Source organism: Malurus melanocephalus, unplaced genomic scaffold, assembly GCF_030028575.1.
Source record: "Malurus melanocephalus ecotype Western Australia unplaced genomic scaffold, MMel_1.1 scaffold_262, whole genome shotgun sequence".
In the NCBI taxonomy this organism is placed as follows: domain Eukaryota; kingdom Metazoa; phylum Chordata; class Aves; order Passeriformes; family Maluridae; genus Malurus; species Malurus melanocephalus.
In genome coordinates this window covers 50,215-122,303 of record NW_026623494.1, presented here as the reverse complement: position 1 = coordinate 122,303, position 72,089 = coordinate 50,215, and the positions used below count along the sequence as shown (strand labels likewise).

General features: G+C 38.3%; 2 protein-coding genes across 4 annotated transcripts in view; one reads left to right on the top strand and one right to left on the bottom strand.

Moving 5' to 3' along the window:
- DEUP1 (deuterosome assembly protein 1) overlaps positions 1 to 28,676 on the top strand; it is a 40,963-nt gene extending 12,287 nt beyond the window's left edge. The window contains exons 6-14 of the mRNA XM_057375884.1: positions 1,497 to 1,610; positions 4,068 to 4,274; positions 8,944 to 9,089; positions 9,715 to 9,817; positions 11,895 to 12,092; positions 13,084 to 13,170; positions 15,636 to 15,835; positions 22,032 to 22,332; positions 28,374 to 28,676. Coding sequence (XP_057231867.1) covers positions 1,497 to 1,610; positions 4,068 to 4,274; positions 8,944 to 9,089; positions 9,715 to 9,817; positions 11,895 to 12,092; positions 13,084 to 13,170; positions 15,636 to 15,835; positions 22,032 to 22,332; positions 28,374 to 28,544 — 1,527 coding nt within the window. The 3' untranslated portion in view covers positions 28,545 to 28,676. The remainder of the gene's footprint in view (positions 1 to 1,496; positions 1,611 to 4,067; positions 4,275 to 8,943; positions 9,090 to 9,714; positions 9,818 to 11,894; positions 12,093 to 13,083; positions 13,171 to 15,635; positions 15,836 to 22,031; positions 22,333 to 28,373) is intronic.
- Positions 28,677 to 35,073: 6,397 nt separating this feature from the next.
- SMCO4 (single-pass membrane protein with coiled-coil domains 4) lies at positions 35,074 to 63,820 on the bottom strand. 3 transcript variants are annotated; one of them, XM_057375890.1, is made up of 2 exons: positions 63,606 to 63,820; positions 35,074 to 36,200 (listed from the first exon to the last, which is right to left on the bottom strand). In XM_057375890.1, the coding sequence occupies exon 2, from the start codon at positions 36,062 to 36,064 to the stop codon at positions 35,885 to 35,887; it is 180 nt and encodes a 59-aa protein (XP_057231873.1). In that variant the 5' UTR covers positions 36,065 to 36,200; positions 63,606 to 63,820; the 3' UTR covers positions 35,074 to 35,884. The 3 variants fall into 3 exon arrangements, with proteins under 3 accessions (XP_057231873.1, XP_057231875.1, XP_057231872.1); XM_057375892.1 differs by having other exon boundaries at positions 63,656 to 63,820; XM_057375889.1 differs by lacking the exon at positions 63,606 to 63,820 and adding an exon at positions 63,254 to 63,522.
- Positions 63,821 to 72,089: the final 8,269 nt, after the last annotated feature.

The window sequence follows — 72,089 nt, the reverse complement described above, 5'->3', positions numbered from 1 at the left end:
GAGAACTTTGCAATCAAGAAATTAAGCTCTAGTTGATTTTAAGTAATTTCCAAATTTTAATCCAAATTAAGCAGGGCCTTAGGATCTGTATTTTGAATTTTTCTTTCATGTTATTTTATAAGATATAGGACTAACTTCTGCAACTGCCAGATGCTGTAATTACATAGACACCCTAGACACATCCCAACCCTGCATGATGTTGGCTGTCTCTTCCACATGCAAGTTCTCACCATCAGAAAAGCCCCAATGCTTTGGAACGCAGCGTAGCTGCCAACATCCGCTACTACAAGAATAAAAAACGGGTTGTACATCTGTCATTGACTAAATATATCACTGCTGTCAGCTAATTTGATAATAACCTTACTCAAGATTAAAATGTGAAAATAATCTAAGACAATGCTATAATTTGATTAATTATGCAGTATGAAAAATGAATGCTTGGAATATATTCAGCAAATTCAAGTATTCAGAAAATAATTACTGTGGTGAAAATCTACTAAGCTCAGCAGTGCTTTAGTAAGGCCTTGAACCTGCAGTCCTCATTAAGTAGTCTGAAACTCCATTTATATCATGTTTTATAAAATAGGAAAATGTTTATTGTTTTAAATGTCAAAGCAGATATTGAGAAAGCTCTGAAAGAAAATTTGTATTAATCTATGTTGAAAAWGATTCAGTTTTGTTTCAGTAGCAAAAAAMAMCCCTTATTTTTTTAATTTGGGGAATATTCCAGTTTAGCTTAATTATAAAACATCATCTGTCTTTTTGGAACAACATTTCCTTTAGTTTTCAACATAWAAATCAGCACAGTATTATTTTGCTAAATTTTCAAACTAAAATAGCAACAGCTCCAGTAAGTGAAGTTCTCCTTATTTTGCAAGGTACTGCCTTTAAAGTGTATTTCTGAACATATAAGGTCTGGTTTAAATTAAAAGAAAATTCAAATACACTATAAGTATGAATGTAAGTACAAATACAAAAACAGTGTTAGATAAATCTAGTATAATAGAATTTCTTWAAAAGTTTTTCATTTAAACTAGGTGAATTCAGAACCTGAAGCAGCAATTTTAAAGAGGGCAAGAAGTAAAATTTATTCAAGGTGGCTGCTGTCCCATTTGTGAAAAAAAGCAAAAAGTGAGCACTCAAAACATGTGTCTGAATATTAAGGGTTTAGTTGCCTGCTGATTTCTCTGCTCAACACTGATATAGCTTTAAAGTCACAGGAACTACCATCCAATAAAATCTGTGTATTATAGTAATAACTCTAATATATTACAGCTTTTAGTAGCCCTTAACGCTGGACTTCTTCTGGTGGGGATAACTGAAGGCTGATTTATATAAGTGTTCTTTATTTTTACTTCTTTCCAAAATTATGGAAAGATGATGTATTAATTTAGAAACTAGATTTTTCTTAGAATGATTCAAAATGCAAAATTATTTAGAATGAGGAAAATAGATATTTTCCCTGACTTTGCTAGCCTTGTTTTGCTGTCTTTCAGGAATTTAAGGAAAAATCAAGAGAATGGGAGAAGAATGGGACAATRTGTCAAAATAACCCTGTTTATTTAGATGTGCAACCAAAACTATTGCCCGAGAAATGTAATTTATTTCAGGTGAAATTCTACCTTCCTGCTTTAGGAAGAAAATAAACTCTTTGTTCAGCTAGAGCTTACTTTAAGTTAATTTTTTTWAAAACTAAGTTTACAGTGAATCTTATAATGCATGTCTATATTGGTAATGAATATATTGCTTTGGGTAAGGCAGAGCCATACTGGAATATCTAATGATATATCATTATTTTATTTTTYTTGTGAAAATGAGAAAATTAATCAGGATCATGATGAAAATTATAACATTTCTATTGAAAAAAAAAAAAACCCAAACAATTCAAAAACCAGTGAATGTTCCTTTTTATTTTTTAAGCATATTATGGAGATACTTTTATCTTCCATGCTCTTTACCACTATGCAATTACTTGTGACACATTRTTAAAAATTATCTTATCATGTAAGTAGACATGCTATTAAGGTGTTGACTCAAATATAAACTTCTTTCAAATCTGATAGCCTTTATTTTTCTGGCGATCATAAATATACACTAGTATAATTTGTGCMGAAAAATGAGTTTTCATATGCTACTCCAGAATCACTCTTGGAGTTGTTTGTTGTATCACTTTGCCCTTTTTGATCATATTTTTTGGCTTTCTAGTTACCATGCAGTTACTTGGTTGACTATGATTATTTTTTACTTGCCAATTTGCTTATTGCTCTTTTTATATATAGACCCTTGATATTGCATCTTTTTATTCTTTTAATTCCTTCCAATACAGAAAAAAATGTTATTTAATGATGTCATGATGACCTATCCTTCTTTAAAAAAAAAAAAAAAAAAAAAGAAAAAAAAAAAAAAAAAAAAAAAAAAAAAAAAAAAAAAAAAACAGAAAACAACTTGCTAATTGACTAGGCCACAAGACAGTTTGAAAATTAAGTAAGGCAAAACAATTATGTTGCTCACTGGTAATTCCCTTTTCCATTGTTACTAAGCTCATTGGATCTTAATCTAGTGAAACACTTTCTTAACAATTCCTATGAGACTCTTTACACATATCCAGAGTTTCCAAGGATGACAGTTAAGTTTTGGGTTTAGCTGCTGAGAGCATTATATTCCAGTGACAGAATTTCCATAGAAATGCATTAAAAAAGCAAGTCTTTGACTAGACAAAACTATTGACTGATAAGTGTTGATTGCATAGTTAGACAAGTCAAAATAGAGTGCTCAGGGYGATCATTCACATTTTTCTGTTGAARYTTTGGTTGCCATCMGTGAATTWGCTTTGAAGACAATTTTCTTCAYGACTGTAACATAACACCCACTGGTTTTTCAAACACAAGTCTGRTGGRCTGTTACCCTTAGCTGTTTCAAAGCATTTAGTGTTCCTGTATCTTTGCCTCAAATTCCTCTTTTGTGAGGTCTTTGATTTCCAGTTGGAGTCTTGCACTRTATTTTTCACAGGATGCACTTACACTGGTATATCAGAGTCCATAACTTGGATGTCAAAGGGCCCTTAATTTTTTTATCTATAGAAATGAAACTTGCAATTTTTTGGGCTTTCTATTTGCTGTGCAGACAGTGATCCATTCTACTTACATTCTCAGGCAACACAAATTATGGGGACATAGTCAATAACATCAAAAGTTGTATAAAGAATGACTTTTTGCAGTCGTTGTCATTGAAATAYGATATTTGTAACCCTGTTTATTTTTACTATGTATTTTCTTGCCCAGCTTGAGCTCTGCACATGATATATGATTTCCAGGTCATATTTTGTTGGCATTTTTCAACTAATTCCCAGTCTTCTGAAAGATTAGTGCTGCTTGTTAGTCTCCCAGTAGAGAGATCCATGTGGATAGTTTTTTAAACAGCAAAAACAGTTTCCATAGTAATTATGCTTCTTCACAATTCCTGTGGATTCAGAAATACTGGCAATACCAATTTTCTGAAGTTTTGTTTTTAGGGTTTTAATTAGTACAAGAAGCTGCATGGAGTGTAGGACTCTGCCAAATGTACAAATGATTCTTCCCCAGGTTTAAGGATAATGATCTCAAAGAAGTGCAGCTCCYGTAGTAACTGAGCTGTTTGTACATGAACTATGTAATGGCAGCCCTCTAGTCAAAGGTTAATATCTATCCTGAGGCACACACACACAGAGCTCCTACTGAGTTCAATGAATCAAAGAGGAACATTTCTCTCAAATTATTTTTTATAGGTAACTGCTTTGAGTAGGTCATCATAATCACCTTATTCACATTTGAGGCTCATTAACATTAAATACTAGGAAAATACACAGCACAGGAAAAAAAAATCCTTGAAAAAATTCTGTGCCCTTGAAGGTTTCTGAAACTTTTTTTTAACTGAGGGCAAGTAATTCAAACTGCTTGAATTGTACCATCTTTTCTATGCAAATCCAGGTGAAGAAAGGAGTAGCCTTATGATTACAGGAATAATTATTTGGTCCTAGCAATTTACATATAATTATTGAGTTTAATTTAAAATRTTTTCTTGTTTTATAGAACCGAAATTATCAATCCCAAACACACATTAAGAAACAAAGCCAAGAAGAGCTAATTACCTATGCCCAGCCCAAAAGTGAAAGTGATTATTTGATTATTGAAAAGCTAAAGGAMACTGTGAATGAAATAGCAAGAAACAAGAATAAACTGGAAGAGGAAAATATGAAACTCCGTGAGGATCTAAAAATGTACCAAAACCAGTGCCAGGTAGTATTAGTTTTTTATGATGGAAGTGATGGAATTAATGTTGGAAAATCAAAATGAGATGCCCACACAAATGTACATTAGGTGTATCCTTTGCAGGAACACAGAATAATCTGGGAACAGTATGGGTTTTGGTTTTTTTTAGTAAACAGAAAWAAGTTTGATTTGTAGTAGTCTGTTTTTCTCTTGTCTGTATATCTAGGGTTTTATAATTCTCCTATTTCTACAGCATTTACAGAAGCTTTGTCAAAGTTGGTTCCCTGTATATAAATGATTTCTGTAAAATCTCTTTATCTGATTTACACTTGTTGTTCATTGTGCCATATAGCCAGTAAATAAGTATATAAAAACATGTATGGTATACTTTGTTAGTTTTGARAGGAGATTTTGCAGTCAATTTTTAAGACTTTTAGAGTTTCTGGCCATGTAAAGAACCATCAGGTTTTATCCCTAGTTCACTGTTTCTTGGTGTAGCACTGCTCTATGAAGACAGCCATTTGCTCCCCTTCTTTTGGTCATGGTGTATGAGTTCTGACGTGACTGAGATAATACAAGATCTTTACAGCCATTTTTATYAGCTGTGTTTAATATATATCAGGAATGAGATTCTCGTTGTTGCTTTTTCTGGTAACATATACCAGTTATACTTTTGTTCATTTATTTAAGCACTTCTATATTCAGTAATATATTGAATGGTTATGGCCTATGGTTACTTCAAGTCCTTTTAGAGAAAGATTTGTTTCTGTTTATAGACAGTCTTTCAAAGTGATAACAGCATATGCAATACACTTTATGGGAATTATCATATATGTGGCAGAGGTTAATTTCAGATTGTGTTGTCAGGTGTTACCAGAACAGCCAAGTTTATACATGCCCTTTGCACATTATTTCACTACTGAGTCTTCTGTCTGTATACAAGATATCAGTATGCAAGCAAAAAACACTGGTTTTGGGCCTGTTTAAGAGGCTGCCATCAAWAGCAGTGGGACTAGAGGATGCAGTGGCACTAATCATGGCAGTTGGAGCAAGTGGATAGATACTGTATTATGGAGAGAGTATGTATCATTGTGCTGTAGCTGTTAAGAAAATCTTCAAGCAGGAGGAATTTTGGAATCATGTATTCAAGAGACTACAGGAGCTGTAGGAAGCTTGAACACACTTTAAGTAGAAGCAGAGCTAGATGTACATAACAGTGTCACCTAAAGGGCAGAAAGTTGCAGAATTACTGTGTTGGTGGTGTGGAATGCTGCTATGTTAGTTWAAAAAGCCACATTTGGAAATAGGTGCAGAAGGGAAACGCTGATGTAACGTCAGTGTATGGTGAAAAGGGGTAGGTCAGGGAAAATATTTTTTTGGGAATGCCTGTATGAGAAAGAAGAAAGTACAAGGCCTGTTGTCAGTCAGAAAAAGTAAGCAGATTTGCATGGAGGAGAGTTAGGTGGAGAATGGCAATAGTTGGACATGACATGGGTGAAGGAGGAAGGAGTAGATGGGAATCTTGGTGTGGAGAAATCTGATGGCAATGAAAGCAAGACTTGTATTGTGCCTCATATATTCCTCCATATGTGCCTATGGTCATTTCATGTGTGCTTCTATTTATCTTATACTATCAATTAGCAAGAAGACCAGTTTGTTGGTGGTACAGAAAGTACAAAGTTTAGAAGATCCAAATGGAGACTGCAGTCTATTTGTCTATGGGTAGACAAATCTGACAAACTTATCGGTGGCTATAACATGAGAGGCAACCTGAAAACATCACACAAAGGGTTTGGTTCTTGAAAAAGTCAGCATTAGGTCAGCTGCTATACACTATTTACATAAAAATATACCATATAATGATATTTAAAAGCTTGAACAGTGTGCTGGATTTGCATTGGGAAGGTTTTGGTAATGAAAGCAGCTCCCAAGACAGGCCCACACGGGGCGAGGCTGAGCACAACAATGATGGTGGCACCTTGGGGTTAATGCATTTGAGAAGAGGGGGAAAAAAAGCCTTGTACAGTCAGGAGAGAGGAGTGAGAGCACATGTGAGAGGAACAGCCTTGCAGACCCCAAGGTCAGTGCAGAAGGAGGAGCAGGAGCTGCTCCAGGTGCCAGAGCAGAGATTCCCCTGCAGCCCCTGGTGCAGCCCATGGTGAGGCAGCTGTGCCCCTGCAACACATGGAGGACCAGAGGGGAGCAGAGATCCACTCACAGCCCCCGAAGGGACACACACCAGAGCAGGGGAATGTATGAAGGAGGTAAACCTGATGTCTTCTGGTTCAAAATTAATTTTCTTTTTTACCAAATGCAATAGGTATTTTCTAAAATAATAGTGGATGCATATCTAATTTTTTTAACTGATATGTGGAACTGTGAAACTCTTGACCTGACGTTCTGTTTCAATTATCATTGCAGCTGCCGCTGTGGCTGCTCTTGTTCCTGCTACTATTGTAATTCACAGAAGAAAATACAATTTATGTAAATATGTGTGATGACTACAGTATATCACAGAAAATATTACTTCTGCCACACAATTGTCCAGAACTCATTTCCCTTATCCACGCCAGAATGAAATCAGAGGGGTAACCATCTCCCAAATTCATATGTTATAAAATAATTGTGACTATTTCTTGAATATTGGAGTCATGAAGATGAGAATAAACAGGTCTTACAAACAATTTTAACAGTCTATTAAACTTTATTTCATTTGAATGTACCACAAGTTGCATTTCAATGTTTTAAAAAGCTCTCTGGGCCTTAAAGTAAAAAAGGATAAGGTGAATGAGTCCATATATTCAGCCCMTAAGAAAACCCCCAAAAAACMAAAAAAGCACTTCAAATCTGTCTTCAGCAACCCTTCCAGCCAGAGGAAAACCACGGGCTTCTTGGAAGGAAGGTCATTCTCATATGAGGTGTCTCAGTTTGAGACAATGTTTTCAGAGAAAAAATGTTAGTGAGTAAATGTTTCCTCTGAAGTGAAAAATTTGATAATTTTTTCCCACCAATATGAAATAGATACTCGGGCAAAAGTGAAGAGAAAAAATAAAGTAGTTTATTAACAAAACACAGTGCCCACAGGACACAGATAAAAAGTAACTGTTAGATATTTAAAAGTCTAGGAATGCACGCTGCTCCCTCCCCCACAGCCGYTCAGCAATGGTATGGAGAAAGATGGTGSCCCCTGTCCCAGGGAAAAAAGAAACAAAAGAAAAAAAAGTCCACCTGGCGCTTGGGCAACAGTGGCAAAACCTGGATAGTCCTCTCCTCATTGTGGATGAAACAGAGAGCCTGGTGTGCTTTCTGTTGCCAGCTTGGCTTCTTCCCAAGTCCCAGACGAGACGGAGCAGCACCACTTGTSCCCGCTGGCTGTTGGAGCAGCTCACTGTCCCTGCCGAAAATCACAGGAGCTGCAGAAAGGAGTAGCAGTCCAAGGAGAGCTGTTTGCACAAGCTAAAAAACCTAAGCTAACAAACCTGAGCTAGCTAAACAGCAACAACATAACTCCCTTGCAGGCAGTGAGCAGACCTCCCACAGCACCGAGCTGAGGTCCAAAAGCCAACAGCTACACGGCAGCCCYGGCTTTTAAACTGCCCACTCTGCCCCTGCCCCTTGTTTCGGGTCAGATTTAAAGGCACAGACACCTTTTGGGCRTACAAGCTGRMGGAATATAGGAATACAGGATTGGCACAAAATCAACTCAAGACATGAGGTTTTAAGGGAAATAAACCTTTGAAGTTCTTGCTTGCAGTGWCATTTCTGGATTCCAGGTCTCTTTTGAAATTTTAAAGCCTTTATTTTTTTAAATAAGGAAGCTTAATTTTCTTAAATATGGAAGCTATATTGAAATAAATGAAGAAATTATGGAAAATGCTAATGGCTTTAGTGTAATAATTTTAAAGGTAAATTATCAATATCCTTGGAAAAAAAAAGATTTTAATCAGAAATATGCTTTTGGATCTTAAGGGAGAAGCAATAAGTATTCTCTGGAAAATACTATTGCAAGAACTGATTATTATTGCTGCTTGTGTTATTTGTGGGCTATAATTCCAATTTCTTATATTTAGTATGTTTCCAGTATATTTTTGTGAAATTCTGGTTTTTTCGGAATTCATATTTTATCATGCCAAATGTAATATATATCTTCAGGTTGTCTAACATGCTATCAATCTGAAATTAAAACTGAAACAGGGTTTGTCAAGTTCCTAAGAAAAGTCTTTTTTTATTTGAAAATTTTGTGAAGTTCATTTAAATAAGTAATTAACTCCATGCAGATGGAACTAGTTTTGGAGAAGATTTATGTAGCATTGTAGTTTTCAAGTTTAGAAATTTGGAAATGCTGTTAGGAAAATAGAAAATGAAAGCTACTTATGGCATTAATTCCAGCATGTGAAACATGTTCTACAATGMAGAACCTATTAAAACGATGAAACTATGTATTTTAGATGCATTTACTACAACAAAGAACTTCTAAATTATGTTTCCTATGACAATTTCAGAGGCAGATGCAYTGGAACATTGTAAGAGTTAAAGAATATTCAGCATCTCATTTTTAGATGAGAGGAACTGACATGGAAGCAGTATCTTTTCCAGAAATCATGTATGTACAGGTATTAAATGTGATGTGTTAAAATACAGCATTTTTAGCTGGCTAATTTTATTTTACTGTTTTTGCATTTGTTTGTTCCTTTAGAATATGGAGGCAGACGTTTTAGAAATGAGAAATGAGCTGCAGTCAAGAGATAGTCTCTGGAGAAGGATGCAACTGGAATGCCAACAGTTGCATACAGAATTATTGAAAATCAAAGAGTATAAAGATATGCAGAAAATTCAAATAAAGTATGTATGGGTGAAGACATATTTATATTAACAAGCACTTCCGAGCTAATAATTTTTTTCTTAAAATATGTTTAAAATTAACTCTGTTTGAAAAACATGCTCTGTATTCATATTTCAGTTTTTAAACGGACATATTTTAGACTGAGTATTTTCATCGACAATACTATAGCACAATTTCAGGCAATAGATTCAGGTTCTGTTAAAAGGCTTTAATGATGCCCAGATCTTTAYGAATCAACACATTTCAGGTATTTCTATGTATATCTTTACAGTCTTCAATTTTTTCTGCATTAAAACACTTTGGAAATAGTGCAATTAAGGTTCTCCCCAGCTTCCTTTGAATAAACTCATCATGGTCTTATGGCTTATCTATTTGGCTGTAGCCACTTCAAATTTTATAAAGTACATATACAAGAGCTTTCAAGATTCTTTCTGCACATAGTTGCATTATCCTTCATTTCTAGACATCTCCCACCTGGTTTAGGCCAAGTTTTGGTTGTGTTTGGGGGTATTTTTTCATCAGCAAGCAGGTGTTCTACAGTTTTACACTGTGGAAAGCATACTGCAAGGTGAAGAGTATTGAATGTTCTGGTTATTTCATGTGTTGTTTATTTCTTACTTAAAGGCATCAAACATCTCACGTTGAGCTTACTGAGCAACTAGAAGATAAAAACACTGAGTTATTGCTATTTGCAGAAAGTCAAGAACTCCAAGAACATCTGAACAAGGTATTTCATATCATTTCCAGATATTGTGCAAATGAGACCATATRCCAGTCAATAGTATGGGTTTTATTTGATAGTAAATATGAGAAAGAGAGAAGAGAGAGAAAGGGAGAAGAAGGGAAAGAGGTGGCGGGGACGGAAAGAGAGTGAAACAGAGACAGAATAAAGAAAATATCATCCTCGATGGACCCCAACAATGTTCCATTGATCCTCTMCAGCTGGTCTTCTTGGTGGTGATGGTTCCCCCAGAAAAGCATAGAATCCCATGGGTTAATACATGCTCAGGCCAGGTGGCAGTGTCCAGGCATGTCCCCCCGGGGGAGGGGGGCAGTCCCCTGCAGCAGACTCTGCATCTGTTGCATCACATTTAGTCCTGTGGTGCAAGGCCTCTGGGGAGTGCTTTGGGGGGATCTTTGATGGATTATGRCACCCCCTCAGCTGCCTCTCACTTGAATGTCCCATGGATGTGGCCGGTGAGGTTGAGGGTTCCACAGCTGGGCCTGTCTGTGTAAGGGAGGAGGGGTRTATTCCCTTTGAGCAGAGGTTACGCCATGCCCCTGAAACCTCCTCCTCCCTTTTTCATTTTGGGGGAGAGCCTGTGTAAACCTGGCTTCTGCAGGCTGTGGTCTCCCCCACCTCAAATCTAGCCAGAGAAGAATCTCTGCTGCATTTGGCTCTTATGTATGCATTSCTTTCCCTCAGCCTTGTTTGTTTTTCCCTAGGCTGAGATGATTGAACAATAGTGTCTTATCTCAGCAGCTTCATTTACAGTCTAAAATCCCAGTCAGGTATCTTCAGGGAGGCTTTTTTGGGTTGTAGCTTCTTTATACAGTTTTTGTTATAATGAGCAAAACTTTATATCAGTGTTTGAGGCATGAACTATTTCAGTCTCTGACAGCAGTCTAGGGCAGAGTTCTTTGGTTTGAACTACGCATTACATTGCATTGCACATTTCAGAAGGGCTGAGAGCAAGCAGCAGTGGCATGGCACTGTGGAATAGTGTATGGTTTGGCAGGCCAAAATACTCTGGAAATAGAGGATGATCAGAGCTACTCTTACAGGCATGTTGTGGTTTTTACTGAGTCACAATGTAAGCARGAATCACAGAATTGTTAGGGTTGGAAGGGTCCAACCCCCTACCAAGGCAGGGTCACCTAGAGCAGGTTACATAGRAATKCATCCAGGTGGGTTTTGAATGTGTCTATTTGGATGCAGCTGTCTTGAGTCCATCAGTTTTGAAATGACAGTCATGATCTATCTCTTTGGGGTTTTTTTTGCATCCACATCTATTTGTTTACCATTTCAGTATTTCTGTGCAGTTTGCATAAATAAAAATGAAATGCAATCTGTTACTCATTGTGTACAGTACTGCAGGGAGTTGTTGAAATGGGTTCAAAGATTGTTAYGCTGGGTTTTGTAGTTTTCTTTCTTAATAAAAAGATCTATCAGTACTAAATTGTTGGTTACAATAGAAAGATTATGAAAACAATTGTTGTGTTGAAACTTTGGAAAACTCTGCAGAAAGTTTAAGCTTAAATTTTATATGTAATGATAGGAAAAATTGTCATGAAATGATTTACCATATGGATTCCTTATTTCTAACATAGTTTCCTATTAAACAGTCTCTAGATCAATTTATGTATATTGCTCCTAAGTTAATTCAGGCTTCATCAAACTTACTTTAAACCTAACTTACCCTAGAAACAATATAAATAAATMATGCTTAAGCTTATTGAATGGATWTTTCCGTTGATAYTCTTTAYCATAAATTCCAATTCTTTACATTATTTTTTTTACTTTCCTTTAAAATTTTAATTGAAGTGTACTGTATTTTGTTGATTTCTAATACTAAATAAGCAAATGAAWGTACAAGAGAAGTGTTGAAAAAAGATGTAAAAATAAACAAAGCTCTGTGGACTGACTCCTGAAGACATTTTATTTTACAATCTCAGAATCTCTGATTCAGTTAGAAGAGTTGGTGTCCTGGAAGCAACAGCAGAAAAAGTCACTGATAAGTAGCAAATGATGCAATCATATTTACTGCACATCATTTTTTCTTTTTGAAATCTATTTGCTACAGATAAGAAACCATGTTTATCGAGAGGAGCAGTCCCATCGCTCTGAGCAGGAAAGAACGAAGACAGAAATCTCTGACCTGACAAAGGAGCTTCATCAGAAGGAGATCACTATAGCAACTATCATGGAGAAAGCTAGTCTTCTGGAAAGGCAGTTAAAAATGGAGTTAGAGACAAAACACAAATTGTTAGCAAAACAACAGGTATGCAAGTAGGCAAAAMCAGCCTACATCATTTTAACTCACACCATTGATACTGACATTCATTATCTGTGAAAAAAAAAGACATTATATTTCTTGCGGCAGTTTTTTTCAGCAGTGCTGTAATATCTGTGAAGTATTACAAAAGCAACCAAATTGATACTGGAAGAAGAAAGYACCAGTAAATGTCAACTGTACATCTAAATTGAAATTAATTCCGACCATCACAKCTAGTTACCATTTTAACATGCAAAAGATCTTGAAAACTTCCAGTTCATGGTTGTTATAGGTGCTTTAAGTTTCTAATTTTTCAGTGGTTTCTAAAGCTTTTTGAAGAATTTAACAAATCTGCATASAAAATTCTAGTAATTTTATATCTGGAAACTGTAAGATATCAGTGGGGTTTTTGTGGCAATTTTCTGTTTTAAAATCAAATACGTTCTCTTCTTTGCTTAGTTTGTAAACCAAAAGAACCATCAAAATCAGGGGTTTCTGGATATCTCTGAGTTTTCTGAGACGGTCACTACACAGTTTTTCAACTGTGATACAAGTAATACTTTACTTTTGACTATAATAAAGTTAATGTTTGGGGGAAAATGAGAGRTGTCTCCTGCTCTGTGGTGCTCTTTACCAGATATTTCTATATCATAAAAGAGTAGATGYTGTTTCTAGATGTCATGAATAGGATTTCATCCAGTTTCAATGGCCTGTAAAATCTGTCCCTCTTTATATCTAGTAATATGTGAACTTCTTGTTTTCCTAAGTCATTACTTTCAAAAAGGTAAATAAATTCAGAGGCATTGCATTTGTATATCTTTTATAGATGGTTTAATACTTCTTCCTGTTTTGTATTGCTATATTTAAAAATATTATTGCAAGTTTTGTAATTCTTAACATGTTTTTTGTAAATTAAGCTTAAATATATCTACACTCAGTGTTACTCCACTTAAAAGTAATATTCTTGTATTTAACTAAGAACTTAATCTTTTCCTAGYTGTTGGAATTCCATTACCAAGTTATCCAATCTGAAAACACACATCTAAAAGAGRTGGTGGAAAACCAGGAGTGTGAAAGTTGCATGGTAATTTTTTTTTAATTTATGAAGTATGCAGAATAGTAACATATTTATTGCAAATGTAGATTAAGATCATAGCAGATTTAGGGATTTATGGCTTGTGCAAATGAAATAAATAGAAATACAATGTGCARCAATCAAAACCAAGTGRTATTCGCACACAGCCTAAAAATAGRTATAGCTAAGAGTAACTTTTACCTCAATTGTATTAAACTACAAGTAAGCTAAATTTTTGAGTAGCTGTCTAGACACTGAACAGTTTCTGGGAGGTTTTTTTGCATAAGTGATGTCACTTATTTAAGTTTAAACAGTCATCATTCTCACAGACAAAAATCTGTCCCTTTTATAATATCTTMCTCCTTTGTTCACATGGTATTTAAATAGCGGTGTAAAAATCTGACACATTATGCTCCCACCCAGTTTATTTTCAGAGTTTAGTATTTATRTCTCTCCAAACAGGGGAGCTTCAAAATTTAATTGATAAAAAGTGTGCCATAAGATTATGTAGAACTATGGCTTRTGAAGATATAATAAATAGTATATATGCTGTTTTCCACAAAAAGCTTCAAAACTCACCCTGCTTACAGAACATCTGCAGTTATCTATCACTAAAAAAAACCCACTGGAATGTTGATGTACATACATTTTGGRCTCGTTAATTATTATGAAAGAATGTCTCATTTATCCACACCCTTAAAATAGCAAATATGTCCATCAGTGATGTCTTACCTATACATACACACACACTATTATGGATACCTTTATGTGTATATGTGATTTATTATTGTGGAAGCATAGATAGATGTTGTGCGTGCATATCTAACTCTTCTCTGCAGTGACACTCTTCTTGAAGATTGAGAAGAGCTGTCTGACAAGGATCCTTGGAGACATCACACATCTGTTGTGTTTTAACAGTAAAACCCAGTTACTACATATACCAAGGTCAATACACGTTTCAATGGATATGTGGACTCAATAATTCTTTCCTATGTTGCTAATGTATTGTGAAGATCTATACATTAGAGATTGTGARATATTTGATATTAAGATTTCAGGGACTGGAGAGATTTTTATGGATGTGTTTGTTCTGTTCTGTGGAGCACTTACACAGACCTCTGAGATTAGTGCCAGCCTAACTCAGCATGGCRTAATGCATCAGCAGGCAGGTTACTTTCAGGGTTTAGATGTCAAAAGCAATGTAGCTGGGCCAGCTCACTTTTGGGGTTCTAGCCATAACTTTGCTGATTCTAGAGCTATTAGTGGTAGGATGACTTAGCACTCTCCTTCCTCCTCAGTTCTGCCACTYCTCCCATTTGTGGGACATAGCTGAGCTCCTGCTCCCCCATCGTTACACAAAATACTAAATTGTCTTGTACTTTCTGGCATTTCCATGCCAGCTTGGCTCATAAATATCCCCTAAAACTAAGCAAGGCAAGGTTCACAGGAAGAGATGGCATCGAACCAGTGCGATGAAAAGACAAGATTTCAAATGCAGGAGCACAGTTGTCCCAGCAGTGTACTAAGAAGCAAATCTGCAATACTAATGAGTTGCTGAGTTCCAAAAGAAWAAGGTAAATCTAGGAATATATGAAAGCACAATTTAATGAAATGCAAAGGGTTTTAGTCTTTTGTGTGTAATCTGATAAACCTTTTGAGAATTTCCTGTTGATGACAGTATGCTGTTATTGCCAATATATTACACAATGCAGTGCAGTGCTCTGCAGAGAGGTAGTTCCAAAATAGCTGGCTCAGGTGTGCAGTATAGGCTTTGTGGATTAAGTGATAGGAGAAAAAAGTATCCTAGCTAGACAATTTCCAGAATTAATCTCCATCTTTATTTCCTGGTTCATATATTCTCGTGGATGGGGCTCTTTAGCCCCTGATCACAGTGCACATGTGTCTTGCACTTTCAGTATTTGCCCTACACCATGTGGGCTAACCAGCTGAGARGCAGGGCTTAGTGACAGGGACAGAGAGCACTGTGTTAATGTGGCTTTACTCACTGCTTCTGAAGCTGAAGGTGACTATCTCAACACCCATATTAAATTGTGCCTGTACACATACGCTGTATCCAGTACAGTAATGAACTCCTATAATTTTGCTTATTATTTTTGTAGGAATTGTTACTGGAGGGAGCAATACAGTCTGCAGCTATAACTGTTATTGTTGCTTTTATGTCATCAGTTTTACAAAGCAAGCGATGAATTTACAACAATAATATTTGGAATGCATGTTTGCTGAGAAATTTTAATTTGTTTTATTGTGTTATAGAGGCTGTTATCCTTTCTCTTCCATTTATCTACAGCAATTTTTTTTCTGGAGGCAATTCTCTTGGTTTGCCCTAAGCGTTGCATGATTATATATGGTCTTTTCTTTAGCACAGAACATTGTTTTGTGTTTGCTTGTTAAAAATACACCCATTTACTGTGGCAAAAATAACTACTTAATGATGGTTTTATCACCTTTCACAGAGTATAGATTTATGTAACAAAGAACATGGAAATTTCACAGCTTCTGTTCACAAAATGAAACGTGAGAATTTAAGACGACAAAATAGCCTTGTTAAACAACAAAATTACACAGAAACATCGATGCTGGGTTGCATGGATACATATAGGGAAGCAGAGCACAGCTACCAAACCCATTCAAAGATGCAAGGAAAGGAAGAGAGGTAATGTTTAGATTGTACATATATATGAAACTTACTGTAAGTGTTTTGGAAGTGTCTACCTGGGYCAAACTGTCAAGTTTTTTGCTGTTTTTGTTCATTTAGAACTCCCATCAACATAAATATCAGACCTATTAGTGCACTTGTGAGGACTTACTACATTTTGCTGGATGGCTAACCAAATTTGGCAATAAATGAAGTTCCAGAAATGTTTAATATGCTTTAGTATTTAGCACATGAAACTTTAAAAACTTTTCATGTGGTGCTCAAGTTATTCTTAGTTCCAGGTTTTGCAAAATAGAACAGACCGTATTTTTACTACCAAATAAAAACAAGCCAAGTAAAGGATAGAAAAACCAACATGAGAGGTAAATTGCTCAACAGGAGGTTCTCTTAATAAGCAGTTTGAACTATAAGCCCTGCTGAAAAGCTTTGTGTCCTCYGGATTCATTTGTTGGAAGTTTCATTAAATCTATTTTAATGCTTTGTCTGGCTTTGGTGTTCTTGGGTGACCTGATTTTTAAAAGAAACATAATTTCAGATGCCCTAAGTCATTACTACAATAAACTCCTTGTGAGGGAAAAATAATGAGACTTGAGAATCCTCAGWCTCAGAGAAAGCATTGTAGCGATGACTTGCTTCTTATTTCCCTGTATTCAGTGAGCCATTGAATCGCCTTCAAACATTTTATAACCATGGCACTGCATTAAAAAAGAAAACAGAAAGAAAATAAACACCCTGCTAAACAATATTTCACAGTGCAGGAAAATAAAAATTAATAGGAAGCTAAACAAGTTGATCATTTACCATAAAGAACTTACATGATAACACTAATCTAAAACAGTTCTTTGAAGCAAAGTTGAAATACTTGGAGCCAAAATTAAACACGCTAAGATTTCAAACTCATGCATTTAAGTTTTGGCAAAATYTAAGATTAATTTCTTTCTGCAAAAGTAGAGGGGCATCCCAATATATGTAGCTACATTTTTGTCTAAAATTTCTTTTTAAAGAATTCTGTTTTGTGGAAATAGTATTCATGTGTGTATAAAAATAAATATATATTTGTATGCATATACATAATGCATGCATATATATGCACACACATATATGGAAGTGATAGGTATGGCTGATTTCCTATGAAGTTTCAAATTATGTTGAAGCCTTTGCTGAAACAAGTACTTGCAAACCAAAATAAGGGTTTTTCTGCACCAGTAGGTCTCATAACTTCACAAAAATTGGTCAGCACAATTTTTGCTCATGCTTCAACTCTCCCCAATTGAGAAAARGTAAGAWTTTTTCCCATTTTTTCAGGATTTACACTTTCTATACATAAGGGACTGTGAAATTTCATTTATGAGAACATAAATATTTGAGACAATTGAACTRTGCACATGATTTGCAGGATTGTGGTTTCATAGCCATTGAAGACCGATGTTGAACCAAAACTGTGAGAGGAAAACCTGTGAGTTAACCTTTCTCATAACAGAAAACTCAGCCAGACTACTGAACACAATTTAAATTATTATTATTATAATTAATAGGATGAAACAGATATATTGAGCCTGGATTTCAGGGTCTAAATCACGTATTAGAATTCCCAAATGAGAAGCTATTTAGATAAAGAAATACACAGATTTCAAAATGTGCMAATTTGACATGTACTGTGTATGCACATCAGCCAGGCAGTGTTTTTTATGATTGAGCCTCTTTGTACTATAAGTTCTCTGTTCCCAAGCAGGAAACTACTCCAAGATTTTTCCAGAAAACTAAAATTAAATTTTCAACCATCAAATGTATGCAGATAAACCAGGAAATTTATGTTGGCTAAGTTAAAATCTGGGGTATGTTTATTTTATTGTGAGCATAAAYCCTGTTATTTCTGATTTAATTTGCAGTTCTGTTTCCATGGTAATTATGGCACTGGAGAAAGGGCACAAAGACTTTTTTTACAGGCAAAAAATTAGAAAACATGGTGTTTGTGCAAGGGATGAGTGTATATTCTACAACATTTTTCAGTTGTGCTTCTCAGTCAGTACTGGAATCCTGGCCATGAGCACCATCATATCTTAAAAAGGAGACCTCTAGAGAAAACACAGGAAAGTGCAGGAAATTGTACTGGCAATCGGAAAAGCAGYATGATTTCTTTTTTTCTTTCAGTATACCTGAATTTCCAAATATTACAAAGTAAGATATGCAGCAATAGCATCTTTTTGCTAAAAAATTACTGTGCCCACGTTCTACCTATAACCWCCTTAATTAATTACTGTTCTCTTGTATAATTACCTTGCTTTTAATTGCTATTTACATAAGCTTTCCCCACCCTCGATATTTCAATCCTTTAGTTAGAGCTCAACCACGTGCAGCTGTTTATTTTTTGGCATGGCTGAAAAGGACTTTCTCTGATGAAGCTGATATGTTCAGTTTGTTTCTTCCAAAATCAAAACATGCCCATGAGTTCCCAAATGAAAAGCTAGTTATTTACCACAAAAATATGCAGAAAATTGTTAATTGGTCAAGCCAAATCATGCTTTCATCATGTAGCAAAAGTGAAGGGTAAATGCTGAGAATGAATGCCTGCTAAGGTAACTGGGGATCTCTCAAAGGATGTGTATTGCCAGTGAAGTGTCTGTGTCAAAGAGGCTTTCACTACCCTTTGGAGACCACAGACTCTTAGTCACACTCATCCTGTATCAGTTATTGCAATAGATACAGTGGAAGTAGTGAAGGCAATTCTTCAGGAAAAAGGCTTTTCTATACATTTTAAAATCAAGCTAGCCGTTATACTTGCCAGGCAAAATAAACAGCACAAATTCTTGAAGATATTCTGGTCATTAAAGATCCGTTGTTTTCTTTCTCAAGACTGGTTATGTGAACCAGTAAATCTGTGTAAGGAGTTTATTTTGCATCACTGAAGTCATCATCCACATAGGGACCAGGCTGATTTTATATATGAGTCTGGAAAAATATAACCTGTCTATATAAATTCCCTCTGTGAGGACATTGTTCTTTCACCACTTGTCCCCTATGTCACCATGTCAACCGTAATAATATTTTTGTAAAGTATGTGTACATGTTAAGTATTCTATGACRGTAATCCCACCAAAAGCATAAGTTGTTCAACCGAAATAACAGTGTATTTGCACTGGTAGTGTTAACAAATGGACAGCTTTTTACAAATTTGCAGATTRTGTTTAAAGTAGATTTATGTTCTTAGATATGATTTTACACATGAACTGGTAGAAATTTAAACTACAACTGTGAAAACCATCCAAAGTAAAGGCCTAGTATCCATATTAAAGCACCTCAATGTTTTTCCAAAATAACAAGCAGCCCCAGCAATCCTATGGATTACAGTAYGAATGGGAGTTCTTTTAAAAATAAATCAGGTTGGGTTTGGGTTTTTTTTCATTTTTGGCAGGGGAGGTGCAGTCTCTGTTTTTTGTCTAAAAGCTCCCAAGTCAGGTAGCTACTCAAGTCTGAAAATTCTATTCTTAGCAAAGTAAGCTATACCCTAACAATAATAATCGTTATTAAATATGTAGAGAAGCAGTTCTGGGGGGAGAAAAACCACAGATCACATAGACTTTACTGTGGGTTTAGAGGGAAAATTACTTCCAAAAAGGTCAGAACAAAAGATTAAAAAAAAATCCCTGATTTTATTATTCATGCCATCTGTCTTCAATTGTGGCAGGTTTGTTTCACTGTGCTCTTCATCCAAACCATAGATGGAATGGACTTTAAAAYAGGGAGGAAAAAAAGAAAAAAAGGCATTCTCTTGTCCCCAAAGAGCAGATTTATGTAAAGAAAAGCATGACAGAAAGGAGAAAACTCTGCTTTCATAAAGGTAAACATTTTAGGAGATTTAGAAAACTGGAAGGTTTGGTGAATAGTCTCAGAGAGTTTTATGTTGGAATGTGTAATAATTATAGTAAAAATAAAATTATAGTAATAGTAATAATATAGCATAATGCTTATAATTTGCTTTCCCATAGCATTCAGAGTATCTTAATCACAGYTTCTTTTATAATCAGAGAAAAAATATGTTCTTCATTAGTTCTCTGAGCTGTTCTGCACAGTCCATTTACTGAATACACAGTTTCATGTTTTAGGGCTGTTGTGGTTTAATCTGGCAGGTAAACACCACACAGTCATTTGCTCACTCCCCCACTCACAGGGAAARAACTGGGATTAAAAAAGAGTAAAATCAATGCATTGAGATACAGTTTAATAGGACAGAGAAGGAAGATGATATAATTATTATAATAATAATAACAACAATAACAATAATAATAATAATAACTAGAATATACAGAACAAGTGATGCACAGTGCAATTGCTCACCACCAGTCATGTGATGCCCAGGCAACCTTCCTGGGCTTTTTATTGCTGACCACGATGCTGTGTGGTGTGGAATATCCTTATGCTCAGCTGGGATCAGCTGTCCCCTCCCAGCTCCTTGTGCATCCCACCTCTCCTCGCTGATGGGGTGGGGTCAGGAGCAGGAAAGTCCTTGACCCTGGGTAAGTGCTGCYCAGCAGTGACTAAAATGTCCCTGTGTATCAACACTCTTTCCAACACAAATCCAAAACGCAGCCCCGTAGAAATATTTTTTACTACTGTGAATAAAATTAACTCTAGCCCTGTGAAAACCAGGACAAAGGCTTATGTAAATGCAGGTCCATCAAAGGTGCACAGCCATCATCTCCCAATACCAAATATTTAAATTAAGATTAGAACATGATGATRTGATCTTTCTCCAGAAAACATTGTCTTTTCCCTGCACTTGGCAAGTTCTTTYTATTTAAAAAGAAAACAAAACTACTGAGTAGCACTGCATACTCTTGAATATTTGTAAAATTTTATTTTAGTGCCAGTGAACKTGCTCTTTAAAAGCTTTTATAGCTGCATTTCAAATTAGTAGAGTCTTTTAGGGTATTTGCAATGATAGAATCTWTTCAAACAGCTATCATGTTTTAATCTCCCAAGATTAAAATTTCATCATAAGTGCAAACCTTAATACAATGTAATTTTTTATGTCAGCTAGAAATACTGTAACATAAAATTAATAAAACATGCAATTATATTTTTGCATGTTTTGGTATATTATACAAGGAATAATGCACCTGAAAATTAATGTAATTTGGCAGACATCTGGGCAAGCTAGTCTCAAAATTTTCTGGTTTATCAATACAGTATCAGAATTGTTCAGTTAACTGTCAGGAWGAAAGATACTTTGGGAAGAAAATGGCTTTCTTTTTTTTTAAGCTGCTGTTAATCATAATAGTTTCTGCCACACTTGAATTATGAATGATTAGAAATATATATTTGCACATCAATTCTGAGCACTGAGACACAAGAGTTATGGAACATCATAAAAAATGCCTAAAAATTCTGTTTAAGCTTGAAGATTTCATTTATTGTTACAAAAGCATGTTCTTGTATAAMYTTTTAGAAAGTGTATTTTAAAGATCTATTAATTTTTATATCAGTCTCCAAAGTGCTATCATTAAATCAGTGGCAAAATTAGCAGCAAAGATGCAGAATCAAAGATTCCTGTACTATTTTTTGTTTAAGCATTTATCCTAAATTCTAGCCACTTGAACATGGCTATTTAAGATAATATTAGATCAAAATTGACTAATAATAATTTTTTTCAATGACTTCAATGACTAATAATAGCTTTTTTTCACTCATCTCACTTTCATATTTCATTTCCTCTATTTGTGTGGCTAAATTCACCCTAGTTCCTATCACACTGTAAGCCAAAGAGTGAAGAGTGCTTGCATAGCTTTTTCCATTGAAAAGCCAAAGTAATGATAGCCATTAGCAAAGGATGGGTAACCAACACTTAATACCTRAAGTGAGTTTGTGTTTTAGCTCTTGTCCTGCCAGTTACACCAACCMAGGTAAGGTTCCTCAATTTATACTCCAGTGAAAGGGTTTAAATTAGGTTGGTTGAAACCACAGCTGAAGCAGTCAGAGAATGTACGTTCAGAATTTTATAGTAACTTAAGTGGAAACTACTAAATTGCTACAGTTTAGTAATGCTTCTAATGTTATGYCCATMCCTTCATGCAAAACAGTTTGAACAACTAAGTRATSAAAACTGCATAAACAAATAAAATAAAAACCCCTTGRCTTTAMGGTGATAGCTTTASAGTTTTAGCTGGGTTTCATACTTSGATTTTTTTTCTTTTAGATCATTCGAAAATAAAGATGCATGGGAAGTGGAGTGTCAACAGCCTGCTATGCTCACTGCTGGTGGATACCACAGGAACTGCAGTCCTGATTTATATGGCCAAGGCAATATCACTGGTTCAAAAAGTGATAGCTCTTTCTCTTCTCATCCACTTCACAGAGGTCATGAAAAGACAATAGTTCATAAATCTCCATTACCAGCAGTGGGGTATCCTTTGGGCTTTCTKGAGCCATTTCCTGAAATGGGCACAACAGGCAGCTTTCAGAGCCCTGCTTATAGTGCGGAAGAAATCAAATTATCAGTAAGTAACTATTTTCCTATAAGACAGACATTATCAAAAATCCATCTGTGGACCAAATGCAGCCTTGGAGGAGCCAAAAATTAGATCACTCTTGTTGTCATTATTTATAATGCCAGCCCAGCAAAAATGGAAATACCTTATCCTAATAGAAATGCAGTTTTCCTGGCGATTAAATATCTGAGTCATATCTCTGTTGTAATAATGATGGAGATAATTACCTGTCATTATGTGACCGTGAGAAAGATTTCTACATTTTATCTTATTGGCTTTTATATTGGGGCACTTTGCTTTGTATTGCCTCTGTAAGAGCACTCTACTTCAAGTGTATTTCCATAATACCTGCAAWCTCAGTGCCTTAAGTGCTGTTAAACAAATGAAGTTCCTTACTGATCTACATCTCTTTGATTGATGGATGAAATCAGAGAAAWCACAGCAACTGTTTTCCATATGTTATCTATTGTATTTTAAAAGAAACAGAAATTATAACCTCTATAATCCTTATTTTTCTCAAAATGAAAGAGTAATAGGTCCACATTCTTTCTTTTAGTGTTCATAGGCTGGAGACTACCTGGAGACTACCACTCTCCATGGCAAGCGGGACAAATTCTACTTTGCTAGGACCTCTTAAGAAAAACTTTCCATAATTATTTTGAGCTCCATCTTAATTTGAGCTTTATCCTCTTCCTTAGTATCTTCTATTCTTCCTTAAGCCACCACTACAGGCCACTATTGTGTGGCACTTGAAAATCAGCACTTTCCTGACCTCAGACCATGAAGCCATACTATCAGTAAGCAGTGGAACTTAGAATGTGGCTAAGGAATGAACTAATCCCTCTGTCCAGCTGTGATACATGGATCTTTGTAACCAGGAGATCCTCAGCTGAACTTAGAGCAGGAGAAGAGGGAAGTCTTCAGCATTTAATAGGGGGGATTGACAGGCAATTGTACCTGTGGTTGTTGTACCCCAGTTCTGCTGTCCAATTCAGAAATGAATGCACATCCTTTCCTATCAGAGACCTGGCAGCTGGAGGATAATCTCCATAGTCCAGAATCTCACTGCTGATAGGAAGAACCATAATGATGGCCTGCCTGGGAAGCAGGGATTGCAATGCAGCCCTTCACTGTGATCCCATCAGCTGTGTCCCAGTAGCCTGAGAACAGTGAGAAACACATAGTTCTGGATATTTGGCCTCACTTCCATTTTTATATTTTTACATTACAGAGAAGTTTTAAGTAAATGGCTTTTGGCTTCTTACAACTCACAAGTTTTCCTCTTTAAAATGCTAATGATGAAAATAGTCATTTGGACTTTTTCAGATTAATCTGAAAAACACCAATTCTTCTCTCCTCTGTCAGAAGTGTCAGACAGAGACACCAAATGACAAAGCTTTTGTTTCCAGACAGCCTAGAAAAAATGTCCATTCTGAGACACTTCTGCAAGCTGCAAGGAAACTATTCCCCAGCTGGCACTCAGGACACGGTCAGTGCCAAGACTTTCCACTCGATGTGTGGGCAAAATAACAAAACTATTAATCAAGAATATTTCTTGTACAGAGTACATTGAAGCAGGTACAAGTTCAAACAACTGAAATTAAATCRTCGCTCAGGCTGACTTTAGATACCACAGCTTTAGTACAGAAATCATTCAACAATCTGTTACTCCAGAGTTCTGTGTTCAAATGGAAAGTTGTTGTGTTGAGGAGAAAGAAGGGGGAARATACACAATATGTTAAACCAGAGTTCTTTGACAGAATTCTGAGGAATTGAGTGGTATAGAACTCAGSGACAGGACCCAAGTGAAATTGCCAGTATGTTCAAAACTTCAGAAAATGTTATAAGGCACCAGATTTCTAAAATATATTTGTAGCACAGATTGAAAACATCAGGTTTCCAGGTGATGTCCTGATACCAACCAAAATTACCCCCTWGGTGTTGAGGAAGAGAGAAAATAGTCTGTTGGGCTTTAGACAATGACATCCCTCCTTCTGGTAGAGAATCTTCAGACAAAGATTAGTAAATGTTCCACTGGAACCTCTGTCCTTTCACATTSTTACTTAGAGGTTACATGTATTGAGAGAGTCCATTTTTGCCTTGGAATAAGCTAGAAAGCTCAGCTGGGAGTCACTGGAAATTCTCATAGCYCCAAAAATATTTGTTTCAAGGTTTCCAAATCTAGGGAAATACTTTTTCTCTGAACAGTACTTCAGGCTGTGCTCTCTTCCTGAAATGAACAACTTCAGAAAATGATTGACTGATCTTTTAGTCATAAATACTTTGTCATGTTTCTCTTCAGCTGATGGACAGTTGTAGTTTGTTCTTRCTTTCAAGGCTTGGAAATACAAGAAAGACTTAAGTTGTAGTAATGAAAATTTTAATTAGGCATGAGGAAATTTTCCAGCAWTAGTATGGGGACTTAATAAATAGATTTCAATGTAAAGTTGTGGAAATTCTACCACTGAACATTATTAGGAATTATTTTGAMAGTCTTGATCCTACCCTGCAGCACGCTGTAGTCCATGCCTCTCACTCCTAGGTATTACTAGCTAGGTAAGCCCTCTAAAAGTCTTCCTATGTCACTCAGCAATTTTTTAGGCATCTCGAATTTAATTTTCGTATATGAGTAGAAGCATGTTTAAGACAGGCCTCTGTACCTGCTGCCTAAGATGTATTGCAGTGTAGGGTTAGAGGAAACTACTTGCAAAACTCCCCAAATTTAGGCACTGTGACACTAAAATAAGCCAGACAGATTTCTACTCTTGGTTTTGCAAAATCTTTTCTGGAAAATAGAGGCAGCTAAATGTGAGAAGAYAGCGACACTGGGGTTTGACCACTCATGATTTGACCACTAGATGTTAAAATATTCCAAGCATTAAAGCTTTCTTGCTGCCTTGCTGAAGGTGCATCCAAGAATGCTGGGACAACTCATSGGGCAAGTAAGAGATTGACTCTAGGCAAATTAATTTGGCAGTCTGTGAGAGAGAACAGACCTAGCTTCCTGAGGGAGCTCCTCCCCAGTAATCCAGAATTAATTCTTAACCACTTTTGGGTAGTTCTTATTTAAGGAGAAGACATATTTAGCACGGATTTCCCATATAGAAATATGCATCTCTATCAGGTGCACACCTTCATTTTCAGTAAACAATGRGGCAAAAAGGAGACTCTCATTACTGGTATACACCAAAGAAATATGAGATCAGCTGGCACTGTAGAAAAGACAAAACAGAGTCCTTGTTGCCTTATTACCCAAACAAGTTAGAGGAAAGCTTGCAATGAACTCATCCCCATCCAGTTCTCGTTAGGAAACTAAAAGGCAGCAAAGCAGTGACATCTGAGAAAAATAAATTCATAAACCAGGGACCATGAATCTCATCTGACACATGGATTGAAACACTTTGTRGTTTTTCTTCCTCAGAGGCCAAAAGTAAAGACAATAAAGAACATAATGAAAAAAAAGGCCAGAGGCTTGGAAAGCAAACTGCTGCTAACAAGGAATGTTGCTTTTTAGCCTTGCTTAGTAAAAACCTTCCCTCAAAGTGCAYGAAAAACAATGCATTAGGGACCTATCTAAAATCATAGTCTGTGATGTCTGACCCTCAGGTAAGGAGCTGTGGGGAGCCATGACCTGCTTACTTTAAATGATAAACATTTTTCTMTCAACTCTGAGGGAATTCAGAAATGTTGCATTTGGAGTTTACAGTGCATTTCAAGAAGAAACACATAAAAATACCATTTGAAGCAAAGGACATTGAACAGTTTAGGAAGACAACTTGATTATGAGGTCAGTGTTTCCAAAGACAAGTCAGTAATTGTAAGGATTGTTTCCATGAATCTCTAAGATTCTTATATCTTGATGTAACATTTCAGAAGATTGCCATCTGTGTWAATCTTCAGTCTATAAGGAAAGGTCTGATGTGACATTTTTTTCTAGGTGATGACACATATTAAATTAGTATTTCAGATTTAGATTTTCCWAGTTTCTTGTGCTTCTCACTGTGAGTATTTTATTTTCTCAGTATTSAATGAGTGATTTCATAGCTGGTATTCAGTAAGTGAAACACATGGGGATTCTTTAAGTAAAGCCTGCAAACCCGAGGTGTTCATCATAATACAAAAGCCTTCTTCAACGAATTTTAAATAGTAATGACAATTTTATCACTGAATCCTAACATCACAAAGAGATGTCTTTGTGACCTAGCCCATGAAGGAATAAATCTGCATGTAGCTATGGCATTCAGAATGGGAGGAAAAAACTCTTCACATGAGAAAAATGATTATTTATGAATGAGAATTCATGCACATGTCTATGAAGAAAATCAGAAGACAGGCCATGTCCCTCCATTTTCCTAAACTTTAGAAGATTGGCATTCTTCCTTATTCCTACTAGTACAAGGATTGAGAGAGGGGTCTTGTGGCACAGAGAGATCCAATACCTTTAGGTTTCTTACTTGTATATGTCAAATTAAGTCTCTTTTTCTTGCCCATCATTTTAAAATACTAATATGGAGGGACTGAGAAAATGAAGATTCCGCTTTTTCTGTGAATTACATTTTAGGAGCCCTATATATCAGGAAGCCTGCCTCACTCAAGTTGGATGGTATTAAACTCAGAATTTATTTCCAGSAATCAYTTACTTGCTTTACTTTGAAAAGAAAAGGTGTTTCCWTATAGGAAACCTATAAATTTCATCTCAAARTCTGCTGCAAAGAGTTTGAATAGATTGGTGCTTTAAAGCATTTCTCTAATTAGTATTTTTAGCCTTAAAAGGTGCTAAGGAGCATTTTTCAATTAAGCTGAAAACAAAGACCAAATCTGTCTCTAGTTGCTGTGGAAATAGGAAATRCCCCATTCTTATACAGTGGAGTCTGAAGTAAAGGTTTACAGGTGCAATAGAATTGGCCTTTCCCACAGACCATTTGAATAATTGATTTTCTATTAGGTGTGCTGACATATGAACTTCAAACAWTTTTAAATTCTAGAAAGAAATAAAACCTGAGATTCTAGACTAATAATCAGTAACTAAAACTATTTAAGGTTTAACTAAGATTAGAGATGTCAATCATTTTCTCTAATATATGATGGTATAAAGATAGAAAGTTACCTTTCTTGTATTAAAGCTCCTATACTAAGTTTTTTCCTCAGTCAAATGTTAAAAATTCATGTAATAAAATTGTATTTATCTATACAAAAAAGCACTGAATATACTTAAACAAGCATAGTATCTTTAYGAAAAGAAAAATTATTTCATATTGCTATTGCTAAAGACATTTCAACATTTCAATGAATGCATCTTAGGTATTAGCAAGAAAATYAACAAAAATTTCTGTTTAAAAATTTAAAACTAGTGCCAGCAAAGATTCACACATGTCCTTTGCTTCATAAAACCCTGCAATCCATGACAACCATCTAAAGGCTGATTTTTGGGATGGTTTATGTCTGAGTCTACTAAATGCTCATTAAATGGAAAGAAGATTTTTCAGTGAATTACTTGCAGCAAATAAAATTTAGTACATTCTCCAGAATGTCAGGGCTTGGAGTTAACAGCACTGAAATGAGCGTAGGTTTTCTTCCTTTCCTCAGAAAGCATCATATCACAGAAGCAGAGAGCCAAAATTCCAGCAGACAATCAGCAGTATCCAACACTGATTATAGTCTTATAGTAATTCTAAATAAAGGACATTGTCCTCTGCCCTGGTCTATGTTACACAAAAAACTAACATAACCCATAGTCAATACAAAAGTTTTGGAAGTTCTGCGCCAACTTAATTCTGTCTAGTGGAATATTTAATTTTTTTATGGTCAATCCCAATGCTATGAATATCTGAGGTAATCAAACATCACGTTGATTTTATGTCATTTAGGCATATGGATGGCTTTAGCAATGTATGCCTTTAAAAAGGAAGCTTTCTTGGAGCAGTGTAAAGCATTATAGTGTTATTAGCTGCTATAGGTCAAGATGTTTTCTGCATTTGGAATTTGATATTGCAAACATGTTGGAGCACTTGCTGGTTTTTCCTAACCATGGTTTTCTATTCATTGTTCAGTCTCCCCCTGAGATGTCCTTCCTTACAACAACCGAAAAGTTCCTCCAGGAGGAAGAGGAACATGCAAGAGAGTTTGAAGAACGTTTGAATTCACACCTTGAAGAGCTGCAAAGATATTCTGAAAATACTCTAAAAAAATATGCCAGGATGCAGCAAAGCAGGCATACTTAAGCCAGTCACACAATTAAGAAAAGCAAACCAAGTAATCACCCATGAGTTTCTTAGAACTAAAATCTGCAACTAGCTGCTTAATGTATTTAGGCACATTGCCAGCAGAATATATTTGTAACACCAAGTTTTCAAGAAAATCATCATTATCCTACAGATTTGAGTGTATTGTAACTTGACTATATTACAAAATAAACTCTAAACACATTCTAAAATATACAGATGTTTTTTGCACCGTTAAATTGTGTGCAGCAGAGATCCTGTTGCAGCACTGTAAATTAAGTAAGATACTTACTATTCTGTAGTGTACAGATGGCTAATAAGTGGAATTATTCCCTTGAAATTARAATCAACCAAGACAAATTCTCTAGTTTGTACAGAAATATAATAAAGGCCTTTAGTCATGTCTCAGCTCCTRGCATAAAAAGCTTATCTATGCTCTGGTGATTTTTGGCTGGGGGAAACTAGCCCCTGAGTCTCTGAAAAAGCTGCTCTKTGAGAAGAACATGAATAAGCAAAGCACATGTTTTGAACCCACCCATATTGCCTTTTTTACCGGACCTATGGACTTCACAAGGGGAGAGCCTCATCTCAGGTGCCTTACATTAAGACTTTACCATTTTTCAATCCAATTTTGGATTGAAGTTTTCCTACCATGTTGGCTTGTTGTTTAACTGTACTGGAACAGTGAGAAAAACTAACTTCAGACACCTTCTGATCAGTCTTAGGTAAGGGTCTAAATTCTTTACATTTTCCTACAACATAGGACATTATATAACTGAGCAGAATTAATTCAACTCCATGTGCCGAAAATCTGCATAATGTTGAGATTCCTTTTATTTGCAATTCATACTGAATTCTATTGCTGTGCAAGCGAAACAGAAATTACAGACACTGTTGATGAACCACCAATTTCCGTGAATGAGATACTGAAGAACTGCTTTCCAGCATATACTGTTGCCAACTTCCTGGGAAAATCTGGATAAAAATAATACCAGGCTGTCAAACTGCTCCAGTTTGTGAGTAAAAGAARTCTCATTAATATTCAGGACCATGGATAAAATGTAAATTGTTTTTCGATGCTATATTTCCACTAAGACAAAATACACTACATCATACTTACACCAAATACCAAGATTTTAAATACCAGTTTGGCTCAGCTTGCAGTAAAATGAGTAGTGAAGATGAGGACATCAAAGAACCTTTACAGGAAAATTTGGGAAAATTACTAGASTCAGCTGGAAGAACAAGGGCTGAATAAAAAGATGACGGAAGGACATCTGAACAAACTAAATATATATGTATCGTCAGCTTGGGGGAAGATGCAGTTTTAAAAGAACTAATAAATAAATTCAGGARCCTCTGCAAATTAAGCTAAATTTTAAGCTGGAGGAGATCTGCAGAAGCAAAAAGACAGCAAAACACTGTCTTTTAGGAGGGCAAAAGTATAAAATTAGCGAGTTACCCAGAGTCTTCTGCCCCTGTCAGATTCAAACATACAAGATGACAGTGTGCTCCAGATCTTCAAAGAAACAAATGTGTCTGCCTCCGGTTCAGGCTTGAGGACACCTCTCCGSGTGAGATGATGCAGAATGTGAGTGAAGGAAATCCTCAAAAAATGAGTAAGATTTTTTTTTTTTCCTAAAGCTTTTTAAGATCTGGGCAAGGTACTTATTTTGGYTAATGAAATACCAGAGCTAGTTTCAGCCTGGCTTTTGTGCAGTGCCATGTAATAAACTGCCTGTAAGAAGCACTGAAAATTGCAAAGTACCTGTATCTGAACAGCCTACTTGTTACTGTTATTGCTTGCTCAGAGAGCATTATGCCACAAATGTGCTGTGACATGATGGATCAAGGTGCTGGTTTTTTAACAMCTACTTGCCAGAAAGGTTGTCCTTCTCTTTCTCAGCCAAACAGCAAAAGTTGCTCATCTGACACTCCCCGATTTACATGAACCCATTGCTACCACAGTACAACTGGAGCCACGCCACTGATATGAATTCTTTAATTGCATTAAAATTAAATTCTTTAATTGCATTCTTTAATTGCATTAAAACCTAACTGAACTGGTGAGAGTTTTCTGAAGGAAGATATGTGTTCCTGATGTTATCATGCAAAACAAACCTTTTAAGGAATGACAGACAGCAGAAATAATAAAGACTGAGGAATGACATATTTTTGAATGGTGGTTCGGACATGGATGTATAYTGTCAAAAAAGGAAGGGTCCAAGGCTATAAGTAGGCTATAAATGCCTGAAAGAACAATAAAAATAGAAAAAAATATTAATCATTAGGCCCATTTGACAGGATAAGACACAATCTTCAGGAGCTGTAGATTGCCCAAAAATGCAGAAACTTTCTTTTCTACTTTGTGAATAGTGAGGAAATGGAAAATTTTTGTAAGCTGCTGGACTTTGATGATTTTTCAAAGCAGTACTGAAAARCAATTTTTGGCTCTCAGCTGAAAGACTTGTTTTAAATACAAAGAACAATGGCTCAGGCTGCCACCAGCCTTTTTTTTTTTTCTGGCTGAACAAAAAACAGAGGTCATATGCATGCAGTTGCCAATATGTTTCATCAAGATGTAATTTTGAAATAGTTGGTGGCATTAGAGCTGCCAGAGCATTGCTGTCCAATTCACTCCCCAGAACCTACTCTGAGGGGGTTGAAACAGCAGTTACAGAACAGAATGATTTAAAAGTGGCTCACAGGAAASTTGGATATTGAGCGTATTTTCTTCTCTTTCTTATTCTCTCCTTTTATGTACGGGGAATTTAGGAGTATAAGAATTGAAGTGTCAGACAAGCCACTACAGTGGGTAGTCCAAGCCAATGCAGAGAGGAATGCAAACTGCAGCAGCAAAACACGGTGCCAAATGAACACGAAAATGAACAAACCATCACAGGCACCGCTCTCTCGCTTTTCCGATGGGTAGACTTAAACAAAGGCTAATAAATGTCTGTTGTGATCAGAGATACTACAGAAAGTGCCTAATGGCCCAGCCTCACTATTCTGGCTTTGTTGTAGTGTAACTAGTTATAATTCCTGATTTAATAGTGGTGCAACAGTGCAGAGAGTCAAGCCCACCAGCACTTAATAATTCAAAGTTCAGCTAAACACCAGCACTGGGAATGAGAAGGAAGCCATCAACAGAGGCTGCCGAATGCATGAGCCCCAGGTGACTTCACATCTATGGTCTGTCGTGGCAGTCATCAAAGCCTGGAYTACACAGCCAGCTCAGGTATGTGCTGAACTCCAGTCAGTCCTGCTGCTCTCTGCTCCTGCATCTCCCAGAGACTCAACAGCTGGGAAAGTGCAGAGGGCATTGGGGAGAAGGTCCTTAACCTGTATTGTACCCSTCTGACTTTACAACCTATAACAGCCAATTATATCATTCACAATGGCTTGTTTTCCCCATTTAATTCCATTCAAAATAGCTATCTTAGTTTTTACACAAACTGCCATGTGCTAGGGAAATTTGTTTTTTTCTTCTCAGACAAAGCAGTCTRCTGAGAAAATGCTACGTTAAGAAGATTTCGTTGGAACTGGCCAAACCAATGCAGGAACTGTTGATTTTTCCTTGCTGTAGGGATCAGATCTCAAAGTTCACTGTTGGAATTATTATCTAATGACATGGACACCCTCAAATRCATAAATAGGCTGTAATTCAATGTACTGCCTCTGAATTTCTGCTAGTGTATTGAGCAATGCCCCATGACCCTCATGTGCTGCACTCTCAGGTCCCTTCCTAAACAACAGACTGATCTGTTTTTTTCACCTTTTCCACAGCTACAGGTGCTCAAACCTGCACATGAACCATCTGGGCACTGAACATAAACAGTCTGAAAAAAGAATAGTGCATCTTCTCTGATGTGTGCATTTAAACTGAACATCAGTGACTACGTAAATATTTTCTTGTAGATAGATTGAAACCTAAGACTAAGAGCCAGTCTCTTTGAGYGCTTAAAATATGTGTAGTTCTTCCTTCAGACCACAGGCAGTGCCGCTGGCAGCTTCTCTCACTTTGGGRAGCCAGGGCCATGTGTAACGCAGCGGGGCATTTACTCATTGCAAGAATACTTGGCACGATTGCTTTGTTTTCTTAACACTTTTGCAGACATTTATAAAACTCCATTCGAACCTTGATGTTTAAGTATTTGACTCAGATTGGATTTATGCTTTGAAAAATTTGGTTTAAAAAACTGCTTCTATAACTTGATTCATCAGAAGGCMATGGCAGGTTTTTAATGACTTCACCTGATAATGAGCACTCTTGGAAACCATATCATAAGACACTGCTGAAGAAGTGTCTCAGCATGAGTTTTCTGGTAAAATGCTTGTAATAAATCATTCAATTTTGCCCACAAGCTACTGTATGCTGGGAAAAGRTTTGAAACCTTATTTCTAAAACATTTTTGAAGGCAAGTGACAGTTGCAGTAATACATACAGTTGAAAAACCAGAGGCACAGTTACACCTTTGGCTGAGAAGCTCACACAAGTTGACATTTGGGCAACTGCCATTAATTTAGTTCCCCATTATTACTCAGTGATTTTTGACAGTTTCTGTCTGCAGAGGCTTCATACCTTTTTTCCAAATCCACATTCTCATTTTCAATAGTAGTAAAAGGGAATTTGGTAGAAAATGTCAGAATCCAACTTCATTGTTTACTAGAGGAAAAAAGTTCTTTTTTTTTTAGGAGTCGAACTGTGACATCAAGTCCAGCTTCTGCATAAGGAACCATTCAGAGTGTGTAACAMAATTTTCCTCTCAATTAGCACTCAGTAAAATTGCCCATTTCAGARAATTGAAATACACAATGGCTCTAAATAGCTATAGGTTTATATTAATAGACATTTGTCTTTGAAAATATTATTACTGTGACCCAAAGAATTTACAGATGACGAGATAAAGGGAGGACATAAGAATAAGCAACAGAAAAAGCTCATCTCATTAGAGGAGTGATCATAAATGTTATCTAACCCAGCTGACCTTTTACCTATTTAGTTGTTATCTGCCAGTTCATCAGTTCATTGCTCTTATGTGTCATAGAMTCAACTCTTGCAGGTAATGAAGGGGGGGGCAAAACCGCATAAGGACTCTGAACAATTTCAGGGAAGGCTCTCTGAATTATAACATCATTTCCTGGGCTCATCAAAAAAGCCCTGCAGGTGGAAGGGACTGAAATAAGCTACTACTCACAGACAGGAAAGCAACAAGGACTTTGTTAGAACCACCCTGAAATATTAAGAACAAGCAGGGCCAGGAAAACCTTGGTTAARAATCTATTAAAGAGGATGATGAGGAGGAATCTATGCAAGAGGTTATCAGAAACTGCACTTCTATTCTAGGTGCCCAAGACACCAAGTACCCTGCAAGACACACATATTTAAAAAGCACACACTTCCTCAGGCACAAATTTTATTCAGGCTGAACAGCTCAGTTGAAAAAGGTGCAAACTACCAAAGCACCATTGCAGCCATCCCTGACTGAAGACGGAATAAAAATAGGGCACGGATTTGGTGCCTGGGAGAACAGAAACAGCTGGGGGATGACAGACTAAGCAATTACCTTTACAGATTCATCATTTCAGATCTCCCCAGTTGAAGGAAGCAGTTGTCAGTGCAAAGCACAGATAATTTCAGTGTCAGCACATGGCTCGCTGAGCACAGGGGTTTGCCAGCGGACTTCCTGCTGGTCTCTCTGTGAGTAAACACTCTTGCAGTCAGACCAMGCTGGCCATGCTATCTGTGCAGTTCACTGTGCATATATCCCAGCTATGATGCAAGCTGAGGGGGAAAACAACCTAACAGTTCATCCATACTTTTTCTTTAGGTTTTAGTAAACTTTGTATTTCAATACCACCTCAGTCTGCAGGGCTAGTTTAATTCTAGACATTCACAGCAGCAGTGACACCTCATCAGGAGCCATGGCTATCCTCACACCATCAGGTCTCTGTGTCATTCTCCGTGGAGCTGGTTTACAGCTGGTCATAGGATCGCCCCACTGTGGGAAGACAGGGCCTTAGGACAAAGTGCACTTTTCTGTAAAGTAACTTTGGCTGGCAGCAGTGCAGTACCTGGGGGCAATGCAGGAAACACAGTCCCTTCTTTCATTGGCCCCTCTGTGAGGTGTCCCACTGACTTCAGTGGGACTACCCCTGTGCCAAAAGACAATGTGTAAGGGAAAGATTTGACGGGTCTTTAACTTTCAGGGCAGAGATATTTCCTGCCACGCTCCAGCGCACTGTAACATCACATTCTTTCTTGCTTGGTCTGCATTTAAACAACAATGAAGAGTTTTCAATCTCCTTCCCCAAAATCTTCTGAAGGTTAATGCCTATTGAGCACCTTCAGATACTTGGATCAGAAAGGGCTGTAGTAGAATAGAGGGTCTTTGAGGCATTTTGATGAGAATTTTTAGCTTGATTTCCCAGAATTAAACTGCCCAAGCTGTGCTCACAGCTTCCTTCCAATGAGATGTCACAAGACAGCAACTCACTTCAGCAGAGAGATCAGAGACCAAAGCTGCACTGTTACTTTCCCTTCTTTAATTAAAACAAAAAAAATCAAGAGCTGTATGCAAAACCACCTTTTTATTGCCACTTACAGAGTTTCAAATAATAAACATTCAGATAAGCAACTATCTGTGTTTATATAGTTTGTTATTAGTTACTTCACCATAACCTGGCAGAATCCCTTTCCAAATTCTGCAAGATTCTTTCTAGCAGATCCTGAAGCATTCACTTTGCATGTTGGCATCTCACACCAAAAAGAAATTCTTTTTGACTGAACTATATAGTGGTTGATGAAAAAATTATTACACAATGTAGGCTTTCACAATGTCATTTTTTTTTTGCAAAATAATTTGAAGATTCCAAGTAAGACTTCTTTATTCAAAAAATAAATATATCCTTTCTGAATCAAAGCACTTCATATGACATTAAGTACAAAGAAGAAATGTACTTCTTTGGAAGTTCTGAAATAGACATACAAGAGCTCATGGGAGCAACATTATCTGTAACAGTGATAAAAGCTGAAAGCTGATTTTTTACAAATTTATAGCAGAACACGATTTCCTTTTACAATATAGAGCTTCAAACAGCTTTAAGAAAAACACCATTTTAAAAGTCTGAAAGGCACATAACTGGACCATAAAACGTACTGGTACATTCACTAATACGTTTTATGTTACATTCCAAAAGAGAATCCACGGGACCCTAACCAAGAGAGAGACTGAAAATACCAGCAAGTTCCCTTGCAAAGTACTAAAAGAGTGGCAGAGAGTTCCTTTTGGCTCTTGGTAAAATTAATATCCCAAAGCTAGTGAGTCTGAAAAGCTGCATCATTCAGTTGTATTTGGACGAGTTGCTACATAAACAAACACAACAATCAGCAGTACTACGACAGCCAGYGTGGGAAGCACCACGGTGGTGATCTGTTGTCGGGCCTCTTGCATTGCCTGTTTTCTCTCCTTTTTATCTTTGGAGGTCTCTTTTTTGGGTTTTCCTCTAAGCTGCCTCATCCTCCTCTTCGGATCTTTTTTTTGCTCAAATGTGGGTGCAAAAGGAGTGGAACAGCAGAAAAATGTCCAAGGTCTTTTGAAACAAGAGGCTGAAGAATTCCTTTTCTGTCGAGTGGGTGGGTGGCTGTGCAAGAAACTGCAAAAGAAAGAAAACAATTCTTTTGAGCAAGATCTACACATATTCCAGTCATTAAAACCATCTGCAGCYCTACTTGGAAATCTTTCATCCAACAGGCACCAATGCAGCTTCTTTCAAGGAAACAGAGTCACAGAGCTCAGCTCATCCACTAACACCTTCCCCATGAAAACCAGAGCAGTTCATCATGGAGTCTATCGGTCCAAGAATCCTGAACTTGCATTCTGTTAAGCCAGAAACAAAATCTGGCACCGTACATTTTATCCTCCAAGGCAAACAAGGTAACACAGCTGAAGACTAAATGAAAACAATATTAATTAGTCTTGCATCAACACAGGGTTCCCTTCTTGAAACAGCAGCAGGCTCCCTGCTCAGGGGCTGTGCCTCCCCACAAACCTGCAGAACGGGGAGGGCCAAGCACGCACCCTGCCACAAGCTTTTATCATCCACAACAGATATTTTTTTGGAATGAAGGGTACTCCAACAGGAAGAAACGGGGAGAAAGAGATCATTTAATACTACTGGTTCTGCTGCCACAAAACAAAGTCTAAATCGTAACATGACTCAGTGCTGTCACTCTTAGTGCAGCTGTTACTGACAGAAGAAAAAAAGCCCAAGTGATAACGAGTCTGCTAACAAATCACTGGTGTAGACAAGCAGTCATTAATAAAGGAGAAGTTAGTTGCTCTGAAGCATCTACTAGACATTTTTAAAATACASAAGTATCTATAATGTGTAATTAACAGAAACACTGCATGGTATGAAAGCCTTTCTGAAATAAGGAGAATTAGCAGGTACTTAGTATTTCCATACCCAAAGTTTGTTTGGCCCTGAACTGCCTMGAGCTGTGCAATTCCCTGACTGTGAGAGAGGGTGGATGCCAGCCTTTGGTTGTATTCTCCTCCACCACATCCTCTGGTTCTGCCATGTCACAACAACAACAGCCGGACACAGGCCACATGTAAATAAACACAGATTTGGAGGGTAACAATTACTGGTATCAAATACTGAGTTGAATTGAAGTAAATSATGAACTCAGATTTTTCCATCACTCTAATATACTCAGAATAAAATGTATGTAGAAATTAGTGGGTTAGTGTAACTTCCTCTTTTCCTTCCCTCTTCTTTATACCAAAACAGAAAGATGATTTTAACGTGCTGCTGTAGGTAAGGAGCATGTGTCAACAAGCAAAGCTGCAAAGCTCAGTTCGCTCGACACAATTTCCTCTTGATGTGTCATCTCTGGTCGATGCTACAAGTTGTCTTATGACTACTTTTTTAAAAATCAAGAAGATGTTTCACTGAAAGTACGATGCTTTCTGTTGGTGTTACTACTCAATCTTATTTGTCCGCCTGAACACAGAAGCAAAATGGTACTAAAAACGTTCTTGAACAAAACAAGAATCCTCACCTGGAGAYTATGTGGAGCTACAAAGGACTTTTCATCCCTTTTCACAGGTAACAATCTGCCTGCTGTGAATCTCATTTACACTATTAGTCTCCATCTTTTAAGGTACCATGTGGAATAACTCTGCTAAACTTGAACTGATGGAAGTGACCAGACCATCACAGCCATGTGGTACTAGAAAACCTAAAACCTAAAATAAAACTAAAAGAACAAAGGCAAAGCATCAATACGTCTGGTTTTATATGGTCCATCCTGGATACAATCTAGACAAACAAACAAAATCAAAACAACAATAAAAAACTCCTCTCCCAACAAAAAAAAAAAAGCCTCAAGCATGACAAAATCTTGGTGTTCAGCTGGATTCATCAATTCTGTATCCTTTGCCCATACATCTTGCAGGAAGTTGTTTTCTGATYACAAGCTCTGCAAATTCACAAACTCTGAGGCAAATCCTTCATTTCAGTTCTGATAAAGCACAAAAGGGGAATTTTGATGCCTGGGATATTTTTCAAAAGAGGAAACAAAATTCAAGTCTTAAAAACAATCAATTCTTTATGCATACCTCAGAATTCGAATCAAAATATGTAACAGATTTAGAAACCAGAAGCGGTCAATAAACTTCATGATTGTGAGGTAAACAGTAATTGAATGGAACAACTACACATAACACCCTGTTCCAATYTTTTAATCAAATGGGACTACTTAATTTTTAAACTTTCATAACTTTCTTCTCAGCAAAACCTCAACTCTCTCCCTAACTCAGGACAGAGCTTTTAGTATTACTCCTTCTGCAAACCATGGTCTGGTGTTGTTCTTTATCACTTCTCTAACCAATTCTTGAATTTCCTCTGAGGCAAAACAAACCTTTTACCCCTTCCATTTCCATGCCCTCTCCTGTTCTGGTCACAAGATTTATTACCAAACTCTAGAAAAACTACTATGCAAAATAAAGTTTGGCATTTGTCCTTTGGGATAATTAGRCAACCAGAGAGCATTTCAGGCTGTGTTTTTGTATTACTTTCTGTTTCCACTGTTAATGTACATCTGTGGGTTTTGTATCTGGAGCACCCACAAGACCCGAGAAGTGATGGACAGTAAAAGCCTCTAGGACTTTCTGTGTATCACAGTAACAAAGAGGAGTTGCCGTGAAACCAATCTCTCTAACAATAAATGTATGCCTTGCTATGTGCAGCATCACTTACTATCCAGACATTAAAAACATCAGGATGTTTTTTAAGTCTCTTTTAAATGAATATTTAATTCTGAAGCAGAATCATACCAAGTTAATTACATACACTGGCTAACATCTGACAGCTTAGAACAGAAAGCCTTCCTGCAAACGTCAGCACCACTGAATTGCAAGCTGATGCTCTCCAGTTTGGGAATCTGGCATCAATCTCCAAATACATTTCCAGTAGACTGCATTACTCKGCTTTGCCAGTGGCAGAGATGGACGCACACAGAAACTGGCCCTCAGTTTTCAGAGAAATGAGCCTTAGGGTTCATCTGAACTGAACCATAAAATGGAAGTGGTGAATCTCTGCAAGCTGCTGCCAGGGTCATGCTGCCACAGGTGCCCGRCCATGACTGCCAGGATCAGACAGTTGCTGCAAGAGACAATACTTCCCCATAGGAAAAGTCCAGGATTTGGCAGATTCTGCTATGYTCATCTTGGAACAAAACAGCCCTGAAAAAACGGTGCTCAGCTTGATATGAGGAAACTCTACGGCCCATGTTTTGCAAGCACATTAAGAGTGCCACAGCTATCCCCTTCCAGTGCCAAGCCTCTTACCAGCCCCTGTGGACTTCACTGACTACTGAAAATTATGGGAAGAAAGAAACAGATCCATAAAGCACATCAAGGCAGTGACAGGGGCAGGATTACAACATTACAAGGTCTTATTCCCTGTGGCATGCACAGTCTGTGAGAACAAATTATCTGACATTACTGAGCTACATCCTCCCCAAGCCAGCAACCACCCTGCYTCTGATCTGGGAAGGCTGAATATCAGTGAAGGGAGGCAGGAAGTAATACAGCATTGGGATGGGTGTAATTAACAGATTCATTAGCACTGCTCATTTGAAACATCTCAGAGCAAGTCACGATCAAAGATGACAGTCCCATACAAATGTCAGTCYTGTGCAAACTCTAATCTTGGATCAGCTGCACAAGAACGGGAGGCTCAGCTTTCCTCCTCAAACAGAAGCTGAGTCTCCTTTCCATGCCAGTGTCCCCCAAACAGAGGAGGACTCACGGCTGCAGACTGCACACATCCCATCCTCCTRAGGCTGCTTCCCATTGCTATTAACTGCTCAACTGGCCCAAACATCTGCCAAGGGGGGAAGCGATCACCAAACTGGTTTAACCATTGCCTTAACCAAAAAATCGGCAACTTTCCAGTCAGTCAACCCCCTCAGTTGGGACACAAGTATAGCAGCAACAGAAGGGATTCATAGACTCCAGAAGTGGCATACCCATAGTCCACAACACCATGTCAGCAGCCTAGCACCAGCCAGACACTGTGACTTCACCTTACTTTTATCAGTTTTAAATCAAAAATWTGATGATAAATTGCATGGGATGATGAGGTTATTTTTGAGTTCACTAYAGCAAGGTTTCCCYGAAAAGCAGGAACCTACTAGCTAKAAAGAAAYAATCTTGATTGCCAAATCAAGAAAWTGATTGTTGASTCAGTAAAGTTTTTGAAACACCCATCCCASAGAGCCTATCCCAGCTTGATGCTGAAGAGCTAACATTTCCAACAGAACTAAGCATTAAAAAATTTCAGGCTATTGAGGAGAAACCTAAAGATATTGTTCTTCAGTTAAATACAAATTCACAACTTTAGTACTCTGGCTTGTCTGCTACAGCAATTACATTCCCCCCTGCCCATCACCCGCATTGCTTTTATATTCAGAAGTGTTCTTCATTCTATCTTTTGTGTAAAGTTACTCTGAACTGTTCCTGCAGAGCTAACGTCAGAGACTAAAACCATGAATTGGTGGACTGAGTCACTGAAGTCACTTCTACCAATGCTGAAGTATTTGCCAGCATCTTAGAGCAAGTTAGCTGTGGCTAGGCAGGGATAATTCTGTACCAGAAGGCTGCAGTGGAACCAGTAGGGACTGCTACCCTTCAAATATATCAACAATCTTCCAGCCAGATCTATGGCGGTCTGTTGTCTCCTTTTTTTTTTTTTTGTAAAATTAACCCTGACCCTCAGTAATCTGCAATTAAAAGTTCCTCACACACACATGGCTATTCCTGCAAGCCTTGAATSGCAGCCTCAACTCTGGCTACACCAGTGCTCATGGAGTACTGCAAATGTGCATATCCTTGTACATGCAACACATGCACAAAAGATTTTGTTTATCTGCACTTAGGGTAATTGCATGTTTCAATGTCTAAGGAACTTACTATCACCAACCTTACAGCATGAATGTATTAGTCATGTTCAACTGACTAATTTTTCTCCAAATCCAAAATTAGAAGKGTTTGCAAGCCAGTTTGGATTAACCTGGTTTCATGATCCTGCTAATGAYACTGCAACATCCCTGGAACAGCAAAACAACTTGAAATTCAAACAAACAATCTGACAAGAATTAATTTTTATAATTTAAATTTTCCCTTAGGGGCATGGATGTTACTGAGACATTAAAAATAAAACCAAACAACAAGGCAGCAGACAATCTGGACACACATTCGGACTGCCTGCCAGCAGTTGGCAAAAAGGGCACAAGCCATCTAAGCAGACAAAACTCTTCAGATTATTTAAGCATTAAAAAGCCCCAAAACCAGTAGTTCCCAATACATATCAGCATCAGAGTTGAGAAGAACCCAAACCAACAAGCTTATCAACTTGTTACTCATTTTTGCTRCTGGGCTGATTACAGAGCTGCTGTATGGAGGCTGGAAGAACCATCAGATCCAAGAGCTGGAAAGAGAAGGAGGTGGGGACCCAATGGGCAATAGGAAGCCTGGCCAGCARGGAACCACTGCTCAGCACAGTGCAGTCATTAAAACAGGAGCGCTCCCCTCGTGACAAAGACAATCCTTCCCACCAGTGAAACAGCATGAGTGCTGCCGATGGCCCAGGCCATGGCACAGCACGCTCTCCTTGCACTGTCCCAGCGCATAGAAGCTCATAGAACTTCAGCTCCCTGCAGCCAAGTGACCACTGCAGATGGCAGCTCCTGAGAGAGCAGAAGGAACCCTGACACACTACCCCAGCCAGCACAGGAAGCCCAGAACCCACCAAGTAGCTGAAGTAATATCATTCTTCCATCCTTAATAAAAGTGGGGTCTAAGCAACAGACACATGTTATTTCCTACCTTGGAAACCAGGCAAATGTTTTAGCTTTTTTTCATGAATGACTGAACTGCATGTAATACTGTTACACAAACCATGGGTATTGTTTAATAAAGGACAAGTCTTATTTCAGGCTACCCCACAGAGCCACAAAATTACAGAATCAACTGGATTGGAAAAGACCTCTGAGATCGAGTGCAACCTATGAGCAAATACCATAATGTCAAATAGACCATGGCATTGCCACACCCAGTCTTTTCTTAAACACATCCAAGGACAGTCACCTCCCTCGGCAGCCCATTCTAATGTCCAATGTCCTTTCTGTGAAGAAATTCTCCCTACTGCCCAACCTGAACTTCCCYTGGTGCAGCTTAACACCATGTCCTCTCATCCCATCATTGGTTGTCTGGGAGATTACAATGTGTTTTCAGGGAGTTGAAAAGAATGATACAGTCACCCCTGAGCCTCCTCTTCTCCAGGCTTCTCCTCCATGGAACACAGATTTTTATTTTTTTTTTATCATTACTCCATAACGGATTTTACCTTGAGGGGACATACTCCCGTTTTGAAGAGAAATTTTCTTTCTTRCAACACTAAGGTCTGGCCATTGCTGGAATAGCATCAGCGAGGTCACCAATTTCTAAGGTGATTTGGCCAGATTACATATGCAGCTAAACGGGAATTTTAAAAAGTATTTCAGTGCGAGTTTGTAACAGATGTACAAGCAGGAATACTGCTTGAATGCTCCATGGAGTTTCCACTGTTTCAGGAGTTCTCCAGAGAGTACAGTTCTGCACACGACCTTTCCATCCACTCAGGTCCAACTTTGTTTTACCTCACATGTTTGGCAGATATGAGTGAGAAAAGTAACAACCCTTACATCTTCTGTGAAGAATATGCTCATCACTTTGTGTGGCTATTACCCAGCCAGAACATGCTGGAGCAAAGTAAACTTGCCTGGGTAAACTTGGACCAGTTTGCACCCATCTCCCATGCAGAGACAGAAGCTAAACTTGCCCCTGTGTTTGTGTCAGATCCATTAGGTACCCAGTGCCTTGCAAGCCTGGCTCTATCCAGGGAGTTTTTTGGGGAGAAAAAAAAGCACAAAAACTTGACTTTAACAGTTTTTTACTGCAGTGGTAATTGCCCAGCACTATTTCCATCACATTCAAGCACGATTATTACACTTAATTTTAAACACTAAATGTAAAATTATAGTTTTAAAAAAATCTTAATTATTTGGCTGGTTCTATGTAGTCACTTGTGTGGGTCACAAAGATGGATAGAGATTTGCCAATTTGACTAAGAATGCTGAATCCTAAATACTGAGCCTGCCCAAAGAATTAAACACAAAACACTTTAGTCCTAGTGACATCCTCCATCCTTCTCCCAAACCTCCCAAGTCAACCCACTCTGAGCCACACAAAAGTGGCTCCATGATGAAGTGAATATTCCAGCAACAGGAGAGTTTCTTACAGTATTGARACAAAACTCTGTGCAACCACTAAAGAAGGGCACTTATTATCAATTGCTTAAAAAGACCCAAATTTTTAATTTGCACAGACCATCCCCTAACAAAATGAGTGATGACTGCACCAACAGCCACAAAAATAACTTTCCTTTTCCATGATCAAAATGCTCTGGGTCACCCATTCCTTTCAAACTGAAGCTGCATAGCACAATTGATGCATACCTGAAGATAATGCTTGCAATGCTAAATTTGAGAACTTCTCTTTCAGTGACACTGTCATGATTTCAAAGTCTGCTAAAAATGAAGAAAGGCATTAAGAGAGAAATTTTTGCTCTGTGAAAAATGGATTTTCACATTACAGCAGGAGGCCAATTCTTMATATCATAAAAATTTACCTCAGTCTATTTGACTGTAGAAAGAATTACAATTAGCAAATCAAAAGAACCCCATTTTCAAGAGCAAAAGCTTTTAATTATACATGTAACAATATGGAACTATTAAGATTTTATTTGAAGTAATTTTAACATTTTTTTTAGTAGGAGGTGGTGGCTTTTTTCTTAAGCTGAATTGACTGATTGTTACTGCAACATCACATTTACTGTAAATGCAGCTTTGAGAGTCTCCAAACTACTCACAGCATTTGGAAAATGAAAGCCATCACTGAATGCTGCCAGAATGTCAGTGAGAGCAAGGCCGCCAAAGCAGAAAGCGATTTGAATATGATTTTCACAATTCTAAGGACCTGGGTATAGCGAGCAATCTCTATTAGAAACAAAGATCTCCGCATTTGGGGAGGCATTGTTAAACAGAGGCGAGGCGACATGCAGTGCCATCCTACCTGCCCTGAATACAGCAAAGAAACTGAGCAGAATGCAATTAAAACAAAATAAATAGAAAGGCAAGTTCTTCTGCCTATAGGAGGATAAATAACCCGTATTTTTCCTGGTAGACAGAGAACCAACATGAAGACAACTTTTCCAACAGGCAGTCCAATGAAGAAATACAACTAATGTTTACTGAAAACACAAGAAAAATAAACATGCAACTTGTGCCACTGCATGAATTCAAATCCTAGGGGTGGTTGTAAAGGAAGAGCTTGCCATTCTCCATCTCTACAGCTACAGATTATCTTGCACATAAATGCAGTAAACCACAACATCTAGCATATGACTTGGTATTATGTGTTTGCTCAGCTGTTTTCATAAAAGGTAATTTTCTCAGCTGTTCCTGACAACGCTTCTTTGAATACAAAACATTTATCTTTCCAGTGTATTTACAGAAATTCAGTCAGTTTCTAAACAGTTACACTAAATAAATAATAAACTAGTCACTGGTGTCAGGGCTCCTCAAAACTTAAAGTGCGGCTTTCCCAGACCAACCCGAAGAGTTTGGCATATGCCAGAAGKGGCGTCAACAGGAATCTGGTGTGARAATGTGTTTCTGTTTTCCAGTCCAGCTGAGTCAACCCACCCAGATCTCCAGTGTCACTGCTCACACCTCAAACTGAACTGCCACCAGAGGATAGCAGCACTCATATTCTGAAATTATGATGACTTGGATAGGAAACACACTTTTCCTACAAGAGGTCTGGTTGTTGCTTCACATCTTCAAACAGGTTCCCAATACAGTCATTCTGTGAGACAGCATCACTAAAAACACGTTTGAGACAGATCCCTGAGGCGTGTGCTTGGACTTGCTGGCATTGTGCCTAAGCCTGATGCTACAGTTCTGTAATTCAAACAGGAGAGTTGAGATTCTGTCACTGTTTTTCATTACAATTCCACTGTCTTTAAAACTTTAGCACTGAAAATTCAGTCCAGGCTAAAAAATGACAGGCAGAAAACACATGCTCACAGCAAGGATGGAATGTTAAACCTAAAACCACAGAAACCTGAAGCAAGAGCTGAGCCTGGGGCGGCAGGGGTGTGTGTGTGCACCTGTGTGTGCACTGGAGAGATGAATGATGCAGAGAGATTGACAGAAAAGATGGAAGAACAGTTTCAAGATAGCAGAAATCTAGAACATCTAGAAATGKGTACTTCCTGACCACAAGACAATCTGTGCATGCAGGAACAAAACTACTTGTGAAACACTTTGCTTCTTCAGAAGGCACAAAGGGAAATCTCGCTCTTCCAGCTCAAACACACAGAATATCCGGCACAGGAATAAGCAAGATGTGTACCTGGGTTGCTGAAATCCCCCAGACAGTCCTGCAGAGGAAAACGGACAGCACTGCACTGACAGCAGAACTTACCATTTTATTGTATACAGCAGCATGGAGATATTCAGAGATTTAAAAGAAGCTGGATGCAATGCCAGAACATAGTGAATAAGGGGTTCAGATCTCAAACTCATCCCCTTCGGGGCTTGTCTGAAGTTCTGGTTTTTCAAGCTTTTCTTGGCACGGATAGTTTTCCAGTAGGAGGCTGAGGAAATTCTGYTGGCAACATGCCCATCTCCCCCGGCTTCTACATGTGTCAGGGAAGGACTGCATGACACTGGAGAGTAACTACATCACACAGAGATCAACCCAAATACAATCAATGAAGCAGGTACCTGTGTTACTTCCCTCATTACTTGCTTTCCAAGCTTTATTTTAGAGCTTATGTAGTGTTGCTGTTTGGCAAATTTAATTCCCACTTCTGCTGCCTTCTATACACTCTCATTTAATCTGGATAATCAAGGTATCAATACATGAAACAAAAGCCTCCACCTTACATTGGAAGAGCACCCCAGGTCTAGGCTAGTGCTCTTCCTCCAGCAGCCAGAAATCTGCATCTTTCCCAAATTCCTTTCAGTTACAGAAATGTTCTCAACATCTGTGTGAAAACAATACAATCAGGGCACCTTTTTTTCCCTTTTTTTGAGGCAGGGCGAGGGAAGATAAGAACTGAGACTTGCAACACAGGATGGGTGGGGAATTTTTTCTTCCTATTACTGGTCCCAGTAAAATCTCATTCTGTTTACTTCCCAGCTTAAACCTGAAGTCTTATTACATTTCACTAAACAATCCCGCATTATAATAAAGCAGTCGGCTTTCCTGCCATGATTGATAGACCCTTTGCAATTATTTAAGGGGAAGGTACATAATTAAATACAGCTGGATTAGGCTGATCAATTAGTGTGTCTGTCAACATACACATAATAAGACAGTGTGACATTAATGTAAACTAATTCAAAAGCAGAAAGTTTAATTAAGCCTTAATAAAATTACAAACAGAAAGAMTAAGGTTTGTCACAGTCTAACCAAAGGGAGTTTTTGTGCAAAGCCACTCTATAAACACAAACCTGTTTTGCCTCATCAGCTCTGCAACACTTGTTCTTGCACCACCTATTTATATATTCTTATTTACAGTTCTACTGCCAAGACTTTCCCCCAGCTCAAAAACTTGGAAGCAAAAGGAAATGCAATCCATTGTGAGCAAGCCCAGGTAGTCAGAGAAGGATGTCTCAAAAGTTCCTCTACAAMATTCAGAAACAGCTATTGATCAGTACCACAGTTCAACACAGCAAAGTACAAGTGACTTCTTTYTAAAGCACTTACCAAGACCAAAACATCACCTCCTCCGTGCAACAGTATTCACATTCAACCCTCTTATTTAGCCTTGTACARTCTCCTTTTCCACTCAGGTTGTTTTTAAAGCAACCTGCCACATTCACAGTGCTCTCAGTGTCACCAGTGATACACGATACTGCATTAACCCCAGCAAGCTCAGTGCAAGACACCAGCTTCACTCCTGGCTGAATTTTTCCAAGGGTAGCCACRCTTATGTACTGCTTCAGTTGTCTTTGTCCTGCAACGCACAAAGACATGGTTGCAACTGATTTCCTAATAATAGGGAAAATACATTGAATGTTGGTATGGCATACCAGCCCCTTTAGCTACTGTAAGCCCATGCGTGCAGTGCCAGGGAGATCTGGATATGGGTGCCAGGAGTCCAGGTGTCTACACATGTTCCTTTTCCCCCTTCATTCAGTGGAGTCAATGATATGACTTGYTCTGGATCTGCACAAGTTACCAGCATTTCCAACCTAGATGCCCTTGCTGTTTCTATGCCAGGCATTTTCCAAAACAGTGACCCAAGGAGAAGGGTACAGGAGCAATACTGCGCCATCACAGACCTTCTCTCTACCACAAGTATGCCTGTGTTTTGTTACAAAAAGCGGGAGAGCAGATCTTGCACAGGGCAATTCGCTGCTCCACAATGCACTTGTTTTCCCATGTTAAGATTTCCTGGTATGCTCCCTGCCAAATTAAACCAATTTGAGTATCTCGTTAAAGAGAAAAACATTGCAGATTTTGATCTATTTTTGTAAGGCTGCCAGTTGAGCCTGCTGCTCCGATCTGGTTTACTTGATGACTCTTTAGTTGCTCTGCTCAGCCACTTCTCTGTGGAGGCCTTACAGTGTTTCAAGAATTTTAGAAAATGCTAAATGAAATACAGAAACCTCACCAAGGCCTTAYGCAAAAAGGCAGCAAAAAGCCTGAATGAATCCATGTCACAAATATGAACATTTCCTGCAGAATTAGGTTTTCTCAGCTGGAGGAAGAAGAAGATGGAAACAAGGAAAACTTGGGAAATGTAAGCACTAGAAAGGATTACAGTGCAATCTCCTGGAAAATATATTAAAACTCAATACTGCATTAAAACTGATGAAAAAAATTCAGCCCTCCTGTGTTCAATCACATCCCTCCAAAGCTCTTGGCCAACCTCACCATGCCAYAGACAAATCACTATTAGATAACCTTTTCTGAACAAGTCTATCACTTATTCTAGTTTATGTTCTGTTTCCTTTGGCAGCACAGCTATTTAAGTCATCCTTCTAATCCAGAGCCTCTGGTAATTTTTCTTTTCTGTTTTGCAGCGATCCTTCAAAGCATCATAAAGGCAAATTTAATAAGCACCTCAATTTGTATTGCTTTCTATTTATAATACTGCAAGCACCTGCTGCTGCTGAGATCTAAGCACATATCTCTCTATCTTACTCTGTATAGATTGATTTGGATTAATTTTAATAGTTTCATATTTTAAAGCAATTTCAATAAACATTGCTCCAGGCTGCTGGGTGGATTGGTTGAGGTTTTTTCCCCTTTGGGGTGTTGCTTTTTTGTTAGATTTGTTTTTTTGKTTTTTTTCCCCTTTAGTGTTTTGTTTGGGAGTTTTTTGTCTGTATTCTGGTATAGTTAGTTCTTCCCTATACCCCATTTTTATTAAGATATTGCTGATTTTATTAAGATATCAGCTCTAAAAATACGACTCATTCTGCTTCATTGTTTAAACCAGCCACATTTGACATGTATTATTATGTGTTTTATATATGCATGTATCATTTTAATGGAGTATTCAGTAGATCACTCTTGTCAATTCAACAGCAGGCACTCAACAATCAAACCAAGTTGCTCCTGGGACTCCAACAGTGGAAGTCAAGTTAGCATTGGGACTTATGGATGGTTTTGAGGGCTGTGCATGAGCAGGGAATGACTGTTTAAAGGTTCCTGCCATGATCCAGTACATGCAGGRCTTGAATCACGTACTATTTGACCTTCTCTCAAAAGAGGGATATATTAGTTTTTAATCTTATCCAAGTGCTTGTGAACACTAAGTGACAGCTAAGGCTACACAGTACAGAAGTCCTACATCTGACCTTTCGGAGGGGCTGAGGAATCATGTCCTTAGGCATCTCTTCAGAGTCTCTCTTCCACAGCTTACAGACAGAATATTAATGGCTGCATACTGGGCTGTGGACATCCTGGTATCTACAACATCAACACCGACCACTCTTGCTGTTATTTCATTTGACAAGATGACAGATAGCAAGTTTAATGCGGAGGGGGAAAAGGAAGAAAAAAGTTGTGATGCACTGCAAGTAGGAGAGCAAGATAATGAACCCCAGACAGAGAGAGCCCCCTTAGTGCACAAGAAAAGAAGCAAGATKAAAAGAAAGACAAACCAGCACAGAGCAAAAAAGCAGCATGGAAGTAAAATAAAGACCGAAAGAAGTGGATGGGAGAGTCCATCCATCAGAGACGACAGACATCACTGATGGATCTCACCTCTACACTGTGTGTCTTTGCTTTTAGTGGCTGACAGCTGAGGTCCGTACTTCTCATCCATCTCCAGCCTACATATTTAAGTGTGATAGAGCAGCCTCCTCCACAATCGGTCAGGAGACCTCACCAAAGGCTTCACAGGACACTCTGTGGACAGTTTAATCTCAAGAGTGACTCTCATTCCCATAAACTTCTACTCCAGAGGAGCTGTGCTATTCCTCTCTGCTGTATTTAATACAAGCTTTATAGGGTAGGATTTGAAGTGTTCCCATTCAAAACATGCCTCTTTCTCAACAAGAGAGCCTCATKGCTGACTTTATTTGCCCCGATCATGGCAAGATTGCTGTTAACTTCCCAACAAAGCATATTCATGAATGTGTAAAACAAAGCTTCCAAAACTGTTTTAACTGCATTTGTTGGAAAATTAAGCAAATAAGAAGGCTGAGAGACAGGAAAACATTATTGTAAAATAATCAGTRGTATGGCCTCCTCTTATCTATCAGAAACAAAAGCTGGCACAGCCATGATCTTGGGAATCCATGGATTTTTAATTTTCTATTAACATRAGCAAGATGACAATACAGATTTCCTCAGAAAATAAACGAGGCACAGAGAGACCTTGCATGTCATTTATAAGAGGAGACAGATGCCATGTATCATTCAGCCTCTGGCTGTGGCTTCCAAATTACTGTCCTAAAACATCTGTAACCTTCATGTGCTCTCATCATCTTCCACAATTACWTCTTATGGTGAGGAGAGTTCTTGAACTTTTGCACCATCTATATTGAGTAAGCCAGCTATAAACAGACATGCTATTGATACTCCAAGCCAACAGCTAATCATGATTTCTAGTCTTTCAAGTGAATAGGACAACTTAAAATGGCAAACATTGCTCTTTCTACCCATCCATAAATTAGGAGTGACAATAGCAGATTATTACTCATTCACTCAGAGCCCTTGTTTGGCCCTGAAAGAACTGGCTCTATTCCAAGAGCTGGCAAACATTGGTTAATATACATGTAAATGTTTTATTTCTTTTGGAGCAGGCAATTTCACAAAATGAAATACCAAATTAAAGATGACCCCAGCTTTTCTGCTGATGCCTGTCTGAAGCAGTGCTGCTGGAAGCCTTGGCAAGCTTTTTCACACCAAACCAACAGGGAAAAAGACACCTTTTCAAACTGAGACAATTTCACTGTGGAAACATGAAAGCTTTTATATAAATATTAATCACCTCATTTGTCCTGGAGTTAAGTGGATGGAGACTGGCTTATATAAGGTTGCAATACTGACTTGAAAATAGTGAGATGTACTGAAATGGTCTTGCAAACACTGCTGCAAACAAGCTGATCCTCAGTACAAGATCTGGGGTGCCAGAAGTAGATTAGCAACCCAAATATCTAAAAAATAGCAGTTCACTCCTAAGAGGAAATAAGGGGCATTTTGTCCTTTGAWTTTCTGGTTTAAGTGTAAAGGAAAACAAAATATTAATTTCCTCCATAACTGCCACTAATTTGAACAGGAAAGAAAAGAGAAGACTAAGAAAAGCAATGGAGGTTCAACACAGAGAGGGAAATAAACCAAATATCTGAGCAGAAAACCAGGCAGTGGTTTAACAGAGCCTCCTACTAAGCCATCCAAAGCCTGGATATTCTAAATAATGCCAATTGCAATGTACCCATACTCCTGAACATGGCTCTCCAAAACCCAAGGGAATCAAGAAGCACATTCTGTCTATGTCAAGGTGAGGAGAATGCACACCACCTCCAGCAGGTCTCTGAGAACCATCTTTTTTCTACAAAGGGCTGGAGGTATCAGACGTGCTTACTCCTCTTATGATACAGGCCATCAGCCATTGCCTACCCCTCTTTCCCACAGAGAAGTGAGATTTCTTTTCACAAATAAGCCAACACTTGAAACTAGACCTACAACCACAAAGCAGACTTTTGAGAAGGGGAAGAGAGGAGCATAACCTTTTAYCTACTGTGCTGTACTGCTGTATCACCTCACCTTACTTGAGGGCACACTGAACTTCCGATCAGGTGGGGATGCTAAGAACAGCTTAAAATTAAACCTCTAGACAGAAATGACACAGTATTAATATATTTCACAACAGCAGGTTTGGAATGAAATTAAAATAAAGTACAAAGCATGGCTGAGATCACAGTAACTTGATGGAATCCACAAAGAGTACACAACAATTWAAAAAAATCCAACCATCAAGACAGCTGCAGTCTAAATTCACCTCATTCAAGTGAAAGCAAAATACAGAAGGTGAACACTAGTGGGAACTAACTACCAAGAGATGACACTTTCGAAAGATTCAGGACTGTATTTATGTGGCAAGAGCTGATGAAAAGTTYAGTTCCCACTTGGCAATTCATCTTGATTGCTATTGCAGTGCTCCACAAGTTTCAGCCGCATCTCTCCATGGACATGAACATCTATGGAAATGGAAGAGACATCAGATCTGTATTTTATGGAAATAAACACATCAAAAACTGCTGACATTAGAATTGCCCGTTCCCACATTCTGCGTTTGACCGGGAAAACAATTTAGACTTTATMGGCTATTAACTACAGCTACTTTTGAAATATTTTTCATTATTTTTTTCCCAAAATGATATGTTTCTTTTTCTTTTCACCTGTAGAAAATTACTGCTGGAGAAAGCATACTAACTAGTACTTGACATTACTTTGCTTCGAAACTTGAACCTAATGCTGCACTTTTGCATGCTGCTTTCACACAAAGCACACTTTCCCTCCCCCATCTTGTGTGCTACCGCTTACATGACACCTGGAGATCTCACAAGGAAACCTGCTGGAACAAAGGGCAACACAACAGAACGCGAAGTGCTGGCTTCAGCTCTGAAGAGGATTTTAAAATTTATTACAGGGTCTCACTTGGCTGCTCAGTGTCCTRTGTGGCTAAAATGAATACACAAGGCAGGCGGAACTGCAAGAGAGGCACCACTATAAAAGGCGACAGCACTATTACCGGATAAGTCACCAGTTAGACATCACTGATTACCACACTGGACAGAGATTTTAACTCACCTAGAGAGCAGACAGCTAATCGGATTTCTTAATGGGCTTCTCTCAGTTTCACTGGGGCTGATGCATGCTGCATACAGGATTTGGAATGAGGTTTTTCCCTGAATAGTACATACTGCTCTACTACAGCATTGCTATCATCTTGGCTAATGCTTATATAAAATACCAGATGGAAGTTACACGAACAGCCATTAAGAGGTTAATCATTAAATTCAAACGATGCCAGGGCAGCAACAAAGCTGACCCTCTTGAATAAAGTGAGCTTGGATAAAGTAACATTGATTTTCCTAAAGAGGTTTCATTACTTAACTCTAGATTTGTGATTTCTTTTGAGAGAAGGAAGTTAAGAGCTAATCCAAATTTACTATTTATTTTCTACCCAAAGAGAAACCAACCTATTTACAATGCAGACAATATGACAGCTCTCCCTCCCTTTCATTGTTTTCTCCCCTCTAAGAGAAACTGAACTTCATAGGACTTCAAACCTCAGGGAGGAAGGGAGGAACCCACAAAAACAACAAATCTAGAAAACCTTTAAAAAAGCAGTTCATCTTTATTCTACAAGCTCTTCCTTCAAGCACTGAAAATCCAATGTGTGTTTTCTCCTAATTGGTTTTATCTCTGTATTGTTCCTAATGTTTTCCTAGAAAGGAGGGGGGTTTAGCACACAAGTGAAAAACTTTAATTTGATGAAGGGGTGGGGACTGTCTGGAGCCAAGAGTCAGTAAAAAGGTACAAGGTAAACAGTTTCATATGCTATATGATCCTGAGTCTTTCTGCTATATTTTCTCCTTTCCAACTCTGATCCTCCTGCTTYCTTTTTTAAACAGGTATCAGAATCAACCAGATGATTATTACAAGCTGTACCATTACATCACAGAGTTACCTCTTCACCTCCTTCAAGTATGATAAAGATCATCTTTAAAAACAAAGTGATCTGAGTTCCCCATTTCCCACAGGTACTGTAATATACTTACTCAACCATGGCAGTTATGTCTGTGACAAATKGAGTGTATTACTCGAGTTTTCCTAACTTTCTGAAATTACTGTTTTGACTCACATCTTTGGAAATGTGAAACATACTTAGATCTAAGAAAATTATCTAAGAAAAAACAAGGAAGAGGCAAAGTTATTCAGAAATTAAAAAATRCGCAATCCCCCCAAAATACACATCTTTTACAAGGGACAATTTCTTACTCTCCTATTTTGAAAGCCTTGTCTCTTTCATACTTAATCAAAGTTTTCCCAAAGCAGGCCCCACTGATTCATTCATTTGGAATTTTAACGTAAACAGTGTTGAAATAAGAAGTGGAAAGCCAAAAAAGGATAATCAATAATGGGATATATGCATCCCAGAACCTTGTATGTATCTCTTCCAAGAGCAGGAATAACAAAAAAATGGGCATGAAAAAGAAGTAACAGTAGGCAAGAGAATGTGGAATATGAAAGGCTTTTTGCTTAAGGTACCTCATGTCTTGGGAATTTATTAAAAGATGATGTTAGAACACCTGAATTTCAGAGAATTACTTCAGAGATGGCTCCTGTTGCAGCAGTTTCTGCTGGAATATTTCACTCTGGCTGTCAGCCAAATCTTTGCTATACTGATGCCAAATAAATGATACCCAATTTCAACGACAGATGCTGTTGTGYTGACACATAATTGATACGTTTATATTCACAGCTCCCTGGAATTCTGAAACACTTTATTCACAAGAAATAGAACTGACAGCAAAATTCAAAGGGGCTTGCACATAGCTGGTACCACTGCATTGCTGGTGTTATGAGACTGGAAGGAAGAGATTCCCAACTGTCCCGGGTGGTCAGAAACAGCGGAGACCAAAAATTTTCCAGGGCAAAGGAAAATATGGCAAGATACAGCCCAGCAGTAAAAGCTAACGTGCTCAGCTAGAAACCTACTTGCCCAGAGAAACAGGAAACCTGAAAGTTTTCAACACAAGTCACATATCCCTTTCCTGCAGAGTTTCTAACTGCGTAGAAGATGGAAGTCAGAGAAACAACACAGCATTGAATAACAAATATGTCCATAATCTCCTTTTCTCTTTGACTTCCTTGGTTTCCTAGGCAGGAAAAAGATTAGCAACCTTTAAAAATATATTTTCCAAAGAAAACATTATATGCTCTGAGCCTTGAATGCTCATTCTCCTGTAGCCAACTTGAAATAAACTTTCATAAATAGAATTTATTTCRGAAAGCAACTATATCCTTCTTCAAGCTTAGCACACCTTTGGCTGTAATTCTTATAGGAAAAAATGTCAAKGATATTAAAATATATGCCTACAACCTGATTTTTTTTTTTGTTTTGGTAACACAGCATCATAATATTTTCACACAATGAATAAAAACATAGACAGAAATACTCAACAAAAGGTTTGTACCCACTCATTGCACAAAAAAAAATCCCAGCAACAAAAAAAATTTGGTCTAAAATAGAGCAGCAAAGTTTTCAGTCATTTATCCCAACAATATATGCTGTTCAGCAAACATGCAATGTGGTATATTCTGCCATGACACCTCGTTTCAATTAAAATAAGGTCGAGCTTAAAAATACTTTGACTTGCTCTATATGAGGATTATCAACTACATTTGAAGCTGGCAGATGAACAGGTTTCACTATTTGGAAGTCTTTTCAATCCCTGGAAAATGAATTYTGTTGCTTGTTTCTTAAACTGTATTTTAGAACATTGATCACAGTCCAGAAAGCTCTTGCAGTGTGATATGCTTCTGCTGCTTGTGAGGCCTTATCTGCGTCTCAAATATTGTCTGTACTTTTCCACCAATACCATGGGAAAAGATTTCTTCCTCCAGTCAACTCTTTCCACTGTAAGAAGAGGCACTGATGTTAATTCTTCAGACTTTGCACACTGCAGCTCCTTCCTTTAATTCTTCCTCTCCTGTGCTTCTAAGGGTTGCTAAGGGCAAAACTGTCACAAGACCTCTCTTCACACTGAATTTCTCCTTCATGAGTGCCCAGCACAGAGAATACAGATAAAGTTATACAACAGAAAAATGCATTTATCATCAAAGYTTCTATCTCTCAAACCCCCAAATTTGTCAGTTAGTTCAGCAACACAGAATACGTAAAATATACAGGTTTAGATCCTTGCAAAAGCACAAAGTGGTTGAAAAGGTCAAGAAAGTGCATTAAGTAGAAAAGCTTTAGGGGGCAGAGGAGTTCTCTTCACTCTTCTGTAAAGCATTGGGAAAAAAAAAAAAAAAAGACAAAAACCAATTTTTGCCAAAACACATCCAGGAGTAAAAGGTTTCACAGCAACTGCACAGGTGCCTTCTTCCAAAAACTCCCAAAACACCTCAAAAGAAACCCAACTTTAAAAAAAACCAACCAAACAAAACAGAAAAAAACCCCAAACTAAAACAAACAAACAAAAAAACGCCAAAAACCCAACAAAAATACCATGGAACAAAATATTTTAAAAGCCCACCCCAAAGAAATCACATCAATCCCTAAACCACATACACGGTTTTCAGTCACAAAGGACAGCTGGGACTCCCACTGGCACTTGGGCATTTTAGGAACATAAATAGAGAATCATAGAATGGTTTGGGTTGGAAGGRACCTTAAAGATYATCTTGTTCCAAAGAGAACATGAAWAAAACAGCTAAGCCAGCTGTCAACAGCCTTGATTTACCAGCACCACTCATGGGGTATGACAGGGTGCTACACCACACTCACGACCCACCTCATTCCTGTTCAGAGGGGATCAGATGCAAAGCAGCTCCAGATGCTGTGCCTAAGMTAAAAAAGGCCAGTCTCTCAGCACTGCATTTTACACCGAGAACAGCAAGGAAATAACAAAGCTCTAAGGCTTACACAGAAGATACTGCTCCTGCCTAATTGGAAATGTGTGCAGAGGAGTGTAGGTCAGTCTGCAAGGCATTGTATAGCTACATTCTGTGTGTGTTAGGAGGACTGTAATTAGTTCAGGAGGAGATCARTGTTAAGACATACAAACCAACTCAAATATTCCTACTTGTTACTGAATTTGCTCCAAARATTTATTCCTACAGCTCTTTTGGGGTGTTTGAAACTCTCCCTGCTCCTCCCTTATGCATATAGTAAATTCAATACTTTTTTTAACAACATTATATTCAATAGTAATAACCCATCCTGTTATTATGAAAGACAAAAATTTTAAAAGTCAAATGGATTCTCACTCATACTATTGGCTTCTGCATTTTGTTCTGGAACAGAAAGGTTTTAATTTCTCCCAAATCAGGAAGGCAGTGCTATAGCTGGAAGACACGGGGAAAAACAACAAAATTATTGTATACAAATATTTCTATTTGCATTCTTTTATAATGCAATTTAAAAGAAAATTAAAAGTGTGTTTGTTGGAAATTACTGTACATAGAGTTTAACATGCTAAATAAATTATCAACAGAAAGAACTAAGTCATCTTCAACTTTTAGAAGTGTAAAAGACTTAGCAATAGTTCAGGTAATCAGATTTCAGACCAAATCTTACTTTTACAGACACCATTTCCTGTACTCTTAAGTATTTCTCTTAAAACTGTGGGAAAGACTTAAACAATGGAGGGAAACTGCTTGCTCTGCCGACTGAAATAATAAATCAGCACCAAGAATCAACATCAAGACTCCTGAGTGATGGCATCAAATCCTACCATTAAGGCAAAAAAATTAACATGCAGCCCTTTCCCCTATGCAAAAGTACTTCATCACAGCTAACTCCAAGACTCCAAGCCTTCAAACATACTTCACAGATTATTAAATACAAGGCTGTCCTGTTACAGTTACGAATTCAGAAAACTTGAGTTTTTCTGATGCTGTGCMGCATTAATACCTAAACCTCTCAAGCCACTTAAAACACAGTTATCCTTCAGTTTCTGTCCTAAACTATGTTAGACTTTAACTGTATGTTTTTCCATTCAAAGTAGGCTATGAAGATTTTGCTGATGGCCAGACCCTGCACAATAAATGTACAGGYTACTAAGCAGACCTAAATTTGCAAAAACAACCAACCACAGGTGAATTTCCTGAGTCTTTTCATCATGACGGCAGGCTCAAAGTAATATTTTATACAGAYACCAGTAGGTCTGTTAAAAGGTCTGGGATCTTATATCTTATTTGTATCATGACAGCCACTTACCTATCATGATGCAATGATGCTATTGACATATCATTACCAGTAAGCAGCCATGTTAAGAATAAACATTTGAGAGGCAAAGCACTGCAATGCATTTTAATAGCAGATTTATATAACACACCTTCCCTCCAGACCTGACACTAGGCACTGTCCCATGGTCAGAGAACTCCTTTCCAAATATACAAGCAAAGCCAAGGTGTCAAACCAAACTGACATTGGGTGAAAAAGCGRTGAGACCAATTTATAAACCAAAAGCAGTCTGAGAAGGAGATGGATACGCTGAGGTCTTGTAAACCCAAACCATGATTATCCATACCTCTAGTACATACAAAGCCCTAAACCAACATGACCTGAACACAAGGGTTTTATGCTTAGCAACTAATAAGGCTTGAGCAGACTTACTAGAGACCCTTCTCAAAAGAGCCTATCTGAAGGCAAGTGGTACTTTAAATGTTAAAGCTCCTCATCTCATTTAACRTTTTTATCCCAAGTCTGCAATCGTGCAACCACAGCTCTTCAACTCTAAATGTGGTACATCCTTATTCTTCATAAACACTTTTAGACCAGTGCATGGAGAAAAAAAAAAATCACAGCACTACCAAGGCAGAATACATTCACAATCAAAATCAATTTGGTTTGTTACTGCCAGAGTCTAAGAGGTGCCCGTGTAAGTAAATATATGGCCACATCATTCTGCACTCCCCTCATCACACAAGCTCAGTTCAGCCTGAAAAAGTCACTGGAGCCTGCAGCAGGGCTGGCCACATTTCTACTCTTCATGTGACAAAGACACAAACACATTGGTTTAGGCAGAAGCAGCTTTTGCACTGATACTGCTCTTTATTTTCTTTCTGCTCTTTATTGTTTCTGTGAAATACAGAGACAATTTCTGAGCAAAACCTTTCAGGAAAGAGCTTTACTTAAAATCACTAGTCCTCTGTCTAGCAAAATAAGAGTAGAGAATGCAAATTAGCTTCAATAAAAGCAGCTGGCAATCAATAAGAAAGGGCTGGTCTCTAAGAGTAAAACTAGTTTCTCTAAGGATAAGAGTTAAAAAAAAATGTAAGAAAAATAAAAGAAGAACAAATGTAAACCACCTAAGTGGTGTACAGGAGAAAAATCTAACAATGCAATTAAAAACATCAGACAAACTGACAAAGAGCAGCTGGGGGTAAATATGAAAGAAAAATATCAGGGCAAAGAAAAGCATCAGGAAAAAAACGTCCAATGGAAAACATGTGCAATCCAAACAAGATAAAATAAAAATCATGAAAGGGATCGGATAAGAGGTTAGCTGGCACTAAGGCTTAGGGCACCAGTCACAAGCTCACGTTCTAGCCTGGTTCACARGCTTTGGTAAGTCCAATAATGAGTTTCAGCATTCCTGCTTCCACACATCTGGCCATTTCACAAAACCTTGTAAACCTGTCTCCTCTGACCTTCTGCCATAACACAGAAAGTCAATACCCACCTGAGCAGATCAGAAACCACCCACTCTGCATGCACTCAGACTCCTCTGCTACATCCCTTTACCTCCAGGTCCACAGACACCTGCAGGGGACTGGGAAAAGCCCAGCATTATTGTTACTACCTATTTAAAGAAAAAAAAACAAACAAAACCCTCAAGATTGGCTGAATTCTGAAAATTCAGAATACTGAATTTTTGTATTATTGTGTCTCATTTTTATAAGCCAATTAGAGAATGCATTATCGTCACAGAAGCAGCAGTTACAGACGGCAAAATACAAGTGCAGCACTGTTAGCAACCTCCACTCAAGAAAACCTAACAACCAAGTGTCTTGCATACTGCAAAAGTCAGTGTCACAAATCACCATCCATCTTCCACCTACAAATCMAGCTCCAGTTTCTGGTTTTATCAACACCTCCCACTGAATTCTTGGGTAACGTGGAATTAAGATCCCTGTCTTTAACATGTCTTTAATACTGCACAGGAGCAAACAGGAAGGAAGGTAGGCAGGTACTTAGCTCAACAGTTCTTTATCCCCAAAGAATCTCACCACAAAACTACACAATGTAACTCCTCTGGCCCCAAGAAAGMGGCTGGTCAATGAAGTAGCTACTTAAATAACACATATTATTTACAAAGGGGGCAAAGTGGCATTTTCTGCACTCACCGGAAACTGCAGTGGAAAGTCCTGTCACTGCACACCATTTCATTTACATTAAGTTTCGACCAGCACACCGATGGACTAGAAAGATAAGCTGTCTGTCAGGTTGCTAATATACTTAAAATTATGCTTGCACTTTCAGAACTTTAATGCAGAATAATTTGATTGGGGCATGCCCTACCTTTTGAGAAATTCTACAAGATTTTTAATTACAACACYGGTCACAAAATTCTAGGTACACTGACACTCAAAAACACAGAGCTCGCACTTTTAAGAGAGTAGGAAGTGGCTAACTTCTGTGCACCTGAAACTGCTGCACAATGCAACGAACAAAGAAGGATAAAGAAGACAAAAAAAAACCCTACCCCCCACCCTGAAACTAACTAGTGATAGGACAAAAGACAACAGTKAGAATATTACCATACATTCTCATCCCCTCAAAATATACATGTGCTCGAGGGCTCAAAAGTATCTAATCTCTGGCTGTTTCCSCCATTCAGTGTACAAAGCCTGATTCCTTATTCCTTATTACAGAAATTATTTTAGGGTTTGTCTTAACAAGTGAAAATACTTTTCTCAAAAAAAAAACCCAACCAACCAACCAACCCAAAAAAAGAAACCCAACCAAAAAACCACCCAAAATCCAAACCAAACCAAGCAAACAACAAAATACAACAAAAAAAACCCCCACACTCAACCCAAAAAAACCCAAAAGACAACCACCCAAAAAAAGGGTGGGGGAGGAGTTTTGCACAGTTGCAGAATATTAGATCTACAACTTCATTGCCTGTCACTACTGCTAAGACAATTACAGCATTTTAACAGCACATTTCCCTAAGGYGGTGAGCAGTTAGAACATTTATATACTGAAAGAGATGTCCTGCCATATTAGCATGGCCTATTAGCCACAAACAGGATTAAGAGCTCAGCAAATCCTCACACAGGCCACATCTGTCAACATAACTCTGTCCCATAATGAGCAGAAAGGAAGGTAACTTCTCAGCTTTATGCAGCACTAACTAGAAACCTGTTACTGCTACAATTAAAAAAAAAAAAAACCCTCAACAAACAACAAAACAAAAAGGGAGCAACACAAAGCAACACAACCATGGAGACCTCAGGATCTTTCACCCTGTAACAAACAATCTCACCTGCTTACAGAATTTTSGTCTTACAGCCCTGACATCACTGGTGGCCCTGTATAGTGCTGTATGGTCTTTYGCCTTGGGCATCTCCAGAGAAGACAACAGCCAAGATCTCTTTGCAGGATRATTTCGCCAAGCATGACAGCATTTCCACAATGAGTCAAAAACTAGAGAAATCTATATTGGCACACAATACAAATTGTTATTGCACTTCATGGATGTCAATCCAGACACTTTTTGCAGTGCATGGTGGAGAAATTAGTAYGGAGACAGAGATCATTTTATTCTGAGGCACCTGCACCTGAGTAAGAGATAACCAGATCCTCTCTTGAAATGCTCAAGACAGCTTTGGGAGCAGCTGGAGCACTGCTGGGGGCAGTAAAAGGAAAGCCCAGCCCAATTCAGCAGAGAGAATTAGTGGTCAGGTTCCTCAAACCCTGATACCATTGCAAAAGATCAATCAATGTATCTGAATACAGTCCCCATGACAGCAGTGCTGCCTGCTGAACCAGGACCGGTCTCCTGTGACTTCATGAGGAATTCTTTCAGCTTCACTTCACCACTGCTTCTTGGTGGAACACCACCACTGGGACAAGCCTTGTTGGTCTTCAAAGTAACAGGAAAGGGAGGAAGATGATGGAGGAGGAAAATTTGTGAAAACAGACAAGGAAACTGCATTACATTGCCATCATCTCATATTTAGTGTATAGTCTATCTACTAGCCCGTAAAATAGGTTGTATCACCTAATCATGCATACCTTTTATATACATATATACATATATATATATATACACATATATATATATATACACACACATATATATATATATGCAAAAGTATTTCCCTGTTCATTTAATGCATGGAAAAACATTACTAGATTTTTTTTTTTAATATTAAAATCATTTTGCTAGCATATAGCAGCAACCAACAAGGGCACAGTCCACAGTCTCACTGCTACTGCACACACCCTCCYGCCCAACAAGCAGCAATGAGCCAATGATTAGCAAGGGAACATGAMTGAGGGTTGTCCCCTCACACAGGACAATTTCCACCCCATGCTCCGGGGTAGCTACAAAGTTCAGATAGCATTCCACAGACAAGCGGTGTGCACACGCAGTCATTACTCAACATTTGATGTCTCACACAAACCAGTCCCATCAGACTGTCAACTCCAATCATATCCCAGAAAAGTGCAATGTGTGCTCAGGACTTCCTAGAAGAACTTTCCAAAGTCCACCCTGGCAGCATGCGAAGCTGCCCAGCTCTGCAAATTGCTTGTCTTTATCTCTGAAAGCCTGCCTGTGCTGTCCATGCTTTTTCTGTGCCGCCCTGAATGTGTGGCCAACAGTTCTGCTAAAACCCTCTCAAGGAACAGACCGGAGACTCGTGCAAGTCCAGGCTGGAAAATGCACAACACAAACCGGCAGTTCCTAGTTCACCCAAAAGATTGGGCAGTATTTGGGAGCTGCACCCAAAATTCCTGTTGGTAGATGTCCCTACTACGTTTCCCACAAATCATGAGGGAAACTAGGAGCTARAATTGCTGTGCAAGGAGCAGTTCATTTATCTGACAATGATCAGTGAAATCAACGAATATTGACAACACTCTAAAAACAGTTTTCTTTTTAGCTTCAATTCAGGAGGTCTGTACGTTATAAATAGGCCACTAAAAGGCAATTAAGAGAAAGAGRGAGAGCAAAAAGTTATTAAAAATGTACCAATGAGAAGCTTATTTCACTTTTTTTCAACGGGCATTGGGGAATTCCTATAAGACTTCCAGTTCATTTGAAGGAGGAAATTCTGAACCAAGCTAAAAATAACTGACAATCAAATTTTCAAAATTGAGAGAAACACAGAAACCCCCAGAGGTTCGACCCAGGGTGGCACCACCCCACAGACTGATAAAAATATCAYACAAATGTCAGGCAGGATAGGAACCACTGAATAGAAACCTCTTTGACAAGAGAAAATTTAAAACAGTAGAGAAAACAGGAGAAAGGTTTGAAATATAATTGGTTTAGAWGCACAGCAGAAAATATTTTTTTAAGGTGACCAACAAGGAGAACCACAAAACTATGCACCGAACTCATGACAGCTCATCACAGAGACAAAACACGCACAAAGGTACAGTGCTTTAGAAAAGAAACGAACCCCACGTTTTTACATTCAGAACAGATTGTTTTCATTCTTTCCTGGGTCACCTTTAACGCTTTCCTGAGATTTTTTTTTCTCAGCTGGCTGCTTAAACACAGGTTTCGGTCGTTTCCCGGCACAACTGTACTCGCAACTGGGAACCGAAATTGAGTAGATTAAAAAAAGAAAAAGCAAAAACACACAAACCCCGAAAGTCTTCTGCGAGTCTTTGGAGCAGTTCTGTTCCTCGATAATCCCTCAGTGGAGCTTCCCGGCGGCTGCCACCCGGCAGCGTGGCCCGGCGGCGGCTCCCTCCCRGCTTCCGATCCGCCCGGCTCCCCGYTCCCGGCTCCCCGCCCGCCCAGCGCCTTCCCAAACTTTCCGGGCTCCCCCGCGGCGTCCCGGCCGCGGRACGGAGCGCTCGGAGCCCAAGTCCGCAGGAAGTTGTCCCTCCCGGGAGCAATCCCGCTGCCCCGCGGCTCCCCCGGGACACCGCGGGCTCGCCCCGTGCCCCGTCAAGGCGCTCACACCGCCCCTTCCCAGCGCCGTCCGCACCCACCGGCCTCCCCCGGGACAGCAGGCGGGAGCGGGGCCGCAAGGCGCCCTTACTTGGAGCTGCGTTCTCCCAAGGGACGGGAAGGGCCGGGCAGCGGCGGGAGAGGGGCAGAGTCCGCAGCGCCGGCCGCCGGCAACTTCCCCGCTCCGCCGCCACACGTGGGGCTGAGGCGCGGGCTGCGCTCCCCGCCCGCCGCTCGCCGCCGAGGACGTGGCAGCTCCGGCCCTCCCTCCGTCCCTCCCCGGCCGCGCCGGAGGCTCCTCCCGGCCCCGCTCTGCGGAACGCGGGGCGCCCTCTGCCGCCCGCCCGGGGACCGCCGGCCCCAGCCGCGCCCGGAGCCCGGAGGGAGCCCGGAGTGAGTGAGGCACGCCCGGCCCCCTCAGAGTCGGCCCGCGGGCCGTGTGGGGAGGGCGCGCAGGACGGGGGAGACAGGTTGGAAAGGAGAATGCCAAAATAGGTGGGATCAACCCAGCAGTTCCTTTTTTTTTTTTTTTTTTTTTTTTTTTTTTTTTTTTTTTTTTTTTTTTTTTTTTTTTTTTTTTTTTTTTTTTTTTTCTTTTGTTTATTTTTAAAAATTTTTTTTTTTTTTTTTTTTTTTTTTTGCGTACCAGCAGGACGAAAGCGCCTGTTGAGTTGATCAAACTCTACGATCGTGGACCGAAAATGGAAATGGCGGGCTGGGTGCACGTCCTCCGAGAATGGGGTTTGGCTGGGGAGGGTTGGGTGTGCTGAGAGCCCTGTCACACGCAGCCCGAGCTGCTGTCATCTCTGCACCAGCGGGACCCCAAAACACCTGCAGCTGCTTCCCACCTCCCATGGCTTAGGCTGACTGCCACAGAGACACTCTGCTTTCTTGCTACGGAGAAGAGACCTCTCACCGTGTTCSTAAACAGACAGTAGCTCCAACTGGTCGAAAATAGAAGGCTTCAGACATCTACTTGTGTTTTCTTCGTGTCACGGTTACACATTTTGAAAATAAAAGACATTATTTGGGATTGCAGTGGTTGCAGTGCAAATGACAGAGTTTTCTGCTGAAAAGGTTGGTTGGGAGGAATCTTGCCCTTTTTTCCAGGTTAATAACAGCTACAAAACYCTTTCCAAGCATAGTAGTTTCATCCTTTTCCTCATGCCTTTCTTAAAGTGTTTACTGAGAGAGTGTTTATGACAGGCACCTTAATATACCTTCTAATTGAGTGGTCTTAGACTGTCATGTTGTTACCTCCCGTTGCTCTTCTTTCTGCTGAAAACATCCATTTCTGAGAGTGCTGGGCAGAGTTTTAATCTCGAGGTGCWCTGCCAATTTGAGGTTAGGATCTGACTTTGAAATCGTAAAGAAGTGCKGTTGCTGATGTTCAAATAATGCTGATCTGCTTAGGGCTAAAGCAGAGAAGAAATAAAATTGYGTTTTTCTAAAACATCTCTTGCACTGCGGTTATCTCAAAGGGCTTTATTAAGTAATGTCAAGTAAAGGGGCACCTTTAAGCATAGCAGCCATTCTATGGACAAACGTACTTTTGAACATGGAAAATTTTGGCATTASAGCTATCTATGCATTTAGTAGGGCWATTATGTATGTTTAATGATCACTTGCAGTGCCGTGAGAAATGTCCAGTAATGGCCACCGCTTAAAACCATTAAGGAAAGATAAATTACGTGTGTATATTAAATTCCTCCTTGGGCTGACTAAGTAAGAAAATGCAGCCAAGTCGATTTAAGGTTAAAGTGAAAGTGTGAATCTTTGCTACATATTCCGGGAAAACTGTTAAACTTACAAAGTACATAATTTGTTGGTTATTAAGTAACAACAARCTGTACCTGAACTTATGTTTGAGTAATAGATCTGTCTAATACTGGCTGGCACAGAGTTAGTTGCCACTGTGATCACTCCAGTTTCAGCGATGCCCAGCAAGAGGATGTTGCATTTAGGAAACACAGATTACTTTCTAAGCTTTAAACAGAAGACAATACWTGGGCCATATAGGTTTTCCAACCTACATCCATCCAGAATAGAGATGATTAAGTGCATTTTTGTTTAGCAATTGATTTATTCACCTGGCTTCCTGAAATGTCAGGTATATGTATGTCTCTTGTCCGAAAAAAAAATAGGGGTCTTCAGAGTATTGATTGCAGCAGTGGACTCTGCAATATAGCTCAGTAAAAGGTTTGGTTCACATTTGAAGACATTGCACTGTTCTTTTATAAACCTACATGTACTTTGGATGTAAGTGTAGAAATCTGCTGCCAGGATTATATTACAGTCTTTGTTATTTACTCTTAATCTAGAAAAAAACCTTTTTCAACCTTTTCAGGTTGAGCTATCAGTGTGCAGTAATCTCACCCTAAACTTGCTCAGAATYTATAGATTTATTTTATGCAGTACTGTAAAAGCATGGGAAATGGAATTTCCAAATTCAGTATTTTGTCCTTTTGTTGTATCCTACTTCTGTGACAGTAGCAGCTTAGTCTTTTAATAAACACATATGGTTCTACATATGTGCATGTATGGAGAGAACAAGAAAAAAAAATTACTGAAGTGCAGTAACTCTGGTGTTCATTACAAGTTCAAACACAAAATATAACTAAATGGGTTCATATAAGTGTACACTACAACACCCTTTCCCTTGAATATTGTTTCCTTCTTTGAGAATTTACAGTGGCAAAGCCTTCCAGATTAYATCCTTCCCAATTGGCAAAATATTTCATGACAGTAAGAAACAAACGTTGCTTGCCAAGACTCCTTGGATTTGTGATTTTCACAGTCTCTGGCAGTTTTGGATTTCTCCAACAAGTACTGGAGCCACAGGACTCTTACAGCAGAGACTTTCCACCTCTGTGCAGTGGCACCTCTGGGTTTTGCTGGTGTCTTTGTCTTCCAAGAACTCCTTTGCCTTTCTTTGATTTCTTTTTGGTTCTACACTTTCTTCAGATTTACTGTGAGTTCTTGTTTTCCTTATTTTCTCTTCATATCATTCTCCTGCGAAGCTTCCCTAAATCTCATCAGAATCTTCTTTCTCTCATGAGWTTCAACATGGAAATCTCAGTTACCTCAAACACTCAAACTAGATGATCTGTCAAGCTCTGTGTGGGACAGAGGTGCCACGGAAGTTCATACTTACATTTTTCTGATTATAAAAAGTAAATAAGAAGTAGATAGGATTTAGTCATTTAAAGCAGGGTGAGATTAATTCCATCCTATACTTCTCTGTTGCCACTGAAGTCAAAATGAGTAATTTCAGTACTGAAAGATAAGAAAATTTTATGTCCTGGTAAGAGCGGTACCTGAGGTGATGGATAATTAATGCCTTCTTTTGTAGCTCAGCAGCTACCTCCGGACACAAGTGACCATTAGTTATTATTAGAAAGTAGTTTGGTAGTCTTGGAAAAGAAAGAAATCCACATGGCTTTTAGTCTGTGTTTTAAGTGATTTCTTCATGAAAGATGTCACTCACTGAACTGTCTTGGAGACTATGATGCTCCTTCTTCTCTGGAGAGATCTTTGGAGCTTAGTCTGTGTCAGAACAARAATATCAAAGAGATGCTTTAAGGAGCACAGCAGCTGTGAACTGAAGTGACCATGTAYGGAACAAGACCCTAGGAACAGACTGTTTAAAGTTAAAGCTCAACATTTTCACACTACGAATGAGTAGTGAAAAATATGAAAGCAAATAAAGAGGGAAAGTAAATTACATGTGGTATGACTTAAAAATTTTCAATATTAATAATGGCTAAATTTAGACAGGATGCTTTCCTGATTTTTGGCTCAGAAATTATGATGACCTCTATAAATACAGAAAGCCAAAGTAAATGATGACAACGTTTTCTTCTGATTTTACAAATTATGGGAAAAGCTCTTCAAAAAGAAAGCTGGGTTGTATTGACAATGTGGAAGAGTCTGGTTTGTACTGTCACCAGTCTGGAGAACTTTTTCAGAACTCTGAATAACACTTTCACAAYCACAGCAGTTTGCTCAGCAAAGAGCCTAAAATAATCTTTAGAATGAGATGTGAGTTTTTTGATAGAAAACAAAAGACTGGATTCATCTGCTGGTGTTAACTTGGCATAGCTCCATTGAAGTCATTGGAATTATATCGATTTACTAAAGGAGAAAATCTGATCTATAAACATTTGAAGCTAAGACTAATACACACTAAGACATTATCCTTTTTCCCTAGTAATCCAGGTCACGGCAGAATTCTGGGACTTCAAAATTCCTTTTTCAGCACAACATGATCTGTAACATTCTGAAMGATATTACAGAAATCACCAGAATTTTGCCTGATCTTACCTGAAAACCATAAAAATATTATTCCAAAACTTCTGACAAATGATTTATATTTTTTATGTTAGATACATTACAGTATATTTTGCAGGCTAATCCTGTAGTGCAAGTTTAGTCTTTTTACATTTCATCCATGGTCACAAGTGATCAAATGACAGATAAAAAAATTTACTTGATAATAATTGAGTATGTCATCTGCTTTCAAAAGCTTCCAGTTCCAAAACTGTGAAAGACTGAACAAGGAGAAATGTATGGTGTCTTATTATACTTTATCTTTCAGGTAGCTAAATATTGTGACTAAAAGTCAGATTAGACAATTGCATCTGTAGCATGTTTTAGAGAAGTGGAAAGATAAGTCACAGGCGTTGACAAAGCTTTTTCAATACACTCTACTGAAAAGAGTTGATCTGCTTATAATTTTTCACACTGTGTCCTCTTTTGGCACTGAACTCTATGAAATTTACAAAAGCAACACCTGCAGCTCTCTAAATCACAACGTTTTGAARGTTGATGTCTACATATAACATTCTCACATTCAATCAACCTAAATGTGTTAACAGTTATGTGACTTACAGTAAATCCCTGAAGACTTACACTTGAAAAAGGATCTTCTTTGTTTGAAGATGTCTTTCTCTCTGAAAAACCTGTCATACCAGCCAGACTTTCAAACTCTTCACTATAAACACCATGGTGCAGTGCTGAGCAACTTCCTGCAAGTTACTAAATGCTTTCAACTCTTGTTGATCTTTCTAGGAATCAAAGGAAGTTCACTATTTACAGGAAGAGCTGAGACTTTTAAAGAATAAAGTGCAAAGTAATATTATTAGCTTACATGCTTGTAGTTACTTTTAGGTATAGTTTGGCATTTTCTATTTTTTCTTCTTGACATAAAAATATACTTAACTGGCAAAGTCTTGCTGTCACTTCAGTTAAGATTCTCACACCAGCCATCAGCTTCTTCTGTTGCTGTTGATATTAGAGGACAAAATGTTTTGGAGGAACTTATGTGTAAAAAGCTTTCATTTTTAAAGTTAATGTCCAGCTTCATGAATTTCAGTACATAATTTGCTTCCCTAATGTATATAAATGTACTAATGCTGTGAGCTATTTTATATTTTTTTTCCAAAATCATAGCAGCCAGATATCCAAAGGACCAATCTGGTTGTGGACTTTTCTCTAAACAATCAGCCTGTTTYCAGACCAGAGCTGTTGACTGCTCAATGATCTGTTGAAAGATTCTGTAGCATTTGGCACATAGACATTGTTTACAGCATGCCCTTCATTCTCTCTGGCAAATAACAGAGCCTTCTGCTWCCTCCTGCTTCCCTGATGATCACCTTACAATGACTCTGGAARTAAATATAATTAAAGCGACTGTGGATATCTCCAGATAACATTAGAAAAACCACATAGTGGGATTATCCAGCTTTGTGCTTAGCAAGTTTAGCGGAAAAATGGGTCCTGTGCTTTTTTGACATGGATGTCACTATGATTCTTTGTGATGGGCCTTCACATTTGATGMCATTGCAGAGGCAGAGAGGGATAGCTTCAACCTTGAAATAAAGTGCAATCTGTGGGAATAATTAAAACAATAGGGWGCTCTAACAAGGAAGGAGTGGATCACTGCAAGAGTGACATCTTCACAGTAAGAGTTKATATCTTTCTTACGAAATATGCCTAAATCATCTGGAAGAAATTTACAACCCCTGTACTGAGATTATGGGCTGGAGACATTGCAGTTCCTTGACTTCAGGAACCATGAATCTGTAAAGCTTTTCCTTCCTTTGTAGATCGTGGCATAGTGAGCAGGACTGTGTCCGTAGTCCTTGCTTTGCTAATAGTACTTGCAGTTCTGTGCTAGACAAATATCTGTAATGAAATKTCATCTCTCAGGACTTCAGATGATTTCCTGAAGTGGTCAGGAAGTTTTCTCTTCTTTGCTCCCTCACTTGGCTCGGCAGAGGTGGCCAAATTACTTTTATATATCTTTTCCTCCASCAAACCCATCAAAAGTGAGGTGAAATAGCATGGACTGATGGCTAGAGAGGGTGAAGATTTCACACTTGCTGGCTGGCATGKCTTGTTCATGGCTCAGCTTTGGGCCTAGAAAGAGAGACAAGTCATAAGGCAAGAGCATATGTTTCTATCAGAAAGGAAGAGTTGGGGGTTAATGCTTACACGTGGGTGGAGGAGGGGAGTAGATTCTGGCTGCAGATGGGCTGGTTCCAGTAATATCACTAATGATGTCACTATAAAACAYTTTTATACATAACATGATAAAAAGAGAATGTTTGGTTCCTGTTGACCTGCCACTGAATATAAGTTTGTAACTTGACTGTAAAGACTTTCCCAACTACCACATTTCTTGAAAGCTTCTGCAGAGTCTGAGGGTTATATTGCCTTGCAAATTGAACTAGGCAGTAAAGACCTGTCCCTCATAAAACTATGCAAGATTAATTCCAGCCCCAAAACCCTTTTATTTATTAATATCAGACTTGGAGATTTTTAGGAAAAGCATAAGGAACTACCTTGTATCAGCAGTTCTTTCTGGGCTCAATTCCAAAATCTTTCTCCACATTGTATCTGTGAACATAATATCTAATATTATATCTGTGGACATTCTTAATAATTCAGTTCCATGGATCCCAGAGGCCAAATTCATAACTTTTCCTTTTTCTTCCCCTCAAGGTTCTATACTTATAATRCAAAGACATATAGTGCACTTCTTTTTTTTTTTTTTTTTTCTTTTCCCAGTGTTTTGAGAAGTGAAGGGGGGCACATACTCCTACCCCTTCTTCTTCAGTCCAGTAACTTCTGTGAGTAGGTACTACTCAGCATGAGGCACTGCAGGAGCAATCTCACCAAGCTGGGGTGGGCACGAAATTTTATTTTTAAACTGGACCCACACAGAAGCCCCCAGTCAGGAGTGGGGGTATTTGAAATRGTACATTCTTAATGGCTTCAGATTTGGAATTCTGGCTTTGGATCTCTTCCCAGTGGAGATAAACATTATTATGCACCCTAGCAGGTGTTATATAATCTCCAGTCACATTTGGATTCACTGCAATGTATGTTTGATACTTCCTCTCACACAAAATCTAAGAGATTAGTTCTCTTCACCTGTATCTATGTAGCTGGGTTTTTTTTCCTATAAAATTCAATAACAAGAAAAAAAAAAACAATGCATTTATACTCACTGAAAACCATGCAAAGCATTTATTTATGAAAGAGAGATGGTTACACTGAGTCAATACTAATACAATTACTTACTTGAACAAGCTCAGTTGCTCAATGCATTACCTAATTCTGTCTTTTGAGATTCTTGCTGTTTTTTTTTTCTGAAGGTTCTCTTTCTGTATGCTTTTATTATTGTGTTTTCAAGAACCACCAGTAGCTAGAAATGTAGAAGTACACACTGTTGTCATGGAAAACCTGACTTACCTACACGGATGTCTTACCATCACTGTAAACAAAAAAAATAGATGCAAGACTTGCAAACTATATTTACAGCTCTGAGACACAGTAGGCTATTTGGTAGAGCTGGGAAATATTTTTTTTCTATCTGTGAAAACCTTGAAATAATCTTTTCTTATTCCCAATGGGAGAAAAGTTTTCCTTATTCCAAGTGGGACAAAGGTTTCTTCTCCATTTTTTGAGGGAGATGAGTGGGATGAAAATTSTCTCTGTTGAATTTTTAAGTTAAAAAAAAAATCTAGATGACTTATCATGTTTTACCTTACTCTATTCCAAATGTTTTATTGACATTTAATTTTTTTAAATGAGTTTCATCACTAAATAGCAAGCCATATTGAGGTTCAACATTTCTAATTTGGAGAATATTGAAATAGAAAGGTTTTTACTATCTCCTAATAGAAATTGTTTTGAAGTTGATAACTTCACATAAACACCTCCACTTCTGTAGAAATGTTTATTCTGTTTTCCAAACAAAATGTTTATGTTAAAAAATGTGACTAGTCTAGTTTATCAACAGGTCTTAAAAATTAAAATTKTTGGAGTAATTTCTGTGATTTTCTGAAATCAATGGAACTCTTCAAGTTTCTGGAGACTGTATTAATTATTTTTCTAGGTGTTATGTGTCAAGCTCATTTTAAAAAAACACCCCAACAACCATAAATAGTTTTCACTTCATCTTAGGGACCTACTGAAGCTTGCCATATCCTGACATTGTTGCCCAGGAACAATGGGAC